At 39.4% G+C, this 52,711-nt stretch overlaps 2 protein-coding genes across 2 annotated transcripts; both read left to right on the top strand.

Moving 5' to 3' along the window:
* Positions 1–14,933: 14,933 nt before the first annotated feature.
* On the top strand, positions 14,934–32,017 carry LOC121867344. The gene is made up of 4 exons (XM_042367269.1): positions 14,934–15,032; positions 19,357–19,705; positions 24,719–24,854; positions 31,802–32,017. The coding sequence occupies exons 1-4, from the start codon at positions 14,939–14,941 to the stop codon at positions 32,015–32,017; spliced, it is 795 nt and encodes a 264-aa protein (XP_042223203.1). The 5' UTR covers positions 14,934–14,938.
* Positions 32,018–36,971: 4,954 nt separating this feature from the next.
* LOC121867135 (glutamate receptor 2-like) lies at positions 36,972–50,956 on the top strand. Its single transcript, XM_042366888.1, has 4 exons — positions 36,972–37,109; positions 37,443–37,668; positions 43,412–43,690; positions 49,317–50,956. The coding sequence occupies exons 1-4, from the start codon at positions 37,019–37,021 to the stop codon at positions 49,555–49,557; spliced, it is 837 nt and encodes a 278-aa protein (XP_042222822.1). The 5' UTR covers positions 36,972–37,018; the 3' UTR covers positions 49,558–50,956.
* The last annotated feature ends 1,755 nt before the right edge of the window (positions 50,957–52,711 follow it).

Genomic DNA, 52,711 nt, shown 5'->3' with positions numbered 1-52,711 from the left:
TGACTATTAGGCCTAGTGATGAATGTCGGCAAAAACCTTGACCCACCCATCCCAATTTTTCTCCTCAGACTTGCGCAATTCTTGTGGGTCGACCCGGACGTCCCCAAAAAGGTCATAAATCCGACAAAAAAAAAATCTCACTCGTGATCCACCTATATGACTCGTGATAAATATGTGGAATAATCCACTTAAATAAAGTGAATTAATTATAAGAACAATAATTACAGAATTAATAAATATATCCTGTAATATTTGGTTATTTGATCACAAATATGAAATATGATACTGTTGGTACATAAACAATTCGGTCATTGGAGTCCACTATTTACTGGAATTTATTCTTAAAAGTTTAATTATTTACCTATTACATACAAAATCATTAATTTATGCTAAGATTGCTGTCAAACTATTATTTTGAAGTTAAACTTAATTCGGATAAAATTCTAAGTTTATTTGTCAAATTCCCCGGCTTTTCCGGACCGGTCGATACCCTGAAGAGGTAGTTGGTGGTAGGTGAACATTACTAATATTAAAATTATTTCAAGTAATGTACTTGATATGTGTCTAGTGTTAGACACCGAGGCCCAAAACTGACAACTGCCTAGGTCTCGGTTTCGTGACTCGAGAGTGTCGTCCCGGGTGTTGGGGAATCTCCCTCGCTCACGATCGTCTGTAAACACAATCAACCATTACCATACTGTACTTAAAAAATATCCACAAGAGTAATACAAAGATACTATACAAGGTCTGGATTACTTTTCATATGAACCACCACAACTGCCATGGATATCTTGTCCTTTATAAAGCAATTAAAGAAAAAATAATACTTGTAGATACAGTGGAGTATAGTCATCAAAGAATGTTAATCTTCAAGATAGTGTACTGAGAATTTCTATCTTCTCAAGTGCTCGAATACATACTGATCACCACCATTGTTTTGTCAGTCAGCCATCAGGCAAGTTTTATGATTCTTACTTAATGAAATACTGTACGGTACAAATACTCGTATTATATGACCATCAGTTAAAATAATTATTGACTGACCTTTAGTGATCCTTAAAATATCATAAAAAAAAAGTATTTAGATGTAGGTTATTCTTAACAATTATCTCAATCAGAGAGCAATATATAGTAAGTACCGACCCGTCTCTTCAGTGAACGCACGGAACATGTCGTGCCGCAAGCCATGGCGGGCAGTGATAGAGCGACAGTCTACAGTTGCTCCTCGTGTGAACCTTCCGACTGTCTCCCGGTCGCGCTTCTGCTGCCGTCTACTGCCGTTGCCTTAGGCAGCTGGTTCTGTGGGTTAAGTTTGTAATGTGAATGCTGCCTGCATCTAATAATTATACTGCATTACATCTTTACAACCATTGTATAGGGTATTAACAATCAATCATAATGCCCTTATGCAAGAACATGATCAAATTTTACTTGTACGGTGTATTGGTAAGCAGAGTGTTGAGTAGGCACAGGTGTGTCTTGATGCACGTGTGGTGAGTGTGTCCTGGGCCAGCAGTGAGAGGATACTCCACATGGTGGAACTACTAGTCTATTGATAGAAAATGGAATATACTGCACATGAGACTTTAAGTAAACAAGTAGTTCTTACGTATCTATACACAATGATGAACCATACAAATGGAGAAAAATGGCCGAACCTTATGTGGGTCTAGATCCACGGACGGAGACGAGAGTGGTCGGTGACGGGCCACCTTCGGCATACCTGGGACTCTCTACGATGACAAACAAATATGATAAAACTTAGCACAACTATTTGTCAAATGTAGAAATAGTAAAAAAATATTAGCAACATAACAGCATTATTGGATATTATAATTCATCTTTCTTCATTGTCAACATGTTAACATAAAATTGTTATCAGTCCAATGTATGTAACAGTTGCTACTGCATATACCTACATTCTTTTCAAGCTTTTATAACTGTAAATACCATAAAGAAAGTGTAAATGTCAACAATACATTATGAAAATTATAAAACAGATAAGGAGTACCTGAGTGATTGGTGTTCCAGGGGTCGATTATTTGTGAGGGTAACGACAGAAGGGAGAGGCAGCTGGGGGGAAGTTGTTCACAAACTTCATCGCCATACTCGCGTCCTCGCCAGAAAACGTCGATGGCGACAGCAAAAACAAATTCAGATAAAACGAAAAGCAAAATATATCACACGGGATGTGACAAAGAATTGCATACATTGACAATAAATAACACCATCTTTTCATTCACATTACTGTACTGAATGACATCTGAAGCCAAGCATATCAGTAACATAAAGGAGAAACACACCAAACTGACTCGGTTCACTGGTACAGAAAAAAAAATATTTATATCAAAATGTTTTGTACAATACCAAGTTGGAGAGGTACTGTGCAGAAAATACTCACCTTTGTATAGCTGAAGAGCAAGGTGGGTGAGGCTCCATCAGGATCTGAGACCGAATCTGCCCAAAGTTTTGAATTTGCATTTCAAAGGCCTGGTAGAGGAGAAAAACAAGGTCAGCAACAGTGCCATGAAAGGAAATGGAAAATATGAACTTATTTTTTTCCTTGATCACAGAAATTAATAAGGGCCAATTGCAAGAACCTCCGTGGTGTACACCATGCTATGGTAGCCCCATGGTCGGTTTGCAAGAAGCACTCTGGGCTAAAAAAAAAAATATGTACGATTCGTTATTGGAACGTGGGAGATTTACGAGGTACTCTCACCCCCTGCCTGATGACCACTACGATGGAACTATATTTTGAAATCAAAAGAAAAGAAATAGAATTGGATGCACATAAATTGTATAAATCTGCAAAGGAATAATATTTTTTATAAGATATCCTCCATATAGAACAGCACATGAAGAATTGTATGGTTCTTTTTAAAAGAATTCCACGTTTGTGTAGGAACATCCGCCAGCCTCTACTTGCCTCATCACCGCTTATTCCTCCAAATTCTCCGAACCATCAAAAAGGTAAGCCTTTAAGATAACTAATCCAAACAATTTATGTGTAGGAATGTATGGAAATCAAATTCAGCTAAAAAAAAGTCGTAAATGGTCTATTTGAAGAGAAGGTGAGAACTGCGCCATCTAGGATGGTGAATAAAGTCCCTTATCAGAAATAAAATCGACAGTTTTTTCGTAATGAAGGCAATTAATAATTATCCAACACTACCAAAATAAATATTACATTAGTTTGAATACTAGCCTAAATTTCATATTTTAATAAGTCCAAATATGCCAAGTAACCAGTGCCAGGCATGTTTCATTTGTGTATCAATTTAACCACAATTTGTTACTTATAAGATAAATTTAGTGACAAATTAATGTTTTTTTTTATAATTCCTTAGTGACTCGATGTATTGCAAGAAAGAGATACCTTACCATTTTTTGTGCAACATTTGGAGTGGTGGTAATAATTCACTTTGCTATTGACAGTGGTCGAATGAAGTGTAGATATATTGGGGGAGGGAGGAGTGGGGGGAGATGGAGGGGGAGTGTGTTTAGGTGTGGTAACCCACGATGCTCAAATTATGAGGTTTAATAGTTGGGTGGGTAGAGGCGGGGGGGGGGAGGCTAGGCGTGGAGTTGGAACTCGTGAACGTATGATGTTGTTTAATGCAAGTTATGGAACATTACAGTATCTTCAAATGGGTTTTCATGCTATTAATAGGCCTTATGTAATCCACCAATAAGGATTACAACAGCACACAGTAAGAAAAATAAAATATAACATGGCAAAATTTTTGCCCTACGTAATTTTTACAACCCACCTCACGCCTAAAGTTAACCGAAAAATGCTTATGTGTATAGAAGATTTTCAACTGAATATCACATATTCTTTCACCTCTACAAATATCTGCTGTCACTCATGGGACACCCTGCAATAGTATAAGGACGACATGAGGTATGCTGACAAATTAATGTGACTTACCTGTTGGTGACGACGATGGTAGGAATGAGACCTCGGCATGTTTCAGTGTTCGATATCACCTCCTTCCCCTGGTGTTGATGGCGCCAACCTTGGTAACAACTTGTGTATTCTCCATTACAGTACTACCATTACTGGTAGTCACGGAGAATTTATTACTGGTGTGCCCATCAGTCTCACCGTCGTAGCCATGAACGGCTTTTATTTACCCGTTACACATGTCTCACCATGCTTAATAATATTAACTATCTTCATGACATTCTTATTGTTATCAGTGTTTGTGGAATTCACGATGTTATGCTCCACCTACACACAGCCTGTTACTAGACTAACCCCCACCTCCTCTATTCCCCCCCTCCCACACACACTACAGTGGGCGACATATGTTGGCCGACCACAGCATTTCTCCCAGCTGTTTCGAAACTTCAGACTCAAGGCTATTCGAAACCTCACTGACTGGGTAGTGGACACGACGTTTGTGCACGATAGTACCACCGACACATTGGGACATGACTTTAGACACACAAACATTTACATAAATATGTTTACACTTTTATATGTATTAGACTCAGCTTGTACACCTAATGACAACAACATGATGTGAAGTAACAGAAAGTGAGTCTTACCTCCCACACCTCAGCAGTGTTTCACTAGTTGACGTTAACGGTGTCATATACGGTGTCATATAGGAGCCCGGACGGTCTGTATAGTTAAGTCTGAACTTGTCACACAGATATGCGTTGTTGGTCCTTGAAGCATCCTGGAAAACACTGTAAAACTACTGCATTATATTATAGGCAGGGGTTATTAGATCAGTATCTGCCGGAATAACCACTGGTTATTTGACCGGGATCTAAAATCAAACTATTGTACAGAAAATACTTTTGACCGCAGAAAATTATACAATTAAATAATACCGTAGTGTAATTACTAGTTTAATGCCCACAACTATCCCGACTACAATCCCATTAAAATCTTATACAATTCCCGCAGGTCCCGGTCAAATAGTCGATGGTTATTTGGCCTGGATCCAAGTCAAATAACTTTGTATACGTGGATTAATTGATTACTCGAATAGGTTTTTCGGTATTATTATCGTTTTGGTAATACAGCGAATTAGGTAAGGTTAAGTTAGGTTGAAACTATTCTGACCTGCGGAAAATGAGTGCTTCGCCGAAACGATAATTTTACCTATTTTTATTTTATAATTTTTCTAATAAATAAATATGACCTTTATTTCCTTTTACTCTACCAAACACTATGAATCTTCCAAAGTGAGTTAGACTTTGAACATAAGAGGTTAAAAAGATAAAAAATAAAGATTGAAAATCTAACCTAACCTCTGTGATGGACGCGCAAAAACCGATTCGGTAAACCTGGTTTCATACGCATCCAATAGCGTTTACATTCTTATTTCACAACCTAGGGATACACAATTTTGCGGGATTTAATATTTATATATATTTCACATGATCTGCTGTGACCAATCAGAGAAAAAGTTCAAATCTATTGGGAGATTTACGTAAGTGCAAACATTTTTTCTTAACGTATTCGGGCCTCCCTCATGACCTATAAATGCTGAAGACAACAACTGACTCACTGCCAAAACATTGAACACAAAAAAAACTAATGAAATAACTTTTTCTGTTATCATTGGTTAAATACAGTAACCTTTATATGTTATTTGAAGTTTTCTGGGTTAGAAAAGGTTAGGTTAGGTCAGGTATAATTTTTTTTCTCAGAACACCACTACCACCAAAAAGAGTTGTTCGATATTGTTCATATTTTCCATAGACATTCTCATCATTATAGTACAGTATTTTAAAAGAGGCCACAATTTTTTATTTTAATTATTACTACTTTACTTTCTATTCTTTTTTTCTCTATGATCATACATCACCTGTAGTGGGCAGGTGCATGAAGAATGAGGGAAATTGGGAGAAAACACGGGAAAAACACGCGACACTAAAATGATGTATCTCCGTGCTTTGTGTGCGAATAGTTACTTATTTGCCGTAAAAACTTCTCCGCTGAGTACGAGCATACTCTCACGTCCACAAAAATACAAATTACACCGTGTCGCTTCAACAAAGTTACTTTCATTGGAACCGGCATATAAGACGCACCCTTATTTTACAAGGATATTTTGTGGATTTATTTTTAGTAAGTTTCGTCATACAATTATTGAAAGTGATTTTAAAGTTGTTTTGTGGGGGAAAACATATAATTTTGTGCATGTAAATACAATATATACTGGAATCAACTAGTTAATCATATATAGTAACACTATCCTAACCCAACTCGACCTCTGACCAGAGCAGCTGTCTGGCTTGTTTATATTTTGGTCAAAGAATTTTGAACAGGATGTGAAACTCGTATTTTTGGCTGTGATGTTTTGTGCTGCCGCGATCGGCCACCAGGGTGTAGCATCATCGCTATTGTTTTGGCATCATCCACTCATTGCAAATGGCTGACTGGCGGCTGAACTTTCTGATAACATTTCTTAATTCTTTCTATGGTTATTTTTCATTTAGATAATAAACAAATGTTTCTTAAAGGTAATACTGTCCTTAAATAATGTAAGACATGTATCTGGTGTGGGTTGCATATGCTGGGGAAGGAAGTACGGTGAGATTCCCTCCACCATTAATCCAATGTAAGCCATTGTCTACGTCTTCAGCAAATTTGCTGTAAGTTTGTGATAATAGATTGTGATAATTTGGCTTGTTTTTCAGTATTTTATTATGAGTAATATTATTAATAACACAATTGTTTTGCTTAGTGGACTACTGCTCGTCCCAGACTACCTAGCTAGGCATCTCCCACCCTCAATATTATAAATTCCTCAGATGAGCTTAAAAAATTTCTGAGATTCCATGAAAATTCCTTAGATTTGTTTTGTTGTATACAGTATACACATATATATTTTACATATCTTATGTACAGGCAAATATATGAATAAAATAATGCTTCAATACTGACGACAAAATAGCTTAGGATAAAGATGACAAATGCTTCCAGCCACAGTATTTACCCCATGCCTTAGGATAGGTTAGGTTAGGTTAGGTACATGCACTCGATCTATTAACTGAGATTAAATTAAGTTTACCAATTTTTTGTGACTATGACACCAAATACTAATCGAGAAGTGATTCACAGCCCGATTTACGCTTGTATGACCAACATTTGACTTCATTGTGGCTACGTTTGGGTACATTTGGGTTCATTTGGGTAATTACTCGCTCCCTCGGTACATTCTTCTTAACCTTGTCGACTGCCGCATGGTTCATGTGTAGAGATCCCCTCGTATTCTTAGAGGCACTGGGTTTGGTCTTGGGTATATATTTATCGATCAAATAGGTCACTTTACTAGTTATGATATTCAGCGTAGTGTCTGCGTTCTTGTGCCTTAATGAGTCAAGCCAATGGATACCCCTCATCTCTTCTCTCATCCCTTTTGTAATTTCCCTTGTAATATTTGCACCTTGGCCTGGCCTTACCTTGAACTAGGTAACAGTTAAATCTGAATAATAACACTCAGCCTCGGGAACTTCTCCATTATGACTCAGTTTCAGTTATGAACAACAAATTGTGGTAAAAGAAGACTAGAGTCGACTTTTTCTAGGCTTTATTGTTCATATAACTGACCAAGGATAGTATGGCATCTGGAAGAGAACAAAAGAATATTCTAGTAAGTGAAGGGAACAATGAAAATTACTGATACATTATAACCCCAAACAAAACAAAACCCAATGATAAGAAACATAACATATGTACACTCGCAACAAAAAGTATCGGTGCATACTGAAGTGTGAACAATTTGAGACCAGTGACGATAGGTATTGGGAAAGGCGAGTTGTTCCAGCTGTATGTTGGCAGCCCTGTAATCCTGCTGAGCGGCTACTATGGCCTGGTCAAGTGAAACAAACCGTTATAAATTAGGTCGGGAAGTGATAAATAGACAGTATGAAATATGAGGAGCTCCCTGTTAACAAAATTATTTGTGATACTTGGGAATATTGGCACATTAATTTATGCTACCAAATAAACCACTCAGCCTGGTCGTCCTGAGGGGTGGTGCAGCGTGGACGGCCGCTCCGAGACCTGTCGTCTGTAGCACCAGTTTCGAGGTATCGCCGAATCCATCGTTCAGCGGTGTTTCTGTGGACACCAACCCGCCGGCTAATATCTGTGACGCCGAACCCATCGTTATGAAGGGCAAGGATAGCTCCTCGTGTTCCCTCTGAGGTTTCCATGTCGTCTGACATGTGTAGATCTCTACTGCTTCATATTGCCTCTGTTTTATACCTACGTTCACCGAGACCGAACCCTCGCTCATCATTCAGTCGACACAAAGCAACAATCCGAAAAGAGGAAACAAACACACTGATTGTCAGCCATATGGCAACACCTAGTGGAGGGGGGAGGGGTTATGAGGATACACTTACCAACCTTCCCGACATATCACAGTGTATACGTATCGTTTCGGAACTCGTCGATATCACCCTGCACCGATACTTTTTGGTGCGAGTGTACATACACACACAACAGGATAGAAGACATGGGTTCAAGTGTAGCATAACTTTATTACAAAGGTATTTACCATTCTTTGGAATGTTAGTGGCGCATTTCAAAAACCAAATGGGATTCGTAACCATTCAAAATGTCCCATTGGTGTACTGAACGCAGTTACTTCGCGGGATTCCTCATGTAAGGAAATTTGCCAGTACCCACTAAGTAAATCTAGGTTACTGAAGACGTCGTTGTCTTTTCCTAGAGACTGTAGTCAGTCAGTTAGGACAGGCATTGGGAATCTGTATGGTACAGTTGCTTGGTTGTCTCGTCTAAAATCTATGACTGGTCTCCACCCTCCATCTTTCTTGGGAACTAGGAATAAAGGCGAGTTCCATAGTGATGAGGAAGGTTGGATTACCTTTTGTTCCACCATTTCTTGTACCATCTGTTGGACTACAGACCTTTGGCTGTGGGGTAGCCTATATGCTGAGATGTTGATCAGGTGAGTGTCCGGCTTGAGTTGAATATGGTAGTTTGTCAATGTAATTTTACCTTGGAGTTCTCCAGGTAATGCTATGATTTCCTAGTACTCGTCTAGTAATTATATAAGATCACGTTTGCCTTGAGGATGATCGACTACTTTCACGTGTAGCGCTATTAACGCTACTTTATCTACAATACAGTACGTCATTTTTCATTTGATTCCCCTTGTATTATACTACCTATTGCTAATTCTATTGGCTCCGCGATGACCTCTTTGTCGTAAACAGGGAAATTACCTAATCAACATCCCTTTCTTAAGGTAATGGGTCCCCCAGTTCTATTGAGAATGAGGACATCTGTGAGACAACCTGATCTGACTGTGCTTAAGGTAGACTCAAGTGACAAGCATTTCACTCAGACACACAACATCGGTCACTTCACTCACATTTGGCAAACGTACTATTACTAATTAGTTCCTGGCTATGTAACCGTTGTACACCAGTTAACACAGTTCTTGCCGCTTTCATCGCAAATGTCCTTTGAGCTACTAGGTGAAGTTTCAGGGAGTGACTCCATAACTAATTGCTTCTGTGCGATAGACTCCCCCGCGCCTGTCGAGGCAGTTATTACACGAACACCCGAAGTAAGCAATGGATGTGAAGTTTGTATTGCGTGATAAGGTTTACAGTGATGCGTTATGGTTTGATTTCTTGGCTGAACGTTAATGTTGTTCTGCCTTAGGGTGGCAAGACCGAGTAACCTGCCCGCTGGCAAAGAAAATGCATTGACTATGGAGAAATCCGCCAGAAAAGCTTTACTGGACCTAGAAAAACGGATTGGTAGTGTTATCACCCCTGCTGTGTCTAATTGGATTCCTGACACACCGGACAGAGGAATGTCTGTAGGTCTTACTAGCCACTTATTAGGAGGATGTCGGCGATTGAGTTCATTGAACGACGCTAATGAGATAATATTGGTACTAACTCCGTATCTATGTCTCGGGATAACTGATTGTTACCTATCCTCGCTGGTACAGTCAACACCTCCACTTTGTTTAACGCGGCGATTATTGAGCCGGTGATGCTCTCCTAGATCGTGTTGCAGTACGTGCGCCTCTATCCCCCGAAGGCTGTGTACTTGTCTTCCATCGATTTATTCGGAGGGACATACCTTTTAGTGTGATTGTGATGGCATGTACGTCGGTAGTGTCGGCTTCAAGGGGGACGTCGAGAGGTTGGTAGGGGACATCCTTCTTGGCGTAGATACGTAGTCCACTAGTGTGTCCTCATGGTGGTTAATTGATGTGGAGAACTGGAGTGGATGGGCTCCAGGTGCCGGCATGCCGGTGGGGGACGGGGAGCCGGGTGTGTTGTTCTCGGGTCCATGAGCAGGCGCGGCTTGCGGCGGATGGACGGAGGCAGCAGGGCACACCGGGGCAGGCTCGGTAGGTGCCACGCCAGCAGTGATGCCAGGCGGCGGTAGAGTAAGTCGTGAGCAAGAGGGGCACACAGGGGGGGTTACCAGCTTGTGTCAAACCAGAAGAGGGGTGTGACTGGGTAGCAGCTGAAGGCAGGGGTAGTCTGTGTAGGTTGGAGATGGCGGTACGGAGTATTTCAAAGAGTTTTTCAATACGGTTTGTAAATTCGTGGAAGAGGGATATGATCTGTCGTGTCACTGGGGGGCACCGGAGGGAGCACAAAGCCTGACAGAGTCAGAGTAGAGACGGGGAGGAGGCCCAGTAGTAGTTGAGTTAGGAGACGACCGGGACTGCTGTCTTGCAGCCAGGTGAGGCCAGACAGGGGCAGGTGTTGTTGAAGAAGGCATTGCCAGAGGAGGGGACGCAGATGGAGGCGGCCCAGTAGGCTGGGAGGGAGGTTGAGATTGACGTTGACGCAGCCTTCGGGGAGGCTTTTCTCTTGGGACAGGCAGACGTTTGGGATATTGCCGTGGGTCAGCATTGTGCCGGCCACCACAATTACAACACCTGGGGGTCAACAACATAGCCCACACCACCACCATTGAGGTGGTCTTTGATTTTCTGGGCACAGAAGGAGGAGTGATGGTTATGTGAACAGAAGCGACATCTGGGACGATCACTTTGGCAGCAGGCGGTGAAGGTGTGACCCCAATGGGAGCAGATGACACAATAAACAGACTCGGGGTGATTGGTTCTGCATACAGTGGACGGAGGACTGGGTGGGCCTCAACAGTGGTTGGGCACTCTCTCCCCTTCCATTAAACTTTGATAGCTGCTTGTGGGGTCTTCTCCCGGTAGTGTCGACTTATGCTGAGTATACGTGGATTAAAGTTGGATTAAAGTTACGAGCATCTTCGACTTCAGCGTATAGGGGGAATTGTTGAACTAGCGTGAGAGAGGAGGGAGTGTCAAGCGGGTGCTTTGATTAGTCAGTTGACCTTGCTCGACCTCTGAGAGAGTTAAAAGCTCAGCCGTGTATAATATAAACAACCGAGTCATTGTTGAATAACTTTGTGAATAAGTTGGTGTTATTTATTTGAGTGAATATTTTTATAAAGGAAAGGTGCTGTGACAATCAAATGATCCCAAATATGTTATGATTCTGAGCCCGTGATCCCAAGGGTGGTAAATCTTTGAACAGGTTGGTGTAGATCACAAATTTGAGATACAATATAAACAAGCAAGACTTGAATCTTCAGCAGGAAATATAAGAGTACACACGCACAAAAATGACTGCCTGTACTTATACAGTAGTAGACAGTCGATAAGGAACGAGGTATGGTTTACATATGGCCTCATATTCTCAGGTTTTTAAAGGATTCTATTTTTCCAGAATGCTTATTCTACGCGCCAACAACCAACACAAGCTGTCTACATCTTTCTCCATGGCATCAAGAAAGACATTGGTGACGAAAAACAAAAGAAATATACATGACTATAACAGGAAAGCTGATAATGTAAATAATAGAGATCAACTAAAGATTAGCCCTAGCTTATTGCACCTTAGGGAGTTAATCTCCCTAACACTCACAACCTAACCTAACCCCCAAGAAGCGTAACTTGTTTAATCATCAGGTGAAATAAGCTTGGGCTAATATTAAAGGTGATTCGAAAATTGGCTGGCGTATTTTTTTTCTGCGTTTTTCTGGTTAATTTATCACTAAAGATGCTCGTGTTACTGTCCTCGCGGAGTTGCGTCATTGGTTTTACTGTATGTTCGTCTGTCCCATATCAGAAACCTCTAATGCTGGGGAGAACGCTGAAATATATTTACAATTTCGTACGATGCGCCACTGTTACTGAAGGCACAAATTGTTCCCCACTTTATTTTTATCGAATTGATCCTACTGTAAGTTAAGATATCAAGGTAAGGTATAGTTCAGTATACCTTTAATGTAAATATTTTATGTTATTTTTGTATTTTAGCTTATGCCAAAAAGTTAGCTGCATTCATACATCGTCATCTACGTGGAATTTTCATCGTACTATAAACATTTGTGAATCCGAACCAAGAGAGGTGGAGGCGGAAGTGTGTATAGAGGTGAAGTGAGGCCTTTATACCTTACCTTTCACCAACACAACGCTGACATTTGGTAGATGCGTGACCCAAACAAACCTCTGAAACAATAAAGACCACGATAACATATTGATCACGAAGGAGCAGCAATTAAAAGGCCAACACTCGAGAGAAAAAAAAGTTTTATATATTATTAAGGATTATTTTTACGCTTTCAGAACGAATTTTGTTTAGCAAGACGAAATAATTTAATTTCGTTAGTAAAGAAAAGGTCAGAAGCATCTTACTCGTGCTATTTCCCAAGATACATCTACCACTGACGTCATGAATCAGGTATGAGTGTTGAGGGGCAAAAAAGTGGAGTGATGATTCATTTGTCATTTATTGTCAGTGTTGATATACAAAACTATTATTTTTAACTGCACCATCAGTTATGTGCATCACTATCACTCACTAACTATTGAAGAAAAATATACCCACTCAATGACTGAACAATTTAGCGCTTTAACGGAGAGTTGTACAAGGTTTTCGTATCTCTTTCTGATGTAGATTATACTTGCTTTGGAACGTCTGGAGTACTGTCATCCCGTCTGGTCCCCGAGGTATGATAGAGACTTAATTAAATGAAAATGTCCTAAGGAGGGCCGTCAGACTGGTGCAAGCTCTACGGAACCCCAGCTACCCAGATATTAGAACGCCTGCAACTGCCTAGCTTATAATACAGACGGGCAAGGGACGACCTAATCGAAATGTACTGTGTAAACATCTCAGTCGAATGTACAATCGACCAAAGATCCACCGACCCCACCCTGGGTCTGCACTCGTAATTTTACGTGGAAATACTTGGTAAAATAAGGCGGTTTGGTAAAGTAAGGCTGTATATAATGGTGATTGTGATTGGTGGATCTATTTTCGACTGTATCACTGTCAGGATAAATATTAAACAATTCAAAGGTATTTTTTTTTATATTAGTAGACTATTCATTGTTATTTCAGATTAAGAGAAGTTTTCAAATGTTCGTATATTTGCTTTAATAATGAAGAAAATTTATTGTGAAAATCTTGGAGCATCCCTGGTTGTAGTTGAGTTGCCAATGCATTAATATAATTTATTTATTATTTAAGCAAATATACGACCATTTGGAAACTCCTCTTGGTCTTAAATAACAATGAATATCTTATTATTAAAATTTATTTACCATTGAATTGTTTAATATTTATCCTGACAGTGATACAGCCGAAAATAAATCCAACAGTCACAATCCCCATTACATATAGCCGCTTTTCACTAAGAATTACCAAATAAAATTGCGAGTACAAAAGCTGGGATGGGGTCTCTGGATCTTGGGCTGACTGTACATATTTGGAGCTGCGAACGCCCGCACCTCAAAGGTCACAGCTCAATGTTGAAGAAGCCACAAGTCCTGAAAACACTGAGGGCAAAGTTTTTCGGAGTGAAAATTGTGAACTTCTCGAACAATCTGCCAGAATGGTTGTGACGGCACCGAGTGTGAGCTCATTCAAGGCCAGACGTGAGTTCCGATATACCCTGCAGGACAGGAGTAGAAGCCTTACAACACTCATCACAAATATCATCTGTAACTACAACACAACAACCAGTACAACATGCTCACTCCCACCGAATTTTCTGATAAAGTATTCTTCTTGTAAAAAAAATAATAATACATATATCGTGTACACGCCTGAAATATATAACCTAAGGAGCGAGTCTCTGAAACATCTGTCTATCCATAAATGACGCTGCAGTATCTCATTGGGATTTGGTACAGTGTCCATCAAGAATGTAAAGGAACGTTTCTTCGTGAGATTCTAGTCATATATATATATATATATATATATATATATATATATATATATATATATATATATATATATATATATATATATATATATATATATATATATATATATATATATATATATTATATATATATATATATATATATATATATATATATATATATATAATATATATATATATATATATATATATATATATATATATATATATATATATATATATATATATATATATATATATATATATATATATATATATATAATATATGTTATATTATATATATATATATATATATATATATATATATATATATATATATATATATATATGTAACGTTGAACAACTTTGAAAATTAATTATGACCCTGTACTATCACGGATACCCACGTAGCTGTCACACACGTGTCCTCTGGTGGCTATATTGAAGCAGTACATCATAGATTACTGCACTTAGCGCCCTGTATCTCCAGCTCCACGATAACTTTGCTTCCTGGCAGATTCTATTATTACTTCATGCTGGAACGTGGGTAGCCTAACAAGGTAACGATTAGCTACCTTCCTCATCATTTATTAATAATGAAAAATCTTGAAGGTCTCTCCAAACATACAGGACGCGAGAGCCGAAACTCAAAGACTATTAGAGTACACGTCAGCCGCTGAGTCAAGTCATTCCTCCGTCGATGGTTGAATCAAAATGATTGACAGGAAATCAGGACTGGTATTAGTGTGTGGTGTGTTGAGTGTGGTGCCCGCGCTTTCTCGCCCAACACCAACACTTACCATTCAAGGTTAGTTTATTTTATCATTTATTACCGGCTCTGAGAGGGCACATCCCGTGATATAAACTGGTTCTCGTTGCTACTTAGATAACTGATCAGCCGATGCCGTCGGTGAGCCCTGTATTCGCGTTGAGCTTTAGTGAGTACTGTGCGACCCATGACCATCACTGATTAAGTTCCGATTGCAAGATAGGTGACCACCTCACGCACTGCTGTTTGGTGCTAGAATTCACGAAGTGCAATGCAGAGAAAGCAGTTTATTTACCCACCAGAAGCAAAAAATAAAGCCAAGTATCGTATCGGGCCCATAGCCAGGCTTATACCTTTCGGGAGGCATCCAGAACATTTGAGGGGCACAAAAAATGTCCTCCATTTACTTGGCGAAAAAGCTTCCCCTATACCTTGTCTTGCCATAGGAATGCAGTGTTAATTAAACTTAGCTTTATTTGAGTACTAATTAAATTGAGACTTTGTGTAAGCAGATGTGGGTTAGGGAATATTCCAAGCTGGTGACCATCTTATGACACTAGCTGCAGATTCTCAAAAAGTTCGCAAGAAGAATATTCCCCGTAGCTAAGTTATAAATATAAAAAGCACTCTATTGATTACCCTAATTTAAAAGGCATTAACCGTCCTCAGTAGAAAATATTTTGAAAGATTTTTAGCGATAAATTTGTCTGGTAACTAGTACTAAATAAAAGCTTTTAGTTAGGTTCAATTAATTTCAGTGTTGATTTTGATCCTGTTTTTGGATTTTATTTTTCTGCTTTATCTTAAATCAACCAGTAATGATCATTCTCACATATTTGGTTACTTACAAATTTCAACGTGTGAATCTTTGAAAATCTGTACACTTGAGGTCCAGAGTTTGGCATGCATATTTTTAATGGCATAATGTTGTATCTAATGTGTTCAAGAATATGTAGTACAGTATATCTTAACTGAAGTCGAGTTACTAAGACAGAGGCTGCCTCTGAGCTGTACACAGCAATAATGTGTTCATAGGAGGAGGTAAACCCATAATTCTCTGGTACTGACTCACCAGCCTTCACTACTGAGCTGTCCAAGCTTCACGAAATATTGAAATGTTACATCCTTTACATCAGGCATGGACAACCATTCCTTAGTCGTGGACCACATTACGATTTAGGTATTTTCTGCGGGTCAACTCACCAGAATTTATATCCTACCTAACCCAAAAGTAATGTTAATATTGTATTAAGACGGACAGACAGTTTGTCGACACGGCCACCTTAAGATATTTTCAGTTTACATTTAGTCTTTTTCCCATTTATGAAACAAATCCGTCATAATGAAGTTTTAAGGAATATGTTAATGTCTCCTAGCATTAACAAGACGAGTAAAGCAGTCTGTGAATTCGTTGATTTTCCTACAGCTACAACATTTTTCTTACTTATGAGACACACCCACCAGAATAATGTTAATGATAATCTCAGTGCACGAGGAACTACAAAGGAACAACCGATAGGCACATCTTTTTAATTTACAAAATATAAATATATAATATAGATAGAACAGACAGGCAGGCATGAAGGATAAGTTACTATGGAGAGTGACAGTCTGTCAACAAGGAAGAGACCTTTACCTTTGACCCGTGTGACCACTGCCTGTGACCCCACATGGACTTATCCAACCTTAGTTAATTTCAAAGTAACCCACTGCCACATAGCAGCTAATACACCATGGAGGAGTCTACATTGTGGAGGAGGCTACACTGTGGAAGAGACTACATTGTGGATGAGGGTACACCATAGAGAAGACTACGTCATGGAGGATATTACACCGTGCAGGAGGCTACACCATGCAGGAGTCTACACCGTGGAGGAGACTACACCGTGGAGGAGATTACACCGTGGAGGAGACTACACCGTGGAGGAGACTACACCGTGGAGGAGATTACACCGTGGAGGAGGTTACACCATGTAGGAGTCTACACAGTGGAGGAGACTACACGGTGGAGGAGATTACACCGTGGAGGAGACTACACCGTGGAGGAGACTACACCGTGGAGGAGTCTACACCGTGGAGGAGTCTACACCGTGGAGGAGATTACACCGTGGAGGAGATTACACCGTGGAGGAGACTACACCGTGGACGAGACTACACCGTGGAGGAGACTACACCGTGGAGGTGGAGGAGGTTACACCGTGGAGGAGAGACTACCGTGGAGGACTACACCGTGGAGTTCACCGTGGAGGAGACTAGACCGTGGGAGGAGATTACACCGTGGAGGAGACTACACCGTGGAGGAGGCTACACCGTGGAGGAGACTACACCGTGGAGGAGACTACACCATGGAGGAGGTTACACCGTGCAGGAGTCTACACCGTGGAGGAGACTACACCGTGGAGGAGACTACACCGTGGAGGAGGTTACACCGTGCAGGAGTCTACACCGTGGAGGAGACTACACCGTGGAGAAGACTACACCGTGGAGGAGGTTACACCGTGCAGGAGTCTACACCGTGGAGGAGTCTACATTGTGGAGGAGGCTCCACTGTGGAGGACCTTCCTCACCCCCTCCCGCCATCTCGAATGGGCCGCGATACTTCCAAGAAAGAAGTTCGTACTGTATTGAATAGGTATAACTCTAACTTCTATGACCTTGGCCCCATCCAGCTTTGTGTTTAGTGCCTGAATCTAGAGTAAGAAATTTGAAAAAAAAAAAGCTTAGTCATGGGAGACAAAATTCAAGGCGTTTATTAACTCTTTGTGAGGCAAGTGTTGCTCTCAACCGAATAAAATACCTAAGTGCCCTACAAAGGGTTAAAACTGCTACAGTTAACTAAGTCTCCCATCACAATCATAGAAAACTGTGTTTTCTTATGTGTTGGAAAAAATCAGCATTGGGCCGGGACGTAAGCGAGGTCGGCGATGGCAATGGAGGGAGGGAGCCTGTAATGAGATTGAGGGGAGGGATAGGTGTAATGTGGAGAAAAAAATTTCTTGCCCAAATTTGCAAACAAAATAAAAGTTTAGTAAAAAGAAAATCAGAAATGGCGGGAAGTGGGCTGACTAATGCAGAGGGTGATGAAGACTAAAGCAGCAGTTACGTTAATGATTAACGTTAAGTGACTGACTGGAACGCACGAGTTGGATGTGCAGTGAGAAGCCTGTGATGTAATCAGACCAGGTGTGGAAGAGGAGGGGAGGGGATTAAAAGCTGTGAAGGAGTAGACTAAGGCCAGGTGGGACGTTAATGGAACATGAGCATTTTTTGGGTCAGTCCTTCAGAAAAGATGTTCTTAGAATTGATTAATACAATTAGAAAAAAAATATAAGTTTAGGTAGATATATAGATGGCAAACAGGATCGACTAACGAGTTTAGTATTTCTTGTGATATGTCCAAAAGGTGTATTATATTACGACCCTCCATTCACCACTTACCCAGCTTCCACCGCTGGTTTCCATCGGCCAGGTCGTAACACAGAAGCAGTAGATATATTATAAGTGTCGTCGAATTACCACTGGCTGTCCCGCCAGTCTTCGGTAATTTCCCGACGATCGGTATCAGTGTACAGGCAGACAACAGGCAGGTAGAATTCCACCAGGTCACAGAAACACACTTTTACTTTTATCCTCTTCACCACTGATCGGCTGGTTAGCCGCTTGGGCGATCGGTCACGTCTCTGTTACTTTTCTTTTTTCTTTTATCCTCTTCACCAAATGATCTGTAGTCTTTTAATATTCACCAGTTCTTCACAACACTGTTCACAGGCTAATGTCTTCACAGCTGGACTTCTCACTTGACTTATTGTATATAGTCTTCACACTACCAGTGTACAATTACTTAGTCTTTTAACTTTTATATCGCTCACAACAATTCCACAATACTTGCACAACAATTTTCTTCAGGTGTCCTACTCGGCTTGTACTTCACACACTGAGCAGAAAGTCGACTTACTTATAGGCCGCTTTCTGCGGCATATATGTTTTGTCAGTCGCCTAGACTCCTAGAGCATTTTAGCGATGTCGAGACGCTGCAAGTCAGAATGAGACACGCCTGGAGAATTCTAAAATGATCTATTCTTACAATTCGTAAGTAAATCATAACAAAAATGATGCAATACATTCTAGAAAATTCTTACATAGATAATACATCAATATATAAAAGATCACCCTAAACTTGCCAAAATAACTGCTGCTTGAAATAGAAAATAATCAAAAAACCTATTTTAGAAAACTTTTAATACCAAATTATGCCTCGGCATAACAATATCATTATGAGGGTAACCATTAATGTGTTCTAAAGCAGAGCACAACCATTAAGAGAGTCCTTCAAAGCTCACTTCCTAAAAAATATCAACTCTAGCACGAAAGAACTATGTGGCGACTCTGAGGAGTATGGTGAAGCCGTTATGTGATGAGGCCTCTTCCCTGTTGTTCCTGAACGACGGGTCCTTCCCTGCCAAACAGTTCCTACATGACTTCCTGTTAACTCACACCACTGCGCCCGTCCAGCTAGCAGACATGACTACATGGTTGAGCGATGAACAAACTCCATCCGACTACTACCAAAACAATCACAACACTGAGTTTAGTCTTACTATGATCGTATTCTACAATGCAAGTCTGGTTGGTATGCTGTTAGCGAGCCTTCCATATGGGTGGATCCACGGCCCTCTGCAGCTACTGTCTCTCAACATTCAAGAAAACCCCAGGTACTGTGCATAGCATCAAGATGTTCACTAATGCATTTAATGTACAGTCACCCAAAAAAGTCCTGTCGCGAACCACAAACCCCGAGATTCAGACTCGTGAACCCGAAGCAGTAGACACTGATAAATTATTCTGTCCATAAATGCTTCGGATTCAAGAGTCTGAATCTCGGGGTTCATGGTTCGCTACAGGACTTTTTTGGGTGACTGTACTATATTACAGTTACTGTGCTTGTGAAAATGACACACCTTTGTAAAAAATTTAGGTAAAATTTCTCTTGTTGCCACTACACGAAATCAAAGTTAAAACTATGTTTTTCTGGTGGTTATTTATGTGTTATGGAGGAATTTTACCTTAATTTCTAGTTCAAATCAATGGTTTCTGAGATGTCCCTCCCCTCCCATCTCAGAATCTCGAGATTTGCTATAAAAAATCAACGTAAAAATTTTTCAAAACATATCGAATTGGGGAGCTCCCTAGTTGTTCAATGTTTTGAGTGTGTACCGCCACGTATGAACATGCATAATAAAATGTTAAATATCTCGCTTAAACGTAATTTGCGCCAGAAATACCATTGAAGATTCGTTTAGTGGCAACAAGTGAAATAATACCTTTTTAAATCCTTATACAATCCTAGAACAAAAGTCAGAAAACTTGCCCTCTTAAATGTCGTTAGCTTAATTAGGAGAATATATTGTTACGACCCTCCTTTCACCGCTTACCCAGTTTCCACCGCTGGTTACCAGCAGCCAGGGTTCTATGTACATAAGCAGTAGATAACACAAGTGTCGTTGAATTACCACAATGACTGTCCCGCCAGTCTTTGGTAATTTCCCGACGATTGGTATCAGTGTACAGACAAATAACATGCAGGTTGATTTCTACCAGGTCACAGAAACACAACACTGTTCACAGGATAATGTCTTCACAGTTGGACTTCTCACTTCGAATATATAGTCAGCACACTACCAGTGTACAATTCCTTAGTCTTTTCACTTTTATATTGCCCACAACAATTCCACAATACTTGCATGACAATTATTATCTTCAGTTGTCTTACTGGGCTTGTACTTGACACTCTAGTAAAAATGGTCAGCTTACAGGTGTTTATATACGATTCTAGAACAACCCAGACAGGTCTGTGAAGTTCTAGTACATTCTACTCTGATCGAAGCGTACAATAAAAAAGTAAATAATAAAAAAAATAATGCAATCATTATAGAAAATTCTGAAATAAGTAATACATCAATATATACAAAAATAAATCTCCCAAACTTGCCAAAATAGCTGCTGCTTGGGACAGAAAATAAGCAAAACACTCGAGGCGTTTTAGATACACGGAGTAGCTAACTCGTTAGCTATTCTGTCTGTGCAGATGCTTCTGCTGAGTTGTGTGCATGACGCCTTGAGAGGGAAAAGCAAATGCTTTAATCATGATTTTTTATTTTGCCGCTTACAGCGGCTACTTTATTGTGCACCCCACACTCATCCTGTGAGCGGTAGCGCAAAAGGATTACAGAGTAGAGTTTACAAAGGGTCATAATAATTAACCCCCGTTGTCAGGATATTATGGCACTGAATGTTACACAGTATTTCAATTACATTATTTGTTTAGTTCTATACATAAAGGGTAACTTATTCACAACTGCGTGAGTACAGGCGTGTGAGGCAGTATGTCTGGCCTCACACTTTGTTATTCACATTTACGTGAGAAGTATTCAAGCACATTGTGTATTTGGTTCTGTACATGAGAATTGATATAGTTACTAAATGCAAAAAAGTGGATACAATCTTAATATGTCGGCTATCTTGCCATTAGAGATAAAGTGTTGTGCCATTTCACACACAGTGTGCTTGGACCTGTCCCTAAAAGGTTCTATCTTCACACAGTCGAGGACGTAGTGTTCAAGTGTGTGGCCATACGTATGGCCACACACTTTACATTTAGTTTTGTTTGCATCTGCTCGAGGAACATACTGCCAAAGGTACTTATATCCTAACCTTAATCTAGCGGTTACAACATCTTGTAATCTAGTGATCTTGTTACTTGCTCCATATACATGTTTCACTTGATACATCTCATCATGGTAACCTATGGATCGACTAGTGCCTGTTTGCACTAGTCTGCTTGCGTCAAACTCATCAATAAGTTCTTTCCTAATTACAGTTTTAAGGGTTCTTTTTGACAGACCCAAATTGTATTCAACGGTGTCTTTGTTAGACGCGAGTTTGGCGAGGGCATCAACTCTGTCATGTTTTATGAGGCCTATGTGAGAGGGGATCCACAACAGTTTGACCCTGACACCCCGGTCAACAAGGCACACATATTTGTGTCTGGCTTCAGAGACAAGAGCGTGACAACCTGAGTCGAGGGTGCCAAAGGCAAGTAGTGAGGATAGAGAGTGAGTGATGATGAGACTGTCAGTAACAGTGGTTTCAATGAATTTAATAGCTGTGCGTATGGCAACTAATTCAGTTTGTAGAGTGGATGCCCATTTATTAATTCTAACTCCTTTCTCAATTATATTACCGTCAGGTTGAGTCACAACAATAGCACTTCCAGCCCTCCCACAGGCGGTGTTAAGAGATCCATCAGTGTAGATGGTCTGTGTGATATTATCATCAGTCTGCAGAGTGTGTATGTGTTCAAGAGCTCTCAATTTGGCAGTGTTGGAGATAAATGCTTTGTATAATTAATTTTTTAGGCGGATACGTCGGTATTGTGATATCGAAGGGAACTGTCCGCCAGGGTGGCAGGAAGCGCTGTTGTGTCTCAACTTTGTACAGGTGGTCTAGTCCAAACATCTTCATATGTGTAGCTGTAGTTTGGATCCATTTAGACTCAGTAGTCTCATGGTTCATACATTCTAGCAATTTTAAGGAAACAATGTTATCAGGATCACCACGCAGAAGCCTCAGGGCTATCATGAGGTTGACTTCAATTATTCTGTCTTTAACACTGGGTATACCTAGTTCTTTTCTCATATTAAGTACTTTAGTGCTCATGGGACATCCTAGGATAATTCTGAGGGCTTTAATCAGGCGTTAGCCTTGTGCAGCGCCCGAAGGGCCTGAATATAGCTAACAACCAATCAGCGATTTCTCCCACTGAAAATACGCGGGGATCCTGGCCGCTTATGGAGAATATTTTTATTAATATTGAAGAGTTGGAGGCATGTAAGGCAATAAAAAACTGTGTTATAATAATAAAAATAATTCTATATACGGTAGTATATTGGTTAGGACCTAAAACAATGCTTATGGAGTGAAAAAATTGAAAAGGATTGCGCCTAGTTGAAACCAGTTTTGGCTCCTCCGTTTTTAAGTGGGAGCTGTCCGATTTTATAGCCGTTGGTGACTTTGGTGTAACAATATTGATAATTACTCAAATATGATCGAAACCTTAATATCATCACTCATAAGATGCTTTAAATAAGGGTGAACAAGTTCATTACAGTTCTGTAAGTGCAAAAATTAAGACTTAAACGAACCTGAAATTCGTCGTATTTCGTGTACAAATATGCGAATACCTAACAGCGAGAGAAGCGTACAGCTGCTCTGGTTGTTAGGTGTGGTTACAGAGTCCGGGAGAAATTAACTTTACAACGGGCCTGATTTTTTGTGTTATTTTTATTTATCGTTGACTGATTTACCTTTTTTTTTTGTCTTTCCATAATTTTCTATATATTTTCTTCACTATTTTTTTCTGTATTGTGTCCAAATAACAGTTCTCATTATTTGATTGTTTTCTGAAGACTGTGTTGTACAACAGTTATTCCCAAGATGCGGTTCAATGTCGTATTTTTTAATGACTCTGGAAATAACTAAAGCGTTAGCTATTCCGTGCATCTAAAACGCCTTTAGTTTTCAAACAATATAATACCAAATTATGCCGCGGCATAACAATATAATTATCATTTCAGTAAGTGCAGTATATGTATACAATACTTGCAGTGTTTTGATATCATGAAATAAAAGTTATCTGTTACATTGGTATGTGATATTGCTACTAGTACTATGCAGTACTTTGTTGATGGTAGAAATTATGAAAAGAATGCAGTATGGAATATTCCAAATTTGGATAATAGTGGAACAGACGGCTAACACCAGAAGGAGTTGTTCGATTTCGTTCATTTTTTCCACATATTTTCTTTGGATGATAGTAAGTAATAAAAACGATACGACATGTAACCCCCCCCACCCCCCCCCCTCAGAATTTTTTTTTTAAATCTGACCAAAATCATGGGCATTTTGGGGCCATTTTGAAGCCATGTACACTTGATATTAGGATATTTTCTGAGGACAATAGTTATTATATTTTACTATACAAAAATAACCTAGTACAATACTGTACTACATTAAAGAAAAATTATTGGAATTTTCTGTTGAAAAGGGGGGTCCTGACTCCCGGGATTCCCCCCTAGATATGCCATTGTACCAAATATCAAAGAAAGTCATTTCTGTTTAATATGCCGGGGTCTGGGAGCAGAGCCCCCCTGCTAGGAAATTAGGTAAGGTGAGGTAGGTTTCCTTGATTGGTTAGGTCAGGTTCTATTGGGTTCTGTGCATTTTCGTGTTGCTTATATCACTTACTATCATCCAAAGAACATCTGTGGGTACAATGAACGAAATCGAACAACTCCTCCTGGTGTTAGCTGTCTGCTCCACATTTTCCCTAATTTTGAGTACTGTACCCATTAGGTTAGAAGCCTTCTACCCTGTTGGGCACCAAAATAGTATGCTTATTTAGCACAGTCCCTAACAAAACAATAAAAGTAGTTTGTAAGCAGACTGTTATAATCACTTGATATTCGACGCTTGACATCCAGCAGGGCACTTGGCACAGCACTAAATTAACCACTACACCTATTACATAGCAGCTGTAGGGCCAGTTACTAACTAGCAAATCAGTGTGTAGACAGTTGACTCCAAAGATGACTCATTACTACCTGTTATACAGTAGATTACAGGTTCTCTTAATTTAAACTACAAAGCACTTTTACTGTATATTACAGACACTTACTGGTGGAGGCGAACACAGGACGTCATTTGTCCTTAGTGCAGACGCAGGTCCTGAAAGATGCAAGGCTTAGGTACACCCTCACGACCTACCTGCCATTCAAGCCTGGAACAGACAGATTCTGTGTACAGGTGAGATTTTCGTCAATAAATTATTTTTGCTTTAACACATGTTAATTGTCATACCCTCTATGTTTATTAGCTGGAGTACTGTCTTCAGAAAGTATCCATACATAAGAATGGACGAAACTGCAGCGGGCCTATTGGCCCATACTTGTTATACTGTATTCTCATTAACCCCTGGGCTTCGGGCTGTGGTTGGCAACACCTCCCCCCCCCCACTCCTCCACGGCGTGGGCAGGAGACCCACGCGGGTTTATTCAGAAACAAATAAAAAGCAAGTCTAGTCTTACAAACTGGCCATGCATAATATAATCTGGAAATCAATAAATGTTCTTACCACAGGTTGGTAGCACAGGGGCTAGGAAGGGTGGAGAATGTTAGTGAAGTGGCCGTGTGTGTGTGTGTGTATGACGTAGCAGTAACAAGGTAAACAACACTAATTTGTAGGCATTATGAGCTACAGGACACTTTTTTTTACTATGTTATTACTATTTACACTTAATAATTAAAATTAATGCTCCAGTTATAGGGGGTTCTCTTCTTTTTATTTTACTTTAAGTTCTTTAAGCTCTTTCCCACTACCTTTAAACAACGACTGTTCTTTCTATTTTTTACTTTATTAATTCCATATGTGAGCTAGTTCTTAATCACTTTACTTCTCAGAGATACTCCCTAACCTCTGAGTCTTACCTGTGGTAGCATGGCTCGAGGGTTAAGACACAGGGTACTGTAATACTGGTACCAAGATATGGGAAGGAACAAAGGTGAATACTGCAGGAGAATGATACCCTTAACATACCATAAAAATGGTTTATTAAAATGAGGTTAGACTCGTGACTGCTTTCAGTAACACACAACTGCAAGGATCAACTCCATGGCACCACTCATTTTGTACTTTTCCATAAGGTACACCTTCCAACATACACCATTCCTTGGTGTACCTTTAAACAAACACAGCACTATAATCTTACATATAGCTCACTTGAGCACCATCAATACAGATTACCTGAGAATTGTAGCTCTTAATTATGAACAGGACTCTAGCAGTAGCACCACAACTAATAACCTCCTTGAGCTACTTTATTGTATTCGCCAAGAAGTGGCGACCCTCATACACTTGCTCACTCCAGACACCCATACAACTGAGGAGACTACTTACATGGATACTCGGGTGCATAACTCACCCAATAAGTAACTCTACTCAGTGGTGGACTCATTCATAACAATGCTATGAGCTGGTCGTGTTTACTCCTCACGTGAGAAAAACAGGTGGACAGCGGACACATTCTCAGCCCACCACACCACCGTGTTACACGAAGCTATCCGATCTCAATGGCTTTCATCCACCTCCAAACTCGTGTTGGCTGTTTCCTGGCATACAACGACCACCCTTGGTCTATTAGGCACCTGTTCACAGAGAAGTCGAGGGCTTGAGTGAGGACATAGTGTTGACACGAATGTCATAAAATATGTTTTTTAAGCTGAGGGCGCATGAACACATTACTAAAAACATCAAAGTTATGTTAATGGATCACTTGCATGTTCAAATAACACAAAACTACGTCAAATCACTTAATATGACGGAGTGGGACACGAAGTACTGGACATACCTGTTCACAGAGAAGTCGAGGGCTTGAGTGAGATTGGGAACTTGGGAGTCAGACTCTCCCAGCGCTCACCATCCCCGAGTTACCAAGTCGAAACTTTCTCAGATTCTGTATCATCATCAGACTCCTTTACTGTACACATTGGCGTGTGAATATCATGCTACGAGCTTATATTAATTTTCTAAGATTAACTTTTTGAACTAAGCAGTGAATGAGCTTTCAAAGGCAAGAATTAAGCTGACGTCAAGTTCTAAGCATGGCAGTATATTGTGGGCGGAGCTTTGCGAGCAAATACTGAGATTTTTCCGATAAGTTTCCAGCGATTATCAAGAGTCTGTTTACATTTCAGAAAACTAATTACTTTCTATAATACAAGACTGACCACAATTTCAATACTCTCATCGGATTATCTGATGTTCATAGATCAAAAAGATATGACTTCAGTTTTGAATTGCTATCCCATAAGTTCATTTCAAAACGTCATGTGATGCAACCCAAAGCTCTACAGACACACGTCATAGGACGTGACCTGAAGACTAGGGCCCGAATTCAAAACGGTAGTTTGCACCTGGGATTTGAGTTCAGCTCAGGCGTGCGAATCAGGATTCCTTGACACGAGATTTCCTGCAGTGGATTACTTATAGTATTCAAAACATCAGCTTGATCCCCGGATCGCATAATCAAAAGTTACTTTTATTATGATAATTACAATCAAATTATGATCAAATTATAATTACTTATGGTACTGTTACAACGTGTCTGTGTTGTTATATGATAACTAAAAATTTCATAGGGGAAGAACAATTACATGCGATTATAAATATAATCCGGGACAGGTGTCAATATGCATAACCAAAGCAAGATGAATCAATGCAGTATGTAGTTACCTGGCCAGGTTCAGTTAGGTTAGGTTTCTTTCTGTTCTTTTAACCCCACATTTACCCTGATTAGTAATGTTAAGAAAAGACTTTCCTTTATTAATACATTAAAATCAAAATGGACTGAGCATTGATTCAATCATATTAAAAATACATCTAAATAAATTTCCTAAAGAAAAACCCTCAAATTATAGAAGCGTCAGCGTTCTTTACATTTACCCGCTTGATCTTCATGGACCTGAAACACGAAAGTGTTGTAATACATTACCATAACTCATTCAGTAACCTGAATATTTCTTACCTGGAAACTATTCGCTGCGAAGAATCTTAAAGCAATCATCAGGTGATGAATGGGAGGTAGAGGTGAACCACAGCCAACTGGTCTGTCAAGTAGATGCTCCATATCATGGAAAATATAAAGGAAATCTCCCTTGCTGAACCTATATCTTTGTTTAAATTGAGCGTCACCATATATTTTTTTAGGTTTCTGCCTATCTACCACCAGTCTTCTCTACAGAATTTCCAATTTGATGATCTCGCCAAAATCAGCATTCCTTGTCAAAATTCATGCTGACTTGCTTGAAGGATCAACCGCCAAACTTGCCTCCAGGCTCGATTAACGCGAGGATTGACAATTCCGATCTCAAACCCGATTTGAATCTTTGTGTTGGTTCAAGCCAGCATTCTGAATACCAACAATCTTCAATCTTTGCTCGATCCATGGTTTAAACCTTCATACGGTTTCAAATCACTGTTCTGAATTCGGGCCCAAGGGTTCAAGATTTTCAAGTTGCTGGATTGATTTGTACATTTCTAAGGGTCACAGATTTTGGATTTTGACATTTGTAACCATTGGGGGTTGTATGTTTTACAAATAAAACTTAATTGAAACTGATATGACCAAAAACATGTTTCGCTTAAGGCGGTGGCAGAATGGGCACTTTTCCATCCAACATGTTGGGCAAACACTGTCTGGCCAGCAAAAACGAAGAGACGTTTGTGTCACACTGGGATCTGGGATGTTTTGTTGGCGCGTCTGCCCAACGCAACAAAAACAACAACAAAGCATCTAGATGAGGCTTGCCATGGATCCCGTTACAACGTAAGAATATAAGCACATAAGAATGGAGGAAACTGCAGTGGGCCTATTGGCCCATACTGGGCAGTCCCATTTACATCCAACCCCTATTGATCATATATCCACCCAACCTATATTTGAAACTATCCAGCGTATTCGAGTTAATGATGATATTTGGTAACTTGTTCCACTCGCCCACTACTCTATTTCCAGACCAATTTTTACATATTTTGCGCCTAAGTCTAAATTTGTCTAATTTAAAACCATTGTTACGAGTTCGCTCCTGGTTGGATAGTTGTAATGTCCCCTTTGCTTAGCCCTAACTTCCATTTATACACCTCTATCATGTCGCCCCTCACTCTAAGTCTCTCGAGGGAGTGCAAATTAAGATGCTTTAATCTGTCTCTGTACTCAAGGTTCCTAATGCCTGGGATCAGTCTTGTCATTCTCCTCTGAATTCTTTCCAAGGATTCTATATCCATTCTGTAATACAGTGACCAGAATTGAACTGCGTAATCCAAGTGAGGTCTCACAAGCGCAAGATATAGTTTTAAGATGACCTTGCTACTCTTGTAACTAACACTCCTTTGTATGAACCCAAGTACTTTATTAGCCTTGATTCGAGCAAACACACATTGTTTACTTGGTTTAAGATTCCTACTTATCATTACTCCTAAATCTCTCTCGCAGTCGGATTTCTCAATAACATAGTTGTTCATCTGGTATCTGGTTTCCCTGTTTACATCTCCTATACTGAGTACTTTACATTTGTCCACATTGAATTTCATCTGCCAATTTTCAGACCATTCGAAAATTTTTTTTAGATCTTCCTGTTGTTTTGCGGAGTCCTCGTCAGATTTAACTACACGTCCTATTTTAGTGTCATCAGCAAATTTACTTATGTTGCTGTCTACGCCGATATCTATGTCGTTTATGTATATAATAAATAATAATGGTCCAAGTACTGAGCCTTGCGGATCTCCACTAGTGATGCTGTTCCAATGGGATTTAGTGCCGTTAATGCTCACTCTCTGTTTCTTGTTCTGTAACCACCCCCTAATCCATTTTAGAATATCACCTTTAATGCCATGGGCCTCCACTTTTCTTATTAGTCTTTCGTGGGGGACTCTGTCGAAGGCTTTGCTAAAGTCGAGATATACCACATCATAATTGTGCCCCTCGTCCACTGATTCGAAAGCCATGTTGGGAATCATTGATCAACTTGTGCTTCTCCAGGTGATTTCGAATAGAGTTTGAAATGATTGCTTCCTGTAATTTTCCTACAATTGATGTTAGACTGATTGGACGGTAGTTAGAGGATAGTGATCTATCTCCCTTCTAGAAAATCGGTATTACATTCGCTATCCTCCAGGATTCTGGTACTACACCTGTTTTTAAGGACATGTTAAACAGCTTTGCTAATATCTGATCGGGACCTGGTGACTTATTAGGCTTTAGTTTGTCTATTTGCTTACTAACATCGTTACTAGTCACTACTCTCTCGCTCAATTTATTTTCTTCTATACCTCTGTATAGAGTCGGAGCCTCGGGTATCATGTTTAAATTTTCGGTGGTGAAAATTGTTGAAAAATATTTATTCAGATTATTGCTCATTTCTCCGTCGTTATTAGTTAGCTCGCCGGTATCTGACTGTATTGGTCCAATCTTTTCTCGGTTTTTAGTTTGATACATTTGATAGAATCCCCTGGGGTTTGGCTTCGCCTCCCTTGCTATCTTCAGCTGATTATTCCTCTTTGGTTTTCTTATCTCGGTCTTAACCCTACCGGCCAATTCCTTATAATAATCTCGGAGGTAAACTTCACCACGATTTATCCTCCTACCTATAGCCTTTCTTTGTCCAATAATGTTCTTTAAATAATTATTTATTCATTTAGGGTCATTGTTGTTTGATCTGAGTTTTTTGTATGGTATGTTCTGCCTTTGTGCATTAAGTAACTCATTATTTAAATTGTCGTGGAACTCGGCAACCTCAGATCTCGTTATCAGGTCAATCTCAACCATTAGGATTGTGCTATAGTTCTTCAAGTGGCGGTGGGTGGCTGGTCAAAGAAGACCCTGAATAATTATTTAATAGCACTAAAGAATTTATAAAGCGACGAATAAATAGAAACATGCTACAGTTTTATGTGTTATATTTGGAATTATTTTTTCATGATTCATTTAAATTTTACTTGAATATGCAACACCTAATACGAAGCTCATTTCAGCACTAACCCACAAACCATTGTCCATTTCTCACAACAGTCGAAATCCTGCTGCTTGCTGGGCCGGCAGGCCAACGGCCAGCAAAACAGGCAACATGTTTGAAGGAACGTGCCCAGTGTGCCGCCGCCTTTAGCTGTAATACAACTCTGGCTGATGATTCAGAAATGATTTTACAAATACTTTATCCTGTATTAGTAAATGAGCTTAAATGAATGTGTTGTAGAGGAAAGTTGAAATAACAGAAGTAGATAGACAGGGAGACAAGGAGAAATAAATGTTACTTTAATTAGAGATCAAATAAAACAGTTCGTCATTGTCGTCACAGTTGTGGGTGGAGCTTCTGGGCGACCACGTGTTAGCAGCACGGAGGACAAAGTGCTGTTTACTTGTTACCTGCGACAATAAATTAAAATAACCACTGCTACAATTATTATTTTATTCATTAAAGGATGTAGAACAAAAAACAGTATACTCATATGTAACAGCTGTCAGCATATCAACTATATATTTCAATTGAGATTTTTGGCACCGGAATCCTACTGTTTGTCCTCTGTTCCGACGTTGCCATGCTGATGCCACGTAATATCGAATTTACTTTTATTAACATCAGAGAATGTCGTTCTGTGCTATAAAGGAAGGGGGGTTTTCTAAATCTGGAAGTAGATGTGTATGCATATGTAACAATGGAAGCAGAATTAAACCATAAAGTAGTATTGAGAAGAGGAACCATTACAAAGGAGGCATAGATGAGGATGCTCAGATAAATTATTCAACCAACATTATTACAAGAGTTTGCTGGCCACGCTTTCTTCTCGTGTTCAGCTGGGTGAGGCAAGAGTACTGTATCCACACTCCCCCCAATGGGTAGTCATACCTATGAGACCCACTATCACAGCCTCTATGTTATCCTAAATCCTTCTTGGCGATGTTTTGCCAGCAACACATTGGTATCCACATAAATTTCCTATTGCTACTTTATCGATACTTAATGTGTTGCTGCTATGCACAAGTAGTTGTATAGATGATGATTTATATTATGGAGTGGATGCAAATTAATAATGTACCACTAGCTGTACATGATGCTGACCACTGGTGTGCAAGCAGATGTGCTGTGGAGTATAGTGTACTCGTGCCTTTACCATAAACTGAACACCTGTGTACCCACAGACGTTGAACCCTTTGGAGGCCATGACACGGCAGCATCTGGTTCAGGACAGATTCCCTAGCTTCCACGGTCACGTATTACACCTCGCCAGCTGGACCGATAACTTTCCAGTGATGTTCTTTGACGATTTCACCACTAGTGAGTTACATGAACGTGCTATTATTATCATCCCATTAATGATAGAGGACACTGACAACTCGTCTGTTACTCAAGGATGACACCTGTAAGTATAAGCAGTACTGTTATTACCTGATGGTAGCTCTCCAAGCCAGAATATTAGATACAGAGTGAACAGCAATAATGATACAGATGTGGCTGAGCCTTATGAGTGCTGCAGCTCTCTTGATAGGCACCTGGTAAATACTGTACGTACCTACAACTCATCTCATTGATATCTCCCATTAGTAAAAATGAAGATCATCTAGGTAAGTGATGCTAGACACTGACACCTCATTTAAAGGTCCCAGCTTCTAAGAGTAGAGCCATTTGCTGACAATCCAATAAATGATAGGCCATAACGCACTGAAATGAAGACTTAAAGTGATGCAAATAAGCTATGGACATCAGCTTCCAATGGAGAGGGTGGCTTGGAAGGTGGCATCCAAATGCGTCAATTGTAGAAGTATTTTTTTTTACAGGGATTGGCTCACCCGGGCACAGGTCACTGACCCACATCGGGGCCTGGGGGGCGAAAATTTAATAATAATAATAAAATAATTATAATAATAATAATAATGATAATTCACAATAAAAACAAATAATATATACAAATTTAAATAATGAAATAATAATTATAATAGTATTAATAATAATTAAAATAATAAAGACATACAAAAATGAAAAAAAAGAGAGATCAAGAGTGAGAAACAATATATGTATGGTGTGTTGTCAAAGTAAGAGAAGCAATTGAGACCCTGCAATTGTGTGTAAGTGAGGCAGAAAGTCAGATCACCAACCTGGGACTTGGTCAAAATTTTTGTGATGCCATATGGCAGCAGGGTCTACCATTAGACAACACATTATGCTTCCAATATCTTCCCAGGCGGTAATACCTCCCTGTATACACTACAGGTATGTAATTGAGCCAAATAACAAAGTCTTAAAAAGTGGGTGACTCAGAATCAGCTAAGGGTAATGCAAAGTATAGCTATATGTCTAGATACAAGAGATCCATCCTACATTATCCAACTTAATTAGTCATCAGGAGTTGTATAAATTTTTCATGTGAATGTAAATGAGTTTGCTTCTTACTCCTGTCTCGTGTTATTCTGGTTAACAATATTTTTATATGTTTATGAGATTTTCTTGTCTTATTCCTTATTCGCGTATAATATAAATGACAAGAAATTACCTATATCCTTGTTTATACTGTTGTAATTATTTTTAAGTTATCAGATTTATTGTTCAAATTTGAACCGAGGTGGGGAAAAATCCAATTACAAATTGTTTAGCACCAAGATACTGTACAGTACAGGTGTACCCTGATAACCGACGCATTTAGGGACTGGGAAAGGTTGTTGGTTAGTGAATCATCTGTTATCGAAGCAATTAATCCCATAAGAACATAACAAATTCAGGGGATTAGGGACTGGCCAGCCTCCAAAAACTCTCATCTACTCTTGATATATCTGTCATGCACACTGTCAAGTAAGAAAATAAAGCAGACATTATAAGTAAGCACAATAAGCCTTAAATACGCAATGTAAAACATAAATTGAGGCTGTTATTTACCTGTGTTGAGACAGTCTAGGGTGGCAAGTTCAAGTCTACTAATCTTTGCTGGTCCATCATCACTCTTATTATGCCTTATCACATCAAATCACAAGAGGAACTATCACTAGGGAGTTTAGGCATGATTGAGTAAAACTACATCGGAAATAATGAAAATCAAGCCTCTACCAATCTTTGTTGGTTCGGAGGGCAGCGGTACACCGTCCACCCGCTCTACCTCCCACCCAGGAGGAGGCACCAACTCTACCTCACACCCAGGACAAGGCGAGCGCCGTGTAAACAATGACATATCTAACCACACCCTACAAAATACAGTGTATTTAGCAAATGCTGCAGCTGCTGAGAGTGGACGGGGACTGGAGTTACTACCAAGAGCAGAGACGTTACCGAGAACAAATTCCAGCTTGAATGTCATGTTGTAGAACTGTTGTACAAGAACAGGAGAATAGACCCAAAAGAATGTGAGTTCAGTATTGATGGATATGACTTATTACGAACCATTCTCAAGAAACTTGCAAGAAGGGTGTGGTTATCTATGCTAGGCAAGACCTTAGAGCCAGCCAGGTAAGGGTGCAGGGAGAAGATGTTTTTGAAGAATCCAAGTGGTGTAAAATTATTCAAGGGAGGAGTCGTACTTATTGTCTGGTGTATCTACAGATCCCTCAACTGCAGCTTACCAAACCAAAGGAATTTCAGAGCCTTAATAGACAATGCAGCGAGACTCAACCCTAGCCACCTACTTATCATGGGGGACTTTAACTATGGCGACATCGACTGGAAAAATGAGTTCACGCCCAATGACTTAAATAACCCCTCTACTCTTTTCGTAGAAACTCTGAGAGATAATTTTCTGTTCCAACATGTTAAAGACCCGACACATTACAGAGGGGAGCAAACACCCAAGCCACTGGACTTCGTCATAACAAACGAGGAGGGTATGGTGGCCAAACTGAAACATCTAGCTCCAGTTGGCACCAGCCACCATGTAATGTTGTCCTTCAGGTTTAACTGTTACTCAGTTTACGACAAAAGCAGACCAAGGTGTAAATATTTCAATGGAAATTACGAAGGGAAGAGGGAGGAGATGAGTATCCACTGGCCTAACTCATTTTGGCATAAGAACGCTGACACTACGCTAAATGTCATAGCTAGTAAAGTGAACCATTTGATCAAGAAATATGTACCAAAGATCAAATCCAGTGACCCATGCTGCGGTCGACAAAGTTAAGAGGAAAACCCAGAAATTCAAGATGTGGGTTAGGTCAAACGATGAGCAGGGCAGAGTGTAGAAGGGTTGAAAAGGAGTTCCAGAGGCTGGTTGCAAGCGAGGTCAAGTCAAACCCAAAGGCGTTTTACCGCCATGCAAAGTCAAAATTAAAAACGCGAGTAGGAGTATCGGACCTGAGGCTTGAAGATGGTAGTTATGCAGATTCTGACCAGGACAAAGCTGAGGCATTGAACAGCTTCTTTTCCTCGGTGTTCACAAGAGAGGATGTGAGCAATCTTCCTGTGTTTGAGGTTTATAAGAGTCCCGGACCTGACATAGTGCATCCCAGAGTGCGAAGGGAGGTGTGCAACGAACTTTCTGAGCCCCTGAAGATCCTGTTCAGTAAATACCTGGATGAGTAAAAGGTCCCCAGTGATTGGAAAATGGCTTATGTGAGTCCTATCTTCAAAAAGGGTGATCGCCACTCCACGAATAACTATAGACCGGTGACCCTAACTAGCATAGTATGTAAAGTACTTGAGACCATTATAAGAGATGCCATAATGGAACATCTACGACGAAACAACCTTGTAAAGGATTGCCAACACGGTTTTATGCCGGGGTGCTCCTGCTTAACACAATTACTCAAGGTACTGGATATTTGGACCCGAATTCTGGAACAGGGTGGTAATATTGTCAATATTTACCTAGATTTTGCCAAGGCTTTCGACAGTGTACCCCACGAAAGGCTGAAAATTAAACTGGAAGGGGACGGGATTCGGAAATAAAAAAAAAACACGAAGTCATAGATACATGGTAAGTGTAAACAAGAGCAAAGATGGCGGGAATGAGTCAGAGGAAGCAAAAATTTGCACCACACCACCGCCCGCAAAATTCAAAATAGCTCGGCCGCTCCTCTCCCGATTGTCGGATCTCCGGGGTATCAACGAAACTCGCAGGGTATTTCCCTTATATGTAATTGTCGGTTACGCAATGCAGCAGTTATTGGGGTATACCTGTACCTCTTTCTACCATAAATATCATATCAAGTTGTTCTGGTAGATGAACGCTTGTACCCATCTATTAATAGTGTCAATCATTCACGAAAAAATTAATAATTTAAAGTTTAATTACAATTCGCTAAACTGTGGTGATTGCATTTCCAGATACGACTGTAGCAGGTCTAGGCCTAATAATACTTACTGAGATTGGCAGCATCATGAATTTTACCTACACTGTGCAGTACAATCCTCCTGATTATCATTGGGGAGACTTTATTAATGGTACCTGGATGGGAATGGCAGGCCAGCTGGTCAGGAGAGAAAAAGATCTTATCATCAACACCTTTTCTGTCCTCTATGAACGCATGGCTGTTATGGACTTTTCTGTCGTTATCTTCAGTGATTCTTTTAGTGCTGTTCTGAAGGTGGGTGGTGGAAATCACATCAAGCAATTAAACTTGAGGAGTGAGGTATGAGAATGTTGTCAAATTTATTTTAATACTGTGTTTTGTGTGTGTGTGTGTGTGTGTGTGTGTGTGTGTGTGTGTGTGTGTTTTGTGTGTGTGTGTGTTTTGTGTGTGTGTGTGTGTGTGTTTTGTTTGTGTGTGTGTTTGTGTGTGTGTGTGTGTGTGTGTGTGTGTGTGTGTGTGTGTGTTTGTTTTGTGTGTGTGTGTTTTGTGTGTGTGTTTGTTTTGTGTGTGCGTGTTTTGTGTGTGTGTTATGTGTGTGTGTTTTGTGTGTGTGTTTTGTGTGTGTGTGTGTGTGTGTGTGTGTGTGTGTGTGTGTGTGTGTGTGTCAGACATTTAGGATTCAAATCTTAATGAGTATCATTAAAGAATTATATCAGTAGAAGGCAAGCTTTCAGTGGGAGAATTTGCAGGATTATGCTTCATAGAAAGACAGGGTCCATAAATTCAAAGGTTTGCATGAAAAACACTCCTCATAAGTGAAGATTTAAAGAAACAATGGGTTAACTTAAACTGAAGCATAAAAATAACATTATACTGTAAATTACAGTCAAATTTAATTCAGACTTAAAAAGAGAGATTTAGATTTTAAGGTAATTGTCTTTCAAGTTTGCTAGAAGGGAAAAATGTGTGATTGCCTACAACCACACAGTCTTGTTTCACAGGTATTAAACTTCATCAGTAATTGTTTATTAATATTCAAATAACAGTATATTTTCAATTTGAGTGATAAAGTAAACTATTGGTGCTGGTGTACAGATGCCGAAGCCTGAGGCTCGATGGGCGGCTGTGGTGTACCCTTTCACAGAGAAAATGTGGGTGGCACTGGTCATCTCCCTAGCCCTCATCACACTCTTCTTTCACCTATTCATCACCAACTCACCCACATCAGTTTATACCCACAGTAAGTTCTTTTTTTCTTTTTTTTTCTTTTTAATTACAGCCCTTGTTTTCTTATACTCCTAGTGTAATTTTTAACACCCTTGCCCCTGGGCATATGATTATGTGTGTGTACAGTATTTCCACTTTCATACTTTATTTGAATTTATGTAATCAGTACAGTTCAGAAAATTAATGGCTGCATAAACTATAACCATAAATTAATAAGTCATTAAAGCACTCAGATTCTGTACTGTTTTGCATTTAGAATTTTTTAATTTGGGTACGATTATAAGGGACATAGAAGATTGCAAGCGAATTGATAGTGATAGTAATGCAGCAACAACTGTACTGACAGGGGCAGATGTGTTGTCAACGATGGTGTGGCTGATGAGGAGTATTGTGAAGCAGGGTTTCTCCAGCATCCCCAACATCTCTGGCTGTCGCCCCTTCCTCATTTGCTGGTGGTTGGCCACCCTAGTCCTCTCCACATCCTATGTCAGCAACCTCATTGCGTTTATCACTGTCCCTGGACAGCCAAACAAGATACGCACACTGAAGGAGCTGGTTGAGTCACACCACCCGTAAGTATGACAAGCTCAGAATAAAATATGTAAACACTGTATGTTATACTGTATTACTCGAGGTCTATAGAGAGGAGCTCATCCCACACTTGACCCAAAATGCGACCCAGCTTGCGCATGACGTCACTGGGTGGAGAGGTTGAGAGACCGCCCCCTCAGATGGCTGCAGCCACTTCTGTGAAAACTGGTGTCCTCTGTTACATAATGCCCCCTAAGTATATAATGTTTGTGTGCAGCTCTTTGTTCAAACGAGAGGGAAATATACACTTCCATACATTTCCTAAAGAAGAAGAACTAAGATACAGTATGAGAAAAGCCAACATAAATACAGTACTGCTAATGCTCGGCTGTGATCGGTGGATATTGAACAGTGTTGCCAGAAGCTGACAGAATCTGCAGTCCATTGTAAAGATAGTTTGATAACTATTGAATATGAATCTTATATATTTTTTATAAGTTTACAATAAATTTAGCACTCCATCTCCTCTTCTCTCTAAGATCATAAGAATGGAAGAAACTTCAGTGGGTCTATTGGCCCATACTAGGCAGCCCCATTTACACCCAACCCATACCTGTCACTTGTCATGTGAGGTCATAACTCCTGTCACCTCATGGCTACATTATTAATATAATGAACACAACAGGGAGGAAAGGATATCATGTAGGCAATTGTATATTTGCTATCGTATTTCCACACGGACCTCGCCCGCAAGCCACGCCCCTCGTTTAGAGCTACAAATAGGCGATTGGTTCATAGAAAGTGTTCGTGGAGCTCTCCATTTATTCAAACTAAATATGTTCACAGTTGGAAAGCAGAACTGTTATTATCTAAAATAATGTTAAATAACTGGACTATCAAAATGCTTTCAAGGCTGTCATCAGAGACATATGTGTTGAGAGAAGAGGCCAAAAGAGAATTGTGCAAGAAATTGAGTACCGGTTACCTGATGTACTGTAAGAGAAAGAACCTGAGGAAGAGACCAGTTCTGATCACTGAGGATCTACAACATCAGTTGGATGATGTTATGAGGGCGAGAGATGATCTTCTCATTGAAAAATAAAAGAGGATGAGAGAAGGAGAGGATTTATTTGCATTAGCAGATAGAAAATGCTGTTATTAAGGCTACTGCTGCTATTAAAATATATTCTTAGTAGTTATTTTTTCCTCATCTCAAGTGAATTTTTTCTTGACTGGTAATCCTGTAATATGGGCCCTGGTCTGATGAGGATATCAGTCGAGCAAAGACCATTCACAGATTAAGCTCGAAAGCTTATCGCTACTTGTGTGATAAAAGTAAATTTCCTTTCCCGTCTGTCAGTAAACTGCATCATTGGATTTCTAAGCTCAAAGTAGAAGCAGGGGTGTTGCATGCAGTTCTGCCACTGCTATACCATAAATGTGAGTCTATGGATGACAGTGAACATCTATGTGTTTTATCTTTTGATGAAACAAGTCTCAGTGAAGGTAACCCTTGTCTTGTGATGTCATAACTCCTGTCACCTCACCTTACACCTGTAGGTGGAGGCAGCACCTGTGATCACCTGCTCTAATTACCACTCCCTTATAATCTGGTGTTAGTGGCAGTAACACCTGTCAGGTGAGGTCACCTCGCCTCCTGTCACCTAATGCCTATATTATAAATATATATAGAGCACTTACTTAAATACATAGGTAGAACTGAAATGTATTGTTTTCTTTTACTTTTTACTTTTATCCTCTTAATCACTGATCGGCTCATTAGCCGCTTGGGCAGTCGGTCACGTCTCTGTTACCCACTATTGGCAAGTACTGGGGGTCCTCGTTTTCCGCTGTTAATTGGGGCTGGAAAATTGCCTCTAATAACGTATCCACTTAAAGCGGGGAATTAATCCCATAAGAAATAATGGAGACAGGTCAAATTGGGACCATGACATTCTACATGACACTCAAAAAAAATTTATATGATATCTTTTAACAATTTACCTTAGGAACAGTTATTAACATTTGATAACACATTATTTTAAGAAATAATTTAACTTTATAAGTTATTTAATGTCCTTAAAGTTCATTGGGGTCGGTGCAGTAGTCTACCCTCTGACGTCAGCAAAGCTCCATCCACCTGCGCGCAGGTTGACCTCTTCGATTGACCTTGGTATTACTCACAACAGTACTTAGGTTGCACTCCACAACTAACCCACACATTAGGATGATGAGGGGGTTGCTTTAAAGCATTCCATACCAACACTTCAGGGTTATAAAGAGGTAGTTTTAACATTCATAAACCCAATCTTGGGGTGATTAAGAGGTGCAGTAGCTTTAACATTCCTTATACAACATTTTCCACCCACACCTCAAGGTTATAAACTAAATAAACACATTAATTTACAGTGCCAAGGCTGCCCCCCCCCACCCCCCACCTTCAAAAATTGCTTAACATTGTTCACAGTTTCAATACCATAAAACAAGGGAGGATCCAGGGGGGGTCCTGAGTTCGGGACCCCCCTTTTCACCAGAAAATTTCAATACTTTTCTTTTATGCAGTATTGTACTCGGGTATTTTTGTATAGTAAAAAGTATTTACTATTGACTTCAGAATATCTCCTAATATCAGGTGCGCATGGCTTCAAAACAGCCTCAAAATGCCCATGATATTGGTCAGATTTAAAAACTAATAATCTCGGGGGCGCCCCCTCCTGTAATGGGTGGGCTCGCTGCGTTCGCCATGTTCCCCCACCCACAACTTCTTGGATCCCCCCTTTTGATATTTCTGGATCCGCCCCTGCATAAATATTCCCTAACTTGCTGACCAGGGATATGGAGTTCAAAGTTATAAATTTAGGTAAATTGCAACCTTTGAAGCTCTTTTACCCAATTTTAAGCCCTTTGTTTTCTAAAAGTTTTGGATACTGTGTGTCTGTGTGTCTGTCTGTCTGTCTGTCTCTCTGCCTGCCTGTCTGCAGTAAGATCACTTTTATGTGGTCGAAAACACAATTATAGTCACAGATCAAAACAAAAACAAACTATACAACCTCTTATGGTCACTGCATGGAATGTCAGAACTACCCTATTGGCAAAAGAGCTGTCTGGGTATTACATTGACATAACAGCCATTAGTGAGTCCCGGGTCGCAGACGAGGGTCAACTCACAGAACAGGGGTCTGGCTATACTTTCTTCTGGAAGGGTAAGCCTGCTGCAGAGAGAAACCACAGGCTAACTGAAATGTATTTTGCGATCATCTAGTGCCCCATGACGCTCCCGGTCTCACTGAATCACACACGTCAGGCCCTTTTCATCAGTACATACGCCCCAACACTGGATGCAGAGGATGACATCAAGGAAGCCTATATGCTGACCTTTGTTCCAGAGAATATAAGGTTGTGCTCCCTGGTGACTTCAATGCCAGAGTTGGCAGAGATGCTAACATATGGCAGGGAATCACAGAAAGAAATGGACTAGGCAAGTGTAATCCCAGCGGCCTACTCCTACTCAGCACAACCTCACTATCACCAATACCTTGTTTAGGTAGGCCGACAAGTTCAAGGGTTCATGGCAACATCCACAATCCAAACACTGGCATCTCATTGACTACATCATTTTCAGAGAAGAAGATCCTCGAGCTGTCCTCATCACCTGAGCCATGCGTGGCTCAGATCACTGTGACATTGGTCATCGGCTCGTCAGAGCCAATCTCTCACTTTATGTTGCCCCAAAACCGCGAAGGTAACAGACCTCCAGAAGAAGTTTTAATACTAAGCGTCTGGAGGATCCAGCAGAAGCACATGATTTCAGAGAGCAGCTCGAACATGGGCTGATAGACAATCCGACAACAAACAACCCAAATCCCAGTGCCAAATGGGGTATTCTCGACAGTGTCATAACAAAAACCTGCAGAGAGACCCTTGGTCAGATCGAAAGAATACACCAGTACTGGATTGATGAAAATTACTCGGAAATGAACGTACTCGTTGATGATAAACGTGCTGCTTTAACTGACTGGCAGAACAACCCTCAGTAGGAACTTTGTAATCTAAAGAACGAATGGTTGAAAAATAAAGTATGTGAAACAAAAACTTTCAGATCGACACAAGATGCATGGATTTGTCAATTCCACTAAAACATTTTGTGGGTAATCACCCATGGCACAGCTCCCCTCTGCTCATCTGATGGCAACTTCCTAATTAAAGATGAAGAAGGCATCCTTCAGCACTGGAAAGAGCACTACCATTCACTGCTCAACTGAAGGCCTTCATCGACCTAACCAAGGCCTTCGACTCAGTTAACAGTGAAGCCCTCTGGCGGACCCTCAACTGTTTTGGCTGCCCTCCAAAATACATCGCCGTTGTGAGGCGACTCAACGATGGCATGAATGGCAGTGTTTTGTACAATGGCACCCAGTCTGAGTTCTTCCCCACCCAAATGGGTGTAAAACAAGGGTGTGTACTGGCACTAACTCTCTTTTCCATTTTCATGGCTGCTTTCCTTATTCGTGCTAGTGCCAATTTAGCCGATGGGGTGGACTTCCAGTACCGGGTGAAAGGGGGTCTTTTCAACACAAGACGACTCCAAACAGGAACAAAGGTATCTGCAGCTTCCATTATACTGAACTTCAGTATGTAGACGACCTCACCCTCGTCGCTCACTCTGAACGCGACCTACAGGAGATCCTAAGCACCTAAGCAGATGCGTATGCACACTTCGGCCTTGAGGTGAATTTACGTAAGACTCGGATTCTTTTTCAGCCTCTCTCAGGTTCAACCACACCTCCCCCCATCCATCCAGTTAACGGTACTACCCTCTCTCTTGTTACCTACTTTCAGTATCAAGGCTCCCACCTGTCTACCACCGCAGATATCGATAAAGAGATTCAACATTGGATCAGATGTGCATCTCAAGTCTTTGGCAGACTCCGTACTCTTCAGTTGTAGGGAGCTGAAATTATATACAAAGTTGCACATATATTGAGCAATGTTCCTCCCCACCCTGCTATATGGCAGTGAGACATGGGTCACATACGGGAGGAGCCTCAATGAGCTTGAAAACTTTCACCGTCCTCCGAGTTTGCTTAGAAGACAAGGGAACAAATGCCAGTATTCTCAATGACACCAACTGTAAGAGCATCGAGGCTACCAATACCCATGAACAACTACGTTGGATTAGCTATGCTACCCGCATGGACGACAGTAGACTGCCAAAGCAGCTACTTTACAGTCACATTGCGATTAGTAAACGTAACGTTGGCGGGCAAGGTAAGAATAGTTTTATAACAAACCTGAAAAAGCGCCAAATTGACCCCATCACCTGGGAGATGATTACTCCACACCGTAATGTTTGGAGGAGCACCATACGAGAAGGTGTCAATACTTTCATATTATCCCGGCTATATACCGAGGTAGACAAGAGCCAACTCTGCAAAGAAGCTGCCGCACTTATGTAGCCCTCCACACGTGTAACATCTGTGGACGATTCTGCTGGTCCCGTATCGGCCTCTCGAGTCACCTCAGAGCTCACCAACGTAGGTGACATCTTGAGAACTCGTGTCATTGTATCATAGCTGGATGATCGTCATAGTCGATTCCGAGTGACAGCAAAGTAGTAGTAGTGTGTGTATGTGTGTGTGTGGGCACGCTCATGCATGTGCATTTTTTTTGTCTGAAACTTTTGGATTAATTAAACCTGTTAATTTCCAGTTCCGAGATAGTGTTATAATTTCCCAAAATACTTTTACAGAACATTGCATGTATGATTCAAGTTGTATGTTTCAGGTTGTACATTGCAGATTACGGGTCCTTTATTCCTAGTTACATGGCGACTTCAAATGATCCTCTGTACTTAAAGATGTCACAGAAGCTCAATTATCTGCTGGAGTACTCTGATATCATTGACCAGGTCTACCAGAGTGAAGCTGCCTTCCTCGAGGGCACTAATTACATAGAATTCTTAAATATTCCTTTTGAATATTACTATGTGAGAGAAGTAATATGCCCAGTTCACGTAGCCTGGGCTTTCCAGAAAGGAACACCATGGGTATATGTGTTTAACAGGTATGGTTTCTTTAATACTGTAAATTTTGGGGACATTTATAATCTAGTTGACAAAGAGAGCATAATTATATGCAGTGGAACAATTCAGTGCAGTATGTACATAATTATATAACTGAGTGTCTGGGTTTGAGAAGAAGAAAAAAGAGGCTAAATTGAAAGGGTTTTTGGATGAAAGATTAGATCACCAGGACCTTTATCATGTATGTGTACTACCATTGGATAGGAAAAGTGTTAGTTATGAGAATAACTTTCTTTCAGTTATTGTTTACTCTCAGTGATGCCCCCCTCCATCGACACACACTCACACACCTCAGTACCCCAGGCTCCCTTTCAACAATACTTTGGTAATCTTCAGTATCAATGATTCAGAGTACCCTCGGGTGTGTTTTACCAATCGTCCAAGGTCTTGTATCTCTCTGGGACTCAGTTTTTAATTTCATGCATCCATCCCAGTCTCTCCTTCCCAGGGCCCTCCATCCCTTAACTGTGCCCATTAATATTTCTGTTATTTCCCCTCATCCTTAATTACAGTACAGTATATGACAAAAGTATCTAATTTTTCTTTTTCACACATTTCAAGTAGAGCATTTGGCTTGAAGTTTTTGCTAATCTTAGTACTACTTCATTTGTTTTCCTGTCAGTGTAGCTTATTCTTAGCAATTGCCTATAACACCACATTTCAAGGGCCTGTAAGTGTCTATGCTTCTGAGCCATACAATAGTGCTTACCATATAAAGCTTTTCAGCAGCAGTTTTCTCAAAATGAAGTTACTGTCTCTCTTCATTAGGACTTACCATATTATTTTTTTCATTTCTTCTATACATCTACCATCACAGCTGATGTTACTTCCCAAATATTGTACACAAAATTTTCCACTTGTTTAAGTTCCTGTTCCCTAACATAATTTTTATTTTAGGACTTATTTCCAACTTGGAAACAACTATTATTTTCGTCTTTACAGCATTGACTCTAAAACCATATTTTTCACCTTTTCCCACTCATCTGTTAACAAGTTTTAGTAATACCTCCTCACTATCTATGATATGGGCAGTAGTATCAACTGCATAGCGTATTTATTATATTACTTTACCATTAACTTTTTGTCCGTAATTATCACTCACAACTTCTGTCATTAAGAATTCTGAATATATATTATACAATGTTGGAGCTAGAACACAGCTTTGTCTTACTCCCTGTCTAATTGTGAACCATTTAATAAATTCATTATTTACTATCACTGCAGCCTCCTGTTGCCAGTAAAAATTCTTTTAAATTCTAACATCTTCAATAATGCTTATTTTTCCAAGATTTCTTTTTTTTTATCAACATATATCTTTGGACCTCTAACGCCCTTTCACTCAAAATTCTCGATCCAAAAATAGCTTTTGTAGTTGCTTTTTCCCTTTCTAAATCCAATTTTCTTTTCAGATAACTCACTTTCAATTCTGAACTTTAGTCTACTTAAAATTATGTTTAATAAAACTTTACAGGCATGACTTATTAACATCCGGGATCATACACTCATAAGTCTTAAGGCTAGGTGGCAAAACGTTTATGTGTGGTACCAGTAACCAGAGAACAAATGGCAGTATATGGTTCTGCCTCAGTAAGCAGTGAGTGTGTCAGTCCCAGATTCTATTTAAAAATGGCCACCATGGCATTTGCGCCGCTGTCAAAATATACTGTATATTTTTTACAACCTCACTATTTATTCTGATGAAGTGATAAAGTGGTGTGTATTGAAATATTTATAATGAAATACCCTGGAGTGAAATATTTTTTAATTTATGAGACGATGGTGAAATGCCTACTCACAATACAGTCGCACATACCACACAAAAGCCTTTTGTAATACAGTATATAGGCCTAGCTTGGGAAAATAATAAGTGATAGTAAAATGTAGTGCAGTAGAGGCTTGCATATGGTGAATTATAATGAATATATTGTGCATATTTGATATGTATTCGTAATGCCATCACCATTGTCATGCATTTGCCAAGGCTTACCTCGTCTGAGTGATAAGTGGACATATTGCCAAATTTTCATTTTTTGTCACAGAAACTTCTAACTGGTCTATTTCACATCCTTAGTATGTGTACAGTAATAATCCATAAAAAAATACTTTAGCAAGATTTTGACTAAAAAACAAGCAAGGAAAAAGTATGCGTACAAACATTTTGGCAACTGCTCGCTTAACCACCACTTATTTTTATTTTTTATTCTGTAACTCCATTACTTTTTACATTATCTTTTTTTCTGATTACACCACCTTTCTCATTTTACTTTTACTTTATTTTTATCCTCTACACCACTGATCGGCTCGTTAGCTGCTTGGGCGGCCGGTCACGTCTCTGTTACGCACTGTTACTGGGCATGCACTGTCTCGTGAATGTATCTTAACCTGCTACAGTGCTGGTCAAGTTTGGTCTTGAAACAGCTCGCACTCGGTGCCATCACAACACACTCCGGTTGTTCCAAGAGTTCACAACTCTCATTCTTTCTTACCATGTGCATTTTATACTGACTAATGCATGTGGGTACAGCAGGAAGAGGAATCAACAGTAAACTCTCACTTTTCACTTCTACCTAATTTTTTTTTTTAGGGCTTCATGTGATTTTCAGCCCTTTTTTTATATTGGAAAGCATCATTTGCTTAAATATTTGACAATATCTTAGCTACGAGTAGCGCCCTGGGAAAATATTATCTTCTTTGCGATTTCTCGTCATTCTGCAGGGCTCTAAACAGAGCGAGCGACAAGTTTATTAAATAAATATCAGGCGATCCCGAGTGTGTTAAGCTTATTGTTCTAAACTGGGTACACTCCAAGGATCCTGGCTTATTAGGTAATAATGCAAATATTTATTTTTTAAATCTATAGGAAGGTCTTCTTTGAAGTAAATATAGTTACTGTACATTCAGTACTGTACATTGTATTTAGTCGAACAGTTTATCCCATTCTTGCCCATTTGTTTTATAAAGTCTGCTGCAAGCCGACCAACTCCACAAGCTTTATCATTTTTCACTTTGTTTACAGCTTCCTCAGTTTGTTTCCAGAATTGACATTTCGATCGTTATTTCCATTAAGTTTCTTACCTCTACTCTATCCTTATTGTTCTTCTGCATACTCTGCCCATCTCTCTTTTACTACCTCTGCCTCAAACAGGATCTTATTTTCTTTGCTTTTAATAGTCCCACCCCTTTTTTTCTGGTTCTTTTGTTTATTCTTTCTGTACATTTGCTATAATTATGTATTCTGTCTTCATTTTCAGTCACCTTGCATTTCTTTTCTGGTCACCTTTTTTTGGCCTGTCTGCATTCCCTTTGAATTTCTATAATATATTTTTTTGTAAGCCTCACTTCATTTTCCCATTTTTCTTTGTCTCTACGCTTTCTTTAAACTTCCATTTGTCATCCACTTACTTTTAGCCTTGTTCCTCCTATGTCCTATAAATTTTCCCCATTCTCTAACATTACTTCTTTGTGATTATTAAATTGTTGTTCTGGTTTTGTTCATCAAAGTCAACCTCTAGCAGTACTTAAAATCTTTTTTTTATATCAATTTCATATTCTACCCCTGGCCCTGTTTTGAGCTTACAGTACAGTAGACCCTTGCCATTTGCGATTCGCGGTGGCTAACTTGTGAGCCTTTTCCCGCAGCGCAATGAGTCACCCCATGTGCCTGCAGCATCTCCTCTCCCTCTGTTCGCGCTCAACCATTGCCTGTGCTGTTGCAACTTTCTGTGTGAAAATGGCCCCTAAAAGAGTGCCTTGTGTCAGTGCAAGTGATGCTAGTGGAGTGAAACGTAAAAAGCAGACGTCAGTGATGACCCTGACAAAGAAAGAGGGGAAGAGTGCTGCCACAGCTGGTCGGTTGTTTGGCATAGGTATACAGTAGTTCACTAAAGTTAGTAGAAGTTGCTATTCACAGTTTTGCCTATTTGCACCATTCCTTGGAAGCTAACCCCCACGAATAACAAGGGTTTACTGTATATAAATTCCATTTGATTTTTTTCAAAGATTTAATTTTTGAAGTTTCAGCCTTACTAAACTCATAACTGGGACGTGATCTGACCCACAATCCGCCTCTGAATAGGTCTTGGTTTGGGTTATTGAATTTCTGAATTGTCCTGAATTTAAATGTAATTTATTTGATTGCTGACTACTGTATGTTGTTTACATTGTCCTGGGGTGAGAACCCATGTATTATACAGGGTATAGAGATGCCTGGGGTGTTGTTCAAACCATTTACAGTACAGTATTTGCGATTATCATCTAGTTTTCCTTACAAAAGTCAATTAATAAATCCCCTCTCTCATTTCTGTTACCCCACCAATGTGGTCCTACTTCTGGTGCTACTTTCCCTTTCCCAACTTTTGCATTTAAATCACCCATTATAATCAGACATTCAATAAATGTCAGTGTCTTTTGCTTTCTTTAAATCTTCATAATTTTTTCTAAGGCTTCATCTGTATTCCCAAGTCCATGGGTTTAGCATTAAACTTGACTTACAAAACTCTAATTTGACACTGCCCAATATCCCTTCACACACACACTCTCTTTCTCTCATATGATTTTCACCACCTGAATATATGAAGTAAGAATCTTCACTGCTAATGCTGTTTGAACCTGTCCATCTTACTTTACTTAATCCCAGAATGTCCCTCTCCAATCTTTTAATTTTATGCTCACATTTATCATTATACCATTCAGATAAATATCCCTTCAGGGAAATCATTGGACAGATATGAAGTCTGGATGTAAGATGGAAGACAATAGGCGCTATAGAAATTAAATTTGTTGGGCAGTACAGTACGTATATGAGATTTATAAAATGTTGAAAATAAGAAATACAAAAGTACAGTAATGAGATCGGGAAGTGAAAGAAGTGTGAGCTGGGTCTGCTCAGGTGGTATGGACATACAGTACTGTAATGAGAGGTGAAATATTAGTGAAAGAATATGTGTAAATCGTAAATGGAAGGTAAGGGGAAAAGAGAGGCAAAGATGATGGAATAATTAGGTGAAGGCTGCACTACAAGTAACATTGATGGACATCCAGGAAGCAGTAGTGTACACATTATAAATAAGTGGAGAACATGGGTGATGCCAGCATGTACAAAGTGATGGGCAAGCAAGATTTAGGTCCTTGTTGTGGAAGGGGAGTACCATAGCATTCCTCACCCTCTACAGCAATAAGAATGAAAGAATTATAATAAATTAAGGAAAGAAGGAAACATGTGTGTGTACAGGCTTGGAAAAAATATGCAGTGTTTATGCAGTAAAAGTATGGTTTTGCTAGTTAAAGAATATGAATTCATAGAAAAAAGAACAAAGTATAGAAAGAAGTTAAAGCTTACTTCTGAACTGTTTCTATCCTTAATGTATACATACAACTACAGTACAGTACATCCTTTCCCTTTACCTTACATGTTCTTTCTTCATCCCCTGCTCTTTGTCTCCTCTGACCATATCTCTACTGATTAATTTCTCACCTTCACCTCAAGACCCAGTGGCGCACACATCAGGTGCCTTTGCATGCAAGTACAAAGTTTACACACTAAAATGTAACATTCATATACTGTACCGGAGCTTCTTTAAAATTAAAGTTTCTGTAAAACTCTTCCAGGTATCTGACGAGAATTAAGGAATCGGGTTTGAGTGATAAATGGCGTCAAGATGTGGTGAAAAATTTCCGGCTTTCCCGAGGCAAGTCCCCCTGGACAAAGAAGTCAAAGGACACATCACAACGAGCCCTGTCCCTGACTGACCTGCTGAGTTCCTTCTTTATTCTAGTCCCTGGGATAATTGCAGCTTTATTCACATTCATAATTGAAAGGGTAGTTGCTCATAACACTGTTAGTAAGTAAATACATATACTGGGCAGTAATAACAGATTTTAGTTTTATGATGCTGAGATGATATGTAGGTGCACCTGTTCCCTATCCTTTTCCCATCACATCACCTCACCATTCTGCAGATTGGAGTCAAGAGCATTTTATTTGACACTTGAGTAATAAAACTATAAAAATGTAAGAAATGCTTGCATTCAGAGATAGTAGAGGACTGCCTGTTTTGCATCCTTAGTCTAGCTACTATTGCAAGGTTCATTTAGGCCATTCTGGTAGCTTTACTACAGTTTAAACAAAACGAGTTGCTAGATTTCACAAAATGCGCATGCCACTGTACCAGATGGAACTGTGGCCAAATGTACATATGATTTTTCATGACCGTGCATAATGATAACTGATCAGTGGTGAAGAGGAAAAAGGCATGAAACAGCTGAAAATTTAGTGTCATGAAAAAATGCTGTCCCTCACTCAATCGAAGTGAAGGGATATGTACCCTGTACCTCTGTTCTCCCTTATACAAGTAATCAATGTCTATGGGCACCTCTTGGCCTAATCAAGGCAGTTTTCCCTCTGGTGTTCATTCTGTACGTAATGTTACCTGGTAGTTTTTTATAGTTCAAAACATGTGATTATTGAGTATTTAGAATTATCCATTACAATATGTTCCTGTAGCCAGCTGAAATTACCATTTTTCGATGTGATAAATTTTCATGAAAGTATAGATTCTAACCGTTACATAATATACACTCATGCTGTGCTATTATATGATCATAATAGTACCATTACCCTTAGTGAAAAAAAAAAACTTTGCTTCTCACAATAAGTAGAAAGAGACTGACCACATGCTAATGAAAATTATGTTGATGAAGCTGTATTAGGTCTGCATCATGCTAGTGGTGTAATACAGTAGCTGTAATTTGAGAGCTTTGTATAGCAATAGTTTAACAATTTACCTTAATTCTCAATAATTTATATTTTATGTGTTCACAACTTGCTTTGTAACCAATGAATTTTTCTTCTGGATAAACTTTTGTAATTGTTTTTTTTTTCAAATGTTGTATATGTTAAAAATTATTTTCAATTCAGTGTAACTTCAACGGGATATATGATGTTTGTGGCAACTTGGGGATGTGTGATGCTCTTAAGAGCTATTTGTCTCTGAGGAGGTTGAATGATCTCCCATAAGGTCTACGTGAATCTTCTAGGGGTGCTCATAAGTTGCTAGTTGTGTACAGTTAGTAAGGGCAATGTGATGACACCAAAGGCTGTCTGTCACTGCTAGGGACTGTGAGGCTGCCAAGGGCTGGGTGCTGAGGCTTGTCTGAGCCCCCTACTATAGAGGTAGTTGGGTTACCCTTATGGAGCCCTGTGTACACAGGTAGTAGTAGAACCATAAGGGCAACCTAACCTAGCAGTAGCCTCTGGTGTCAATCATTACAATAAATATTGCAACTATTTGTATAATAACTTAATGTGGCGTATAAATAAAAAAAAAACATTTTTCGTTGTTTATATTAATCCTAAGAGAAAAGTTGAAACCAAAAGGGTTCTAAAGGCAAAAATGATAGAGACCAATTTTTCTACTTCCCGAAAATTAGAAAATCTAATTACGATCTCTTGAGAATTGGACGGATCGTAAGTATCTACTTGTAAGTTATTTTTTTTCTTAAGTTCGAACTTACGATCTTTCGAATTCTCAAAAGATCGTAGGTTCGAACTTAAGAGAAAAAATAACTTACGAGTAGATTCTTACGCTCTTTTGAGAATTAGAAAGATCGTAAGATCGAATTCTCAAAAGATCGTAAGTATCTACCTTTCGAGAAAAGTAGATTTTCTACTCTTAGGGAAATTAGATTATCTAATTTTCATGAAAGTAGATTATCTAATTTTCGGGAAATCTACTTTCCTGAAAAGTAGATACTTACGATCTTTTGAGAATTCGAACTTTCGATCTTTCGAATTCTCAAAAGATCGTAAGTTCGAACCTAGGAGAAAAAAATAACTTACGATCTTTTGAGAATTAGAAAGATCGTAAGTTCTAATTCTCAAAAGATCGTAAGTTATTTTTTTATCTTAAGTTCGAATTACGATCTTTCTAATTCTCAAAAGATCGTAAGTATCTACTCGTAAGTTATTTTTTCTCTTAGGTTCAAACTTACGATCTTTTGAAAATTAGAAAGATCCTAAGTTCGAATTCTCAAAAGATCGTAAGTATCTACTTTTCGGAAAAGTAGATTATCTAATTTTCGGGAAATCTATTTTCTTGAAAAGTAGATAATATACTTTCCCGAAAAGTAGATACTTACGATCTTTTGAGAATTCGAACTTACGATCTTTCTAATTCTCAAGAGATCGTAAATTCGAACTTAAGAGAAAAATCACTTAGAAGTAGATACTTACGATCTTTTGAGAATTAGAAGGATCGTAAGTTCGAATTCTCAAAAGATCGTAAGTTATTTTTATCTTAAGTTCGAACTTACGATCTTTATAATTCTCAAAAGATCGCAAGTATCTACTCGTAAGTTATTTTTTCTCTTAATTTCGAACTTACGATCTTTTGAGAATTCGAACTTATGATCTTCCTAATTCTCAAAAGATCATAAGTTTGGACTTAAGATAAAAAATAACTTACGAGTAGATACTTACGATCTTTTGAGAATTAGAAAGATCATAAGTTCGAATTTAAGAAAAGAAAAATCACTTAGAAGTAGATACTTACGATCTTTTGAGAATTAGAAGGATCGTAAGCTCGAATTCTCAAAAGAGCGTAAGTTATGTCTTTATCTTAAGTTCGAACTTACATTTTTTCTAATTTTCCAAAGATCGTAACTTCGCACTTAAGAGAAACAAATGACTTATGAGTAGATACTTACGATCTTTTGAGAATTAGAAAGATCTTAAGTTCGAACTTCAGATGAAAAAATAAGTTACGATAGTTTGATAATTCGAACTTACGAGCTTTAGAGATTTACAAAGACCGTAAGTTACGATCTTTTGAGAATTAGAAAGATCGTTTGTTCGAATTCTCAAAAGATCGTAATATATTTTTTATCTTAAGTTCGAACTTACGATTTTTATAAGTCAGAAAAGATCGTAAGTATCTACTCGTAAGTCAATTGTTTCTCTTAAGTTCTAACTTACGATCTTTTGAGAATTAGAAAGCTCGTAAGTA

The sequence above is a fragment of the Homarus americanus genome, unplaced genomic scaffold, assembly GCF_018991925.1.
Source record: "Homarus americanus isolate GMGI-L3 unplaced genomic scaffold, GMGI_Hamer_2.0 scaffold6317, whole genome shotgun sequence".
NCBI classification, from domain to species: Eukaryota; Metazoa; Arthropoda; class Malacostraca; order Decapoda; family Nephropidae; genus Homarus; species Homarus americanus.
This window is presented reverse-complemented; position numbering and strand designations above follow the sequence as displayed.

Bases quoted from the DNA above. Each gene is read 5' to 3' on its own strand.
- LOC121867344 (XM_042367269.1), top strand. From the start codon at position 14,939: ATGATTGACAGGAAATCAGGACTGGTATTAGTGTGTGGTGTGTTGAGT. The intron at 19,706-24,718 runs GTACTGTGCATA...TGTATATTACAG, and splicing joins AACATTCAAGAAAACCCCAG to ACACTTACTGGTGGAGGCGA. The intron at 24,855-31,801 runs GTGAGATTTTCG...GTGTACCCACAG, and splicing joins CAGACAGATTCTGTGTACAG to ACGTTGAACCCTTTGGAGGC.
- LOC121867135 (XM_042366888.1), top strand. From the start codon at position 37,019: ATGTGGGTGGCACTGGTCATCTCCCTAGCCCTCATCACACTCTTCTTT. The intron at 37,110-37,442 runs GTAAGTTCTTTT...CTGTACTGACAG, and splicing joins CACATCAGTTTATACCCACA to GGGCAGATGTGTTGTCAACG. The intron at 43,691-49,316 runs GTATGGTTTCTT...AAACTCTTCCAG, and splicing joins TGGGTATATGTGTTTAACAG to GTATCTGACGAGAATTAAGG.